The sequence below is a fragment of the Phragmites australis genome, chromosome 10, assembly GCF_958298935.1.
Source record: "Phragmites australis chromosome 10, lpPhrAust1.1, whole genome shotgun sequence".
Classification (NCBI taxonomy): Eukaryota; Viridiplantae; Streptophyta; class Magnoliopsida; order Poales; family Poaceae; genus Phragmites; species Phragmites australis.
This window is the reverse complement of record NC_084930.1, coordinates 21,420,611-21,492,699: the sequence shown is the minus strand read 5'-3', so window position 1 is coordinate 21,492,699 and position 72,089 is coordinate 21,420,611. Positions and strand designations below refer to the sequence as shown.

Here is a 72,089-nt window from a genome sequence, read left to right as displayed (position 1 = left end):
AACTTGGGCCCTAGTGACCTTCCTCCACGGCTGAACCCCCCTTTCATATAATAATGATGTTATGATATTTTCACAAAACCCGCCTTATGAAGATGAACCCTTGTATGAGTAAACTTGGCTTTTCTGCAAAGTTAAACTTACAACTTATCCCTTGTTGATACCATATGCATGTATTCGTACCCGTGTCATAAGGCAAGGGTTGGGACTTGTTGAGTACTTTTGTACTTACCCTTGCTTGTTCTTTCAGAGGACGATCCGGACTTCACCAGCATAGACAGTGAGGCTGACGAGTAGGCTTGGTCGCGTCCGCACTCGAGTTGCTTGTGGAGTGGCGTGTTCTTCATGTTGTCTCTTTTGTGCACTCTGATGTTGTGGGCTATGATGTTTCTGCACTGTTGTTTAGTGTTGTATGTTTTATTAGCTGAATGGAGTTATTTCATCACTCTTTTTTGTTGTATGACTATGATATTATTTATTGTAAGACTCTTATTTACCAGCAATTGATCTAGGAACTGTTACAATAAATTTTTAAGCATCAGGGATAACTCGGGGCACTTCAATTGTGGTGAGGATATATAATTATTCCAAATATTCCGTATATTTCTAAAGGGATATATGAGGATCGTCTGTATCTTATTTGATACGATGTTGATCGTAGCCGTCACAAAGTAAGGTATGGAAATAGAATACAAGGAAGCTGATGGTTCCGAACTAGGAAACTATCTCTTATTCGGTAAGGAATCCTATCCTAGATATTCGGGAGTTCCACAATCCAAGTAGATTACGCCAGGAGGAGTCCGAGTAGAATGCGCCCAAGCACCCCTAACTATATAGCATGGAGAGAGGCACGTCCAAGACATCAAATCTTACATCAAACCAATTGAAGCACAAGCAAGTCGCACCTTCAGATCTCCGAAATCGTGAAACTCCTCAAGACAAGTCGAGTAAAAGACCAACACCCATCAAAGACACACAGAAGCAATCCCTAGTCGATTACGTCTTGATCCCTAGACACAGCCAAATTCTTCTACTTCTTAGGATTAGACAGCCTATATTTTCTCATTGTACTTTGTGGTCCAATAATAATCAAGGCGAGACAAGACGTAGGGCTATTACCCAACTTGGGGTCCTGAACTGGGCTGTATAAACTTTGTGTTTCTCTGCGCAATATACTTCTACGACTATGCAGGTATCCCTATTTTCCATATCACAAAATAACATACAACCGAGTCTTAAATCTTCGACAGTTGGCACCATTCGTGGGGATACAAGCAAAGTAGTTGACATCAGAAGATATCCTGCTGCCTGGCATGGCAGACTCAGATTTTGCACCACTATAAAAGTGGTTTCACTGCCGACTCTAAAGCGGCCTTCGCTACCAGTTTTGGAGTCAGCAGTGGGAAATAAGTAGTGATAGTCCCCAACTATCATTACCGGCTTGGGAACCGATAGTGAAGGGGGTTATCACTACCGGTTGAAGGTAGCTAGCATTGATAGTCGGTCCTTGATTCAACATCTTTGGGGCCAAAAGGTAAAAAAATAATTCATGACCAGAGGCACCTGACCAGTCACTGCTCACTTGATCGGCTCTATTCACAAGTGACATGATTTTTGCGCGCGTACGGTTCCAAGACTCGAACTCATGACCTCAGAAGCTCCGCAGGCGTGACCCTTCTAACCATCTCACCTCTCATTCATTCTTGAGTATAATAGCAAAATCAATCCTTTTGCCCTCTTCTGGTCGAACGTTTGTATGATTGGACATCTAAATGATCTTAAATGAAAAACTGGTCAATTACAAAGTTATAGATCTCGTCGAGTTCTACAATGTAAAAATCTTTGAAGTTATAGCTTTCAACTTTGTGGCCTTGTGTGTGGCTTTTACAACTATTCCTACTAGTTCGACACTAGATCCAGCAATTTAGTTTGTAGTTTGCGATTTCCTTTGGCAGTCTTTACATGTTTATTTGTGTATCTATAAGGTTTCAAGTAAAAAAGTGATCAACTACAAAGTTGTAGATCTTGTCGAGAGGTATAATTTTCATATAATGTTTGTTGCTATCGAACTTCGTATGAAAAAATTATGCATTTTTAGATTAATTTTTTCGTTTATATATTTTTTCCAAATAACCTAGGGTTAGAAACATTTTTATAAATTAGTACATCATATGAGAATAATATTAGTAAATTTTTCCTGAATTTTAGGAATTTATTTGTGGCCTTAAAAATTACTAAAATTTATAAAAGTAGGCTTCTTTAGAGAATTTTAATTAAATATTGGCTTAGGTTTTTTGGATGAAACCAATTAAAATAGGTTGCTAGTGAGCTGTAGTTTTCTTATAAAAATATTTAGTATTTTTGGGACCACTCTTGTACATCACATGAGCACGTACACATGAGTAGTACACATGAACACGACCACCCTGGTTCGTGCTCATGGTCGTTGTCGCGTGCTCATGCTCGTGGTCGTGGCATGTAACCAGTAGTGATACTTGATGCATACCATGTAAACGACTTCGAATAAAAAAGTTTTCAGCTACAAAAAATATGAATTTTTAAGATGAGCTATCATTCGTTATCACTGCCGGTTCGTGGCTACAAACGACAGTGATAGTCGAGTTTCACTGCCGGTTCATAAGAAGGATCGATAGTTCATGGCTAGATCTGGTAGTGATAGTCGAGTTTCTCTACTGATTCTTTTTTAATGGACTTTTAGTGCTGGTCCTTGATATGAACTGACAATGATACTCCATTACTGCCAGCGATACTCCATTACTGCCAGCTCATAAGGAACTGTCAGTGATGGGATGGCATATAAGGGCTATTCTATAGTAGTGTCGGATACCTCAGTGATTTTGTCCCTAAGACCTATGCTATGCCAGAAGAGTTAACAGATCATCTGATCTTCAAAGACAACCTACAGCCAGCCGATTCCCAAGTCGACCAGTCAAGGCAGTCTCCCAATAAGTCACCTCGAGAGATTAGGCCACCTAACCCTAATCATGAAAGATGACCTCTTGTACCAGGCTAGGTCTCATGAGGTTAGACACCTATTTGGAGAATCAACTAGTTATGAGTCCAAGTGATACACCAAAGTTACAGAGCGGGAAATCCTTTCCACCACCCATGTGCAACCCAAGGCCCTTAAGTGGGTGGACATTCCGATCTCCTTGGACATGTCCAATTGCATAGGAGTCATCAATAACCCATGCCGTTATCTAATAGTAGTTGACCCCACCATCTACAACTGCAAGGTAAACCACATCCTGATGAATGGGGCGAGTTCCCTTTATATCTTGTTTTCTGGAGCTCTACATAACATGAAGATACCAAGATCCAAGATTGAATTGGTAAAGTACACCTTTCATGGCATTACCTCACAGGCTTCATCCAAACCCCTCGGCCAGGTCTCACTATTAGTGATGTTTAGGGATTCGAAGAACTTTCAGATGGAGAAGCTCCAATTTGATGTGGTCAATTTTCACATGGAGTACAATGCCATCATTGGCCGATCAGCATTGGCCAATTTCATGGCAGTGGTCCATAACTCATACTAGATCATAAAGATATCAAGTCCAAAGGGGGTCATTCAAGTCTAGGGTGACATATTCATGGCACTAAAGTGTGAATGCAAGAGCCTCGAGCTAGACGATTTGCCCCCTTGACGTGAGATCAACACTGCAAAAGAGGATATCAAGATCCCAAAGCTTAAAATTGCACCCAAGTCAGGTGATGAAGTAAAAATGTCCCCTTGAACCTTGCAGAACCATCTATATGTGTTTGGATCGGGACTACGCTGGATCCCTAATGAGAGCTCGCACTCATCATGTTCCTGTGGGATAATTCGGATGTGTTCACCTGGCAGCGGTCTGATATGCCCAGAGTTCTCAGAGAGGTGATTGAACACAAACTCATAGTATGACCCTGACGCCCGACCAGTATGGGAGAAGCTTCAATGGTTTGCTGACGATCGCACAGAGGTTATCCGGGAAGAAATAGACAAACTCCTGAAGGCGGGCTTCATAAGGGAACTCATGTACCCAGAGTAGTTGGTAAACCCTGTCATGGCGAAAAAGTCCAATGGCAAATAGAGAATGTGCATCGACTTCACCAAGCTCAACAAAGTCTGCCCAAAAGATCCTCTAGTTGCGAAATGCTCAATTTCCTGGATGCTTACTCAGTATATCACCAAATTAGTATGAGCAAAGAGGGCGGGGGAGAAAATCATAACTCCTTTTCGAGTTTATTGTTACGTCAAGGTGCCTTTTGGCCTAAAAAATGCTAGGGCTACCTTCCAAAGTACTGTCTAGCTCACCCTCTACAACCAGATCAGGTGGAATGTAGAAGCGTATGTTGATGACGTGGTAGTCGAGAGTTGACTAAGGAAGACCTCCTCACTGACCTTCGAGAAACTTTTGATAGCCTTAGGAAGCACCGCATGATGCTAAACCATGAGAAGTATGTCTTCGGTGTAGAGTCGGGAAAGTTACTCGGTTTTCTGGTATCCAGTCGGGGCATCGAGGTAAATCCAGAAAAAATTAAGGCAATTGAGAAGATGCGTTCCTTAAAGAATAAAAACGAGATCACGCCGTCGCTGGCCATTACCGGGACAACGATGTTCTGCGTCTGCAGGAACCAGGCATGGCACTGCAGCAGGCTGTAGGTGCCTGCCTCCCCCGCAATGTCTGCGTCTTGCCCAAACAGGAGGAGGATCTGGCCAGTGTAGAACCAGACGACGGCGAGGGGGATGCTCACGGTGGTGAGCAGTAGCATGGCGCGCTGCTTGTAGATGCCGAGGAGGTAGTACTGCCTGGCGCTGAACGCTTGGCCGCACAGGGTGTCCAGGGCTCTTGCCATGCCGAGTTGATCAATGGAGTAAACGGAAGAAGAAAATGATCAACGCCGCAGCATTATTTCATTTTTATTACCCCAACTTGTCGAACACAACTTTAATCATTTATTTTCTCAATAATTAGCTTGACTATAATACAGTACTATCACAATTAGCAAAACTAATTCTCTTTTTCTAGAATTTATTTTTTTCTTTGATTATTCTGATTTAAGGACGATAATTGAGGTGCATCCATTTTCAATGACAAACCGAATTCCATGTCTAGTTTTTATATGAATTCCTATATTATTTGGATTTAATGATTTTTCATCTAACTGGTCCGCACAATTGTACAATTAGCCTTTCACTTGATTTTTTATGTTACCTAATTTTTTATGTTTTCTCTTTTTTAATTGAAAAATATTTCTCCATTGATTTTATGGACTCTCTAAAAGTTGTTTACTATCTTCTCTTGTACTAACGTCTACATGGTTTAATCCATATCTTGTTTGTTTATATTATAAAACTTGTATAATTATTTCCGTGATCTCAGTGGACCTACCTTTTGGGTTCTTACATAAGTTGGTTGTTGGTAAATGAATACTAATTGACCTTTCTAAATTGGGTTTTGGTATATGGGCGTTAAGTCGGCTATGTGCGTCCTAACTAGGTCGACTCCAATCTATCTGCATCCATTGGTCAGGGTTAACCGAATAAAGGGATTAATTTTCTAGGATTATCTAGCCTAATTTCATTTTCTTAGCGATCATGGATCGGTTGGTCATCTCCTTTTATTTCTAAAAAAATAAAAGTATAATATTATGATACATTATGAGGTGAACCTGTAAATACCACTTTCGTATGGCAAATCTAAATAGTTATCAAGTACTATGGCTCGAATTTAAAATTGGTTGACTACGAGCTCTCCTAAAGACTCTGTAACTAGAGGTACATCCTTATACCTTCAGATTTGAAATATCTATTTGAGACGCACAGGAGAATCACAATGTTTGAATTTTAATAAAAAGGAACCAAGGTTTGGATCATTGGCTTTAGAAAACATAAAAGGGTTGTTTGGATGTGCAAGGATTAGGTCACGGCTCCGACTAAATGTCACTTCTTTGGTTGGCTGGTGCTCCACCAAATTCGGAGCGGCTACAATGCCATGGATTCAGGAACCATGGCCCGTGTGCTCTCTGCTCTCAGCAGGATGAACTTCTGGACCACCTTCTCATTGGTTGTGTCTATAACAGAGATTTTTTGTTTCGCCGGTGCCATTGGCAGCTGTTCCCTATTGCCCATGGACAACTTCGTTGATTGGTGGCTCCGAAGCAAAAAGGAGGTGTACAAGGCTCGTCTTCAGTCATTTGACTCCCTCGTCCTGCTGGTGCTCTAGTGGATCTGATCTGGAATGAGAGGAATAAGAAGGTCTTCCGAGGGAGGTCGTTGCTGCCGACGGCGCTCGTGCAGCTCATCATGGATGAGGCATCGCTCTGAAACAGAGTCGGGTTAGCGGTGTTGTTGGATTTGGTTCAGTCATGTCGGTTATAGTCGTGTTCTTATGGACCAAGTAGTCCACTAATGGTTTTAGGTGTGTTGGGTCGCTTGTAAACTCTACTTCTCTTAATCTTTATGTTTGGTGTAGTATTTATACTGGAACTTACGTGCAAAGCACGATCTTGAAAAAAGATATGCAAGGATTAAACATAACCCCTTTGCATGGTATTTTTCTTAAATGATCGGCAGGAGCCCCGCCAGATTATATTGATAGAGTAGAAAAAAAGTCCAAAGATACAACAGGCCGACAAAACCAAAAAAGGAAAAGTAGAGGGAGGAAAAGGGCGAGAAGCACTTGGCCTATGCAGCCAGCCAGCCAAAGAGGGAATTATGGAGGTTGAGTCTCCTCCAGGAGATTTGAATAAAAAATGAGAAGTTGTCCCCTCTCTTTGCCAAATGCAGAGTTCACAATTGTAATAATCCAATATCATATTTCTCCTTATCATCCTCTTGAGTTTAGTCCGTCTTTGAGAAGCAACAAAAAGAAAACTTTATGCTTTTTCTCACAAGAAGATATCCAGATCCATCTGAATGCTGGATGAATTGGAGTGTGCCCCATTAAAAATTTGTGCGCCTTTTTTTTATGAAAAAGGTGAGTTACCCCAAATATGTTTCCAAGTGTCTGATCTTATAGAGAGCTGCAGCCTGTGTCAATTATGGAGTGCAGGGATTGTAGATGAGAGAAAACCTAAGCTGAGAGAGGTAAATGGAATAAATCATATAAATTAGGTATGTTGAGAGCTGAAGCTGGTGAGCTATTTTTGATCTTTGAGAAGGAATATAGCTCAGGGAAAGATTGCATCAAGATCAAACCTTTCCATATGTCTTGCCAGAAATGAATAGTTCTCCCATCTCCTATCCGTGCAATTTCTAGACCTTTGAAAGTATATAGAATATGAGTAATGCTTTGCCACCAATAAGATCCCTTTTTTCTCATGCTTGGAAGAGTTCCATTGGAATAATAGTTATGCCAAACTAGTTTGACCCAAGGAAGGTCTTGGTTATTGAAGAGTTTATCCAAATGTTTCGAAAGGAGCACTTTGTTTTGGACACTAATCTTGGTTATGCCAAGTCCATCTGTCAGTGGCTGTTTTCTAGTGTTTATGTTAGAACCTCTCCAAAGAGAGTGCTTTCTGTATTTGTCAATCTTCTTGATCATGGTTGAGGGTAACATGAGAGTACACATGTAGAAGGTAGGCAATGAGGACAAGCATGAATTAACCATTTCCAGCTTACCCCCTTGTGTAAGAAAGCAAGAGCACCTAACCAGCCTCCTTTCAATTCTCTGAACCAAAGGAGTGAAGTTTTCAATTTTTGGTTTGGTGAGTCCTAAATGGAGACCAAGATAGGTAAAAGGAAGGGAGTCCATTTTGCAATTGAAGGTATTGGAGAGCAGATTCATCCTAGTGGCGTCCAAATTAATAGGAGACATGCATGATTTGTGGTAGTTTACCTTGAAGCCTGTAGACTCTACAAAAGTATTTAGTAGGACCTTAAGAGTGAAAAGCTGCTTGGAACAAACTTCCATGATTATGAGGGTGTCATTTGCATATTATATGATTGAAAAATAAGCTCTTGATCCATGAATAGGTATAGATAAAAGACCTTGATCCTTGGCTTTGTTGAGGATTATTTGAAGTAAGTTACCATCCAGTACAAAAAGGAGAGGAGATAAAGGATCTCCTCGCCTGACTCCTCTACGACAATGAAAGATTTTCCCTGGGACGCCATTGAGAAGGGTAGATGAAGTTCCAGAAAACATAAATGATTGAATCCATTTATGCGCAAAACCTTTATGTTGAAGGATTGCCGGGATAACTTGATGCCAATCATATCATATGCTTTTTCAAAGCTCAATTTGAGGATAATTAATTCTCTTTTAGTCTTGTGACAAACATGCAGATCCTTCGATCCTAAATGGTTCTCTTCTTTATGAACCCATATTGATTTTGATGCACAAGGGGAAGAATGACTTGTTGCAACCTTTATGCCATAATTTTTGCTATGATTTTGATAGAACAATTCAGTAAAGAAATGGGTCTGAAATCTCCCACCAATATTGAGGCATCATTCTTAGGGACAAGAGTGACATATGAACCATTGATACTCTAAGTGTAGACATTGACATCACTGAAAGCCTGACATAAGTCATACAATGATAGGCCAACAATTCTTTAAGAAATCAGTGTTAAAGCCATCTGGTCTTGGTGATTTGAATGAAGGGAAGTTTTCAACTAATTTATCAATTTCTTCTTTGGTAAAGGATGACTCAAGCCATTCTAGATTTGTTGCAGTTTCAAGTAAACTTTCTAGATCAAAATGTACGCATTGAAAATTTGTAGTTCTAAGTCTTTGTCTGTATGCTTCCCATAATAGAGATGCTTTATCCTCATGAGCAGTGTGAGTCTGACCAATATTATTAGTTATGATTGTGATCAAATTCTTTCTATACTTGACAATAGCATTTGAATGGAATAAATGTGTCCCTTCATCTCCAAATTTTATCCACTTGATTATTCCCCTTTGTTTCTAATAGATTTTTTTTGTTTCTTAAGGATAGTAGTTAGATGACTTTGTAGAAGTTTTCTGAAGTTCCACTCTTCTATGCTCATGTATCTAGCCTCCTCAATAGTATCTATAAGGATAATGATCAACTTTGTATTTGAAATGACTGTTTTCAGGTTGGAGAGGTTAGTCTGCCAAGCTCTAAGTACCCTTCTTAGATTTTTTTTAATTTGGCCCCAATTCTCTTAGCTTTATCTGTCGGATTCACTGGGATGGACCAAGCATGCTATACCACTTGAAGAAAACCATCATGCTCTATCCAAAAGTTTTCAAACTGAAAAGCTTTAGCTCTAGGAATATTAGTGGCTATGGTAACTAGGCAGGGGACATGACCAAAATTATCTCTCGAATGTGGTGTAACAACAAAGCCTGGATAGTTCAGAGTCCACGTATTTGAGGTAAAAAACCAGTCAAGCCTTTCCAAGAGAGGATTATGTTGCTTATTGGACAAGGTAAAGGATCTGCCCTTAAGAGGTAATTCAACTAACCCTAGTTTGCTTATAGCTTCATTAAACAAGAACACCCCATTAATATTAGCGCCTAGTTTGCTTATGTCAGATTGAGTATGGATTAGATTAAAATCCCCTAGAATTAGCCAGTCAACTTCATCTACCATTTTAATCCCTTGTAGTCGGCCAATCAAGGAAAATAAGTTTCTTGTCCAGTGTACAGGGGTCATAAACATTTGTTAGAGTCCACCTAGCCCTAGATGTGACTGAAATGAGGTCCACTGAGAGTGAGAAGTCATTTTGCAAACAAAGATGATCTGTGAATTTGTGGCTTTTTCAGGCTATGAGAATCAACCAGAAGCACCATTAGATGGTAAAAATTCAAAGAAGTCAAATTGAGATGGGCAGAACTTTTTGATATAGCTACTGTCAAAAGTTGATCTTTTAGTTTCTTGTACGGAGAGGATATCACAATCTTTCTCAATGATTTTACTTTTAATTGCATCCCAATTCTTTTCTGCATTAATTCCTCTAGCACAATACTTTCCAATCACTAAATATAGTATTATGTTGTACAGCCATTTGAGATGAATAAAAAGGATTGATTCACCCAAATATGAAATATGTGGGAGTGAGACCAACTATAAGTGTGCATCCAAATCACATAAAGACAGATAATAAGATGTAGCTAGCAGATATAAATCCAAAAGAGGGAAGCCCAGAATAAGTTTGAGTCATCACATATTACAACCGAGATATTCCCATCAAGGGGAAATAAAAAGATAGTAATAAAAATATATTAACTTCCACAAGGAGCCAGAAATAGCAAGCCTCCAATTGGGGTGCCCAAACTTTAGGGGAACTAAGTCAGATTTATAAAACCACAGATTTCGTTTTGTTTAAGAAAACATGTTGCAAGAGCTTTGCTTATTCATTAAACAGAGTGTAGAATTTAAACGATACAACATCGGGCTATTCGAGGTGGACTCACCAAGCAAGACTAAGAATGACGACTAGATGGGGTGAATAGTCACCTTACCAAATTCTTGGATGGCGCGCCTCTTCCTAATCTTTCACCATACGCACATCAAAACTAAGAGTGGAAGCAACACAAGGAGAAACAATTCACAATGAAAATCTCCCAAAAAAACAAGGCTCTCATGGATGGAATTGAACCCTAGGTTCCATAGAACACCATTCTAAGAGTCATAACCACAATCAGATAGCAACTTGAAAAAGGAACACTTAGATCAAGGAAATGAACACCGGTGAAGAAATTCTTCTAGTTGATAGATCTAGAGGCAAAGGAGATTTAAGACCAATTTATATTTGAATTTTATACCTCTACCAACAAGAAGAACAACTTCGAGGTGAATGAAAATTTCAGCTCTCAAGCAAAATAAAAATCACAATGAAGAACTAAAAACTCATGACAAAGTAACGGAGCCAACAGAGAAAAACTAGAAGGAGATGAATACAAACATAAGAGGCAATATGATCTTCATTACCTGCAAAGGACAACCCTATTTTAGGTAGATTACACAATTTTTTGGATACACAAAGCTCTCACCTAACACATAGACTAAACACTACTCTCTCCCTTCTAACACCCTAGCACACAACACACAAGTAGCTGGCTCAAAGGGCTAAACTAGCCCTCCCCTTCTATTTATAGTATGGATTCCTTGACCCCTAAGTTTTCTAGATTGTTCCAAAAATACCTTTCTCTTTTAATACATTCATACCTACCACCGAGGATATTTTCATCTATCTTTTTCCTCATTCATCGGACGATCATGGAACCTTCATGATTTAGCTTCACGTTGATGCCATATGCACTCCATCCTTCCACGGTTTTGAGGGCAAACCGCAAAACTGTCTTGCACGCTTCACAAAGCGTGACTCACCGCCACTTGCTTATACCTTAAGCAAGCATCCCGATGTTGATAGGTGTACTACATCTTGCGATCTTGATCGCCGGCAAGTCTCTTCTGCTCCTGATCCCTCAGGCCACCTTGTCACTTGCACCAACATCCCTTTTACTTGACTTTATCAACATGTTATCTTCATCTTCCTTCTTACACTTTTCTTGATCTCCACGTGTACTGCTAGGATCACCCTTGACTGTGCCCTGCCTCCTTGATCGTTCGGCACTAAGCATCCCACTTAGCCCCAATCATCTTGCCATCGACTGCCAAGTTGCATCCATCACCTCCACATCATAAGATAAGCACAAACATATCTCCAATTTCATCATAGATTAGTCAAGATTAAAATCCTCAGTCGAAAAGCTCATCTCAAAAGAATTGTGAAGGCCCAATGATCTAACGTGCATTGCCCTCTGATCACCGAAACATCCGACACTTGTAATTTTGACTCTAGTGAAAACTCCTTGAAAATCCTCCAGCGAAGCATCTGGTGTACACTCCTCCTTCCCCAGACCATCTGGTGAGTGCAACCCACTAGCCAAGTCAGTTCACAACCTCTCTGGAACAAATACTCCGGTAAGGTATTCAGTGTTCACAGATCCAATCGTCAGACCATTCGGCGTGTATATCCTCACCAGATAATGAATGCACAGTTTTCATTGTGCAAGATTTTCTTTGTAATTTAGTGCATATTTTCTCCCCCTTTGGCAATGCAAACATCAAGGATAAAGCACCATGCAATGCATGAACATGCAATCCTAATGCGCTTTCACAAGGATACCACAAAGCATTTGAAAATACTAGAAGTGTCAAAGCGCTATAAAGAGTAGAATGTGGAGCTCACAATCGCACAAAGACTCAAAAAGATACAGTGTCACAATAACATGAAGCTATACAACCTAAACCTAAAGAATTGTTGGTGCATTTAAGTTTACATAGCCGAATCATGGTAAACACGACCACCGCATAAGCATCCAACTCGTGCTAAGGTAAGAGAAACATCAAGAACTAGCAAATTTCAATCTTGAACTAGGCAAACAAGCATTCATGATAGTAAGTTTTACAAATACTCACATATGAAACCAAGACTCAGTTAGATCAAGTGATTAAAAAGATTGAGTTAGATCAAGTGTTAAAAAGATTGAGCATTTAGGCACAATTCTTTGTAATTTATTTTATCCTCAAGTTGCCTATTATCCAAGCAAAGTGTCGCACAACTAGGTACAACAAACACATCAATGATTCAAGACAACTGTATTGGATCACATATTAACACAAGAAACTTGATTGCTCATGATTATTCAAATTGCACAAATTATCAAGTTTTTCACAAGATCATGTCAAATAGTGTCTTTGCGACATAAGGAACACATGTTTGACAAAAATAGAAAATATAGTGCAATATTCCCTAATCCACATTCTTGAACAAAGAAGTTTAGAGCAAGATATTTATCATAGTAGCCTTAACACAAGTATTGACTAAGCCAAAGTAATTACGAACATTGTGATCAAGAATGTAGCATTTCATAATCTACATGATTTATGAAATTGCCAAATTTCATCTTTAGGAAAGTTAGCTTTCTTTAAATGTGTTAAAGCATCAAGAGGAGCCTAAGTTTAAAAGCTTGCTCCGCACAACTACTCAACTCAGTCCAAATTCAAGATTAGCAATAGAAAATGCTAAAGACATACAAGTCAAAGCTCAACTAGTATGATTATGTTATAGGATGTTATGCAATGCAAATGCAACGAAAGTAAGATGGAGTATGTGTAATGGCAACTCCCCTCATACAATGCCATAAGGATGACACACTCCATGCTCTCCCCTAAAAAAATCAAACTTAGTTGCATCTAGAGGTTTGGTAAAAATGTTGGCAAGCTGATATTAGGTATCTATGTATCAAAAGTCAATATCTCCCTTCTCATTATGTTCTCGCAAGAAGTGGAATCTTACATTTATGTGTTTGGTTCTGGAGTGTTGGATCGGGTTATTGACTAAGCTTATGGCATTAGTGTTTCCACACAAAAGTTGCACACTCTTGAAGTCTAACCCAAAATCTCTCAAAGTGGCAATCATCCACAAAATCTGAGAATAATAGCTAGCGGCAGTAACATATTCAGCTTCAGCAGTTGACTGCATAACACTACACTGCTTGTGAGAAGACCAACAAACAAGAGAGGTACCAAAGAAATGACAAGTACTGGTGGTACTTTTCCTATCAATTCTACAACAAGAAAAGTCAGCATCTAAAAAACCTCAAAGACAAAGCAAAGAAGATACATAAAATCAAAGACCATACTCAAGGGTGTGTTTGAGATACCTCAATATGTGCTTCACCGCTTGGTGATGAGATGTCCTTGGTGAAGCTTGGAAACACAAGCGTACGACTAAGTGGATGTCGGGTCTTGTCACCGTCACTACAGGAGGGAGCCTATCATGATCATGTACTCCCGTTGGTCTATCACCTTGCCATCTTCATCTAGATCAAGCACAGTCGAGGTAGCCATCACTGTCGCCAAGGGCTTCGCATCACTCATGTCGAACTTCTTCAACTAATCCTTGGTGTACTACGCCTGGTTGATGAATGTGCCTTGCTTACATTACTAGATTTGAAGTCCAAGGAAGAAGTTGAGCCTGCCCATTCTTGACATCTTAAATTCCCTACTCATAGTGTCTACAAACTTGGCCACAAGAGCACCAAAAGAGCCACAAAAAATGATACCATCCACGTATATTATTGTCATGCTTAAATGTAAACAAAGTTTTATCCACCTCCATCACATAACCATGCTCTAACAAGAAGTACTTGAGCCTTCATACCAAGTCCTAGAGAAGCTTAAGCCCATACAAAGCCTTCTAAAGTTTGTATACACTATGTGGATATTTTGGGTGCTCAAAACCAGACGTTGTTTGATATAGACCTCTTTCTCGATGAACTAATTTAGGAAAGCACTCTTGACATCCATTTGATACAACTTGAAACCCTTGGATGCCAAAAATGTAAGAAGGACCCTAATGGCTTCTAGTTTAGCTACTTACGCAAATGTCTTTTCAAAGTCTATCTTTTCTATTTCAGTGAAACCCTGGGCCACAAGTTGTATACATTTTGCGCAAATGTAGTTTTGTTTTTAGCTACAGACTCATCCTCCCCCTGTTTGTTCTTAAAGACCCATTTTGTGCCTATGGTATGAATATTTGGCGGCGGTTCTACAAGGACCAGAACTTGATTTATCTCAAACTTTTCTAGTTCTTCATGCAAGACATTGACCCAATTTGAATCAGAAAGAGCGTGTCCAACATCATGGGGCTTAAAAGAAGCAACAAATGCACAATTAGTTAAATGAGCATATTGAGGAGATTTGGACCTTGTTACCCTTTCACTAAGGTCACCGATCATTAGCTGTTGAGGATGTCTCTACTGAATGTGTTGAGGAGCATCGTGTTGTGAGACGATCTCCCGCTGAAATACTGCTGGTGCAGACTCGAAAGCAGTTGAAGTGGAAGTAGAGGCTGCAGGACCCTCTGCCAGTGTAGAAGAAGTAGGAGCTAGCTTTGAAACAGATGTGATAGCAGAAAGTAGTAGATCATCCTTATAATCACCAAGAGTTGGAAGATTGCCATCTACAAAGATGCTTTCACTCATCTCTTGATCACCTGCACACTTAAGAACAAGGCTAGCACAAGGGATTGATTCCTCAAAAGTCACATCACAGAACTTTATAATGGTAAACCATGTAAGAATGACCATGAAGTGAATAACCCAAGAAAATCCCATCAAAATAATGCAACTCGAACTTGTCAAGATTTTCACGCTTTAGGATGTAACAACGACATCCAAAAACTCTCAAATGAGAAACCTTCGACTTTCTCCCAAAGCGCAACTCATAAGAAGTCATATTCAAACTGAATACACATCAACACCCAAAATCACTATGCCATTTTTAAAGGGGAAGGTTTTCATTGATACAATTAAGGTAACAATGAAATTGTTAATACATCCGTCTTCTTTTATCAGTTGGAATGGGAGCCTTGGAACACTCTCTTGTCTTGCAGCACATGATATATATGTTCTCATGTCATCCACTCTGGCCATGGCAAACTTTAGAGTGTAATGCATAATTGTTTGAATATATAGGCTTTGCCCATTATATTTATGTAATTCTAAATAAATCACAAAGATCCAACATGTGAGAGGAGGTTGTAGTTCTTTAGTCCCATCTTGCTAGTATAGGTGGAGAGAGACCAACTTAAAACGAGTTGTCTCCTCCACCCACCTAGCATGTGTGGATACGAGGACTATGAGAACACATGCATGTGCTCGCTCGCCTCACCTTGTCGGGCTGGATCCGGGCCAGGGCAAAGGGCACGGGCGTACGACACCTGCGTGAATGATCCACTCAAACCAGATACAATTGCTGGTGCTGGTGCGGCCTTCTTTTGCAGTTTTATTCTTTTTTATGGGAAAATGGTTAACATGGTTATATATAATGAAACAAATGGTGGCACATCTATGTGGATTGGTTCTCTCTATATATACCTGTCAGCCACTACCACTAAATAAGAATACATCATGCTAGGATTTTGCCTCTTTCTCTGCTGGTCACCACATATAGTCGATCTGCTCCATCCCGCTACATCGACGTGCACCGAGGAACGGGAGAGTAGGTCTCTAGAACCCATCGCTCTTGGGATCCTGCACTGGGAGAGGGCAAATAAGGTTTGTGGGAAGTGCTCTGCGCAACTGCTTGTGATCCGCTTCCTCATCGCCATCAACTGTTCATCGTCACCAGACATCATCATTACGGGGTCTTTGGCATTGCTCGCTACTTATCGGTATGTTCGCTATGATTAATCTTATTTTAATCATGTTGAGTACTGCTCTGCCATTCATGTTATGGAGTATATTAGACATGACGAGTTCTATTACATGATATATCACTTCTTGTTCATGATTTATCTAAGAATTAAATTAAACCTAAAAGTATGTATTTTTCAACAATTAGTAAACCTTATTTTAGGCACTTTGGTTTAACAACGACTGGTTTTGCCGATTCACTGAGGCCGAACCAATTTATCGATGTGCACTTTAAGAGATGACATATCAAAGTCACTTTTTGGTTTACATCTATGAATATCTATTGGGTTGTGTCTTACAAACCTGAAGGAACCCTTACTCCTGAAAAACAAAAGGTGTTCGGGAATGCCAACACTTCTTTGTTGGATGCATTTTTAGTATTGCACATAAAAGACATGTATATGCACATAAAAGATGCAAAGAAGTTGTGGGATGCACTCGATACTAAATTTGGTGCATCAGTTCAGGTAGTGAACTCTATATAATGGAGCAGTATCATAACTATAAGATGGATGATAAATGTTTTGTAGTTGAGCAGGCTCTTGAGATACAGTGCATTGTAAAGGAACTAGATCTCCTTAAATATATAACTTTCCTTAATGCATAGTTGGTTAAGAAAATTTATATGGACTAGCCTAATGGGTTTGTAGTAGAATATCATGTGGATAAGATATGTAAGCTTTTGAAATATTTGTATGGTCTTAAACAAGCTCCTAAGCAATGGCATGAGAAGTTCAATAGAACTTTAACATCTGTGGGCTTTATAGTTAATGAAGCTGATAGAGTGTGCATTATCGCCATGGTGGGGGTGAGAAAGTTATTTTTTGCCTGTATGTTGATGACATACTGAATTTTGGGAAAAATCTTGATGTGATTAATGAGGTTAAGTTATATTTGTCTCAAAATTTTGATTCGAAAGATCTGGGCGAGGCTGATGTGATCTTAGACATCAAGTTGATCGAATGTGAGAATGGGATTACACTTTTGTAATCCCATTATGTGAAAAAAATCTTGACTCGCTTTAGCTACATGGACAACAAGATCACTCCAACACCTTATGATCCTAGCTTAATACATTGAAAGAATAAAAGGATTGCTAGGGATAAACTAAGATACTCCTAGATAATCGGATCGCTCATGTACCTAGCTAGTGTTACAAGGCCTGATATCTCATTTGCAGTGAGAAAATTAAGCTGGTTTACTTCTAACCCAGGCGATGATCATTGTCGTGTGGTTGAGCGAGTCATGCGCTACCTACTAGGTACTATGAATTATGAACTTCACTATACTAGGTACCCATCAGTATTGGAGGGTTATAGCGATTCAAACTGGATATCCAATGTTGATGAGATTAAGGCCACAAGTGGATATGTATTCACTCTTGGCGGTGTTGCCATCTCATGGAGATCTTGCAAACATACCATATGGACGAGGTCAACCATAGAAGTAAAACTCACAGCGTTAGACACAGCCACTATTGAGGCAGTGATGAGGACATCACTCCCTCGGATACATACAATGATCCTCCATTGAACTTTCAAGGTCCAATCACAAGAGCTCGCGCACGACAATTAAATTTAGAGGTGAGCTCGTTCCTAAGCAACTCTTTATATAATTTTGAGAATAGATTACTACCTAATGATTATGTGTTGGTTAGGAATCATGGAGAGGACAAGGAGACACATAGAGGAAGGCTTGGAGGCGTGGAGGAGCAGCTAGGACGTCCAACAACAGCAGGAGGTCCAGTCCAACTCGAGTCCGAATCAGCCTCGACCTCCAGGACCAGCGAGCAGTAAAACGGACGTCCAGGACGCATCCGGACTCCGTTTTCGACGATTCACATATGGTTGGAAAGATAATTTCATAAGGAAACCAATGGCGTTGGTTTGAGGTCCAAATTCCTTCTGAGTCAACGGGAAACGTCGAAACAAGTCAGCGTCCAGAATCTGTCCCGGTGCTGCGTCACCGTTTTTGGTCCGTTGGGCCATGTATCGTGTTGGAGTCCATTAGGGACACATCCAGGGGTCCTTGGCCGACCCTAATCCTTTATATACAGTAGCCGCCGCCCTAATTAGGGTTGGATTTTGCTTAGATTATTCTGTCAAGAACAGTTTCGCCGTTTCGTCGGTTTGTGAGACCCCAACTCGTGAGATTAATCATTTATCTGCAATTTGGTTGCATTCTTCCTTGTTCTTGCTTGTGTTCTTCGATTCGCAGGCAAGGATTTTAGCCTTCTTGGCGAGGTCAACCGTGCAACGCCGGTTGATAACCAGAGGAGACGTGGTGCTGCGATTGCGGGGTTTCGGATCGTGTTGTTCGGAAGCCGGATCGACTTGTGTCTCGTTTCCACCAAATCGAGAGTTACCAGAACCTTTCGGAAGATCGGGAACCCTTGTTCATATTAAGTGGTATTCAGAGCTTCAGGTATACCGTCAAGTTCATATCTACCCTTAGTTTCGAGTGTTTTCGCCTTCGTTCCATAGTCCACTGCCATATCGTTTTTTTTTTCCTGTCCTACAACCCTTCCGCGCCTTTAGCTTTTGCATATTTCAGTTTCAGAGTTCGTCGTGTTGAGTTTGTGTCCTGGTCAAGGTCTTGTTGCTGGTTAGGTCGTGTTAGAGTCCAGTTCGTGTGTTTTCCCCCACCGTTTCCATCAAACCCTAGCCTCCGTCGCATATTTTCCCCACTTTCTTCCCGTTTTGTCCTCTAATTCGGAGTCGTTTCTCAAATCGGGCATAACTTTCGCATACGAACTCCGTTTTCAGAAAAGTCATAGAGTTTTTCGCATCGAAACAGCGTTTCGGATCCGTTCGTCCCCGCATCGTCGGGTTCGGCGAAATCAGAATTCCCAAATTCGCCTCCGAAGTTTGAGTTTTCAATTTCCAAATATTTTTCTCATTTTACGGCTGAACTTCAGAAAATTCTACAGGTCACGTCTTTCACTTGTTTAAGCTCAAATTTTCTGTGGTTCCCTCTTGTGTGCTCCTAAGTGAAACAAAAATATCAAAAAAATAAAAAGAAAAAGTCGAATTTTCCCAAAAAAACAACGACAGCCCAAAAAAATAGAAAAAAGAGAGGGGCAAAAGAGGAACAATATCTAGAGGAGCACATAGAGAAGGGCAAAGTGAGCTGTGTTAGCGTGTGCTGTTTAGTTCTTTGTTTCTGTTGCTCTTGCTATCCATCATACTTGTTTCTCCACCTTGTTTAACACACATACTTGGTACTTGCAACACTTTAGGCCAGCAACGAGAACAAGTACTTGGGACTATAATTCAGCATTACTATCTGTTTCTGATTTGTGTTCCACATATACATATTTGTTCTCTTTTTGTGCCTTCCAAGCCCCACAGATTATTCTGAAGAGCACTGGTTTGCATCCCTGCAATCGCTCGCACGCCTTCCAGGTATCCTTTGCTTTGCTGGTAAGAACCCTGGTAAGAGCTTGGTAAGGTGTCTACCTTTGCTGATCTTGATTGAGAGGCACCACTCCATCTTTGTAGTACGATTATTAGGGATAACCTTCACTGTTTGTTGTTGTGTTTGTTTCCACAATATCAGTTGAAGGAGATAAAACGCCAAAGGACTTCAAGGAGTGTGTCAGCCAAGAGCAGCTACAAGCTGTTGTAGACAATGCTCAGAAGGAGATGAGGGAGACAGTCATCAAGGCTGTCACTGAAGCGATAATTGAGATGAAACTCGCAAACGCGGTTGAGCGGGTGGACAAACGGTTATCCGAGCTCACCGACAGGGTAAATGCTTTGGAAAACCGTCCTGTGCACAACGAAGATGTGAATGGAAGCAACACCAGTGATGAGTTGTATGATGACGATGTTAATGTTGATCCAGCGGCGACATTGCAAAACAGATTACGGCGTCGTCTTCGCACTAACACCACAGGTATGGGTGGCGTTCCACATCACCACCACCATCGAGGTATGTATAATCGAGCTCCTGAAGATCCTTATGCTAAGGTTAAATTTACTATACCTTCTTTTTCGGGATATTATGATGCTGAGGGATATCTTGATTGGGAGATGACAGTAGAGCAAAAATTTAGTGCCCATCAAGTACCTGAACAACATAGAGTTAGACAAGCCACTAGTGAGTTTAAAGATTTTGCTATTATTTGGTGGACTGGTTTAGCTGCAGATGGTGCCACACCTCGTACATGGGAAGAGCTTAAGGTTGCTATGCGTGATAGATTTGTTCCCCCATCTTATCATAGAGACTTGCGTAAGAAATTGATGCGCTTAGAACAGGGAGATAAATCTGTGCAGGATTATTATGGTGAGCTTCAAAAGGGCTTGATGCGTTGTGGCATAGTAGAGGGAAATGAAGATTCTATTTGTCGATTTTATTCGGGTTTGAGACGTGAAATCCAGGATATTATTGATTATAAAGAATTTAACAATGTCAACCAGTTGTTTCAGTTTGCTATGCTTGCAGAGAAGGAGTTGCAGGGCCGTGAGCAGCAGGGCAAGTACAAGGCCAGCACCACATACACGCCGCGCACAGGACCATCATTTGGGCTGTCCAAACCATCCACTTACAGGGCTCCCTCACCAGCGAGCAAGCAACAAGCAGCTACGGCACCAAATCCTGTCACTACACGACCTTCGGGCTCAGGTAAAAATTCTGTTTTGCAGGGACCTTCCAAGAGTGCTTCCTCTGTTGCATCAACGGGACGCACCTCTGGCATTCAATGCCGTCGCTGCCATGGATTCGGTCATGTGGAGAAGGATTGCCCAAGTCAGCGGGCATACATTGCAACGGAAGATGGGTACATCAGCGCCTCTGACATTGAAGAAGAAGAAGAACCAGTTGTTGAGGAGAGCAACGAAATCTTGGGCAGTGATGACACAGCGACCTATAGGAGCATCATTGTGCAGCGGGCGCTCAGCACAAAGGTACAACAACCAGAGAAGCTGCAATGCCATAACTTGTTCCAGATTTTCTTCGTCATCCAAAATCGACGAGCACGTGTCATCATCGATGGAGGTAGTTGTAATAATTTGGTGAGTTCAGATTTGGTCAAGAAGCTTGGCTTGACCACACGCCAACACCCCCATCCATATAATCTTCAGTGGTTTAATGATGCTGGAAAAGCTAAGGTAACACAAACTTGCAGAGTTTCTTTTTCCATTGGTTCCTATGCTGATTATGTTGACTGTGATGTGGTACCTATGGAAGCTTGCTCACTTTTATTGGGTCGACCTTGGGAATTTGATAATGATGCTATACACCATGGTAGAAGTAATACATATACTTTTATGCATAAAGGAAAGAAAATTACTTTGGTTCCTATGACCCCTGCTGAAATTGTACAAGCTGATAAAGAACGAGCTGCTAATTTGCGTGATACTAAATCTGAAAATCAGCAAGTTGCTAATTCTTTTTACCCACCTAAAAAGGATAAGTCTGCACCTAGTTCTAAGGTACAGGGCATAAAATTGAAGGGTGGTGTTATGCTTGCACTAAAAAGTGACCTTGCTGAAATTTCTAATAATGATATTTGCTACACCTTGGTTTGCAAATGAGTTTTGTATTCGCTTGATGATGTTATTAGTTCGATACCTCCTGCTGTCACTAACCTTTTGCAGGAGTATGAGGATGTTTTTCCAGCTGAGATACCCCCGGGACTGCCACCTATGAGAGGGATAGAGCATCAAATCGATTTGATCCCGGGAGCAACATTGCCAAATCGTGCTGCGTATCGAGCCAATCCCGAGGAGACTAAGGAAATTCAGCGGCAAGTCCAAGAGCTTTTGGACCGCGGGTATGTACGTGAGAGCCTTAGTCCTTGTGCTGTTCCTGTGATTTTGGTTCCTAAGAAAGATGGTACTTGGCGTATGTGTGTTGATTGTAGAGCCATCAATAACATTACTATTCGATATCGCCATCCTATTCCTAGACTTGATGATATGCTTGATGAGTTGTGTGGCTCTGTAATTTTTACAAAGATCGACTTGCGTAGTGGTTACCACCAAATTAGAATGAAACTTGGAGATGAATGGAAAACAGCTTTCAAAACTAAATTCGGATTATATGAGTGGTTAGTAATGCCTTTTGGTTTAACTAATGCACCTAGCACTTTCATGCGTTTGATGAATGAGGTTTTAAGAACTTTTATTGGACGATTTGTGGTGGTTTACTTTGATGACATATTGATTTATAGCAAGTCTTTGGATGAACATATGGATCACTTACGTGCTGTTTTTAATGCTTTACGTGATGCACGTTTATTTTGTAACCTTGAGAAGTGCATCTTTTGCACGGATCGAGTCTCTTTTCTTGGCTATGTTATTACTCCACAGGGAATTGAGGTGGATGAGATGAAAATTGAAGCCATAAAGAGTTGGCCGGTGCCCCAAAACATCAAACAGGTGAGAAGTTTTCTTGGACTTGCAGGTTTTTATCGTCGTTTCGTGAAGGATTTCAACGCCATTGCTGCCCCCTTCCACGAGTTGACAAAGAAAGGTGTGGTGTTCCATTGGGGTAAGGCACAAGAGGAATCCTTTGACACTTTGAAGGACAAGCTTACGCACGCGCCATTGCTGCAACTTCCAAATTTTGGTAAGACCTTTGAGCTAGAATGTGATGCTAGTGGAGTTGGCATTGGAGGTGTTTTGATGCAAGAAGGTAAGCCCGTTGCATACTTTAGCGAAAAATTGCATGGCCCTGTTCTTAATTACTCTACGTATGATAAGGAATTGTATGCACTTGTACGTTCTTTAGAGACGTGGCGTCATTATTTGTGGCCTAAAGAATTTGTTATACATTCAGATCATGAATCGCTTAAGTATCTTCGTTCTCAAAATAATCTGAATCGTAGACATGCTAAGTGGGTTGAATTTATTGAATCTTTTCCTTATGTTATCAAACACAAGAAAGGGAAGGATAATATAATTGCTGATGCTTTGTCTAGACGATATGCTTTGTTGTCCCAACTTGATTATAGAATTTTTGGACTTGACTCAATAAAAGAACAATATGTGCTTGATCCTGATTTTAAAGATGTATTGCTGAACTGTAAAGAGGGACGTACATGGAACAAGTTTGTGATCAATGATGGATTTGTGTTTAGAGCTAACCGTCTATGCATTCCAGTTGGTTCCGTTCGTCTTTTGTTGTTGCAGGAAGCACATGGAGGAGGATTGATGGGACATTTTGGTGCTAAGAAGACGGAGGCTATGTTGGCCACACATTTCTTTTGGCCAAAGATGAGGAGAGATGTTGAGCGGTTCGTGGCACGCTGTACCACATGTCAAAAGGCTAAGTCTCGCTTGAATCCACATGGTTTGTATATGCCTCTTCCTGTTCCTTCTATTCCTTGGGCAGATATTTCGATGGACTTTGTTTTGGGATTGCCTAGGACTAAGAGAGGGAGGGATAGCATTTTTGTTGTTGTGGATCGTTTTTTGAAGATGGCACATTTTATACCTTGTCATAAAAGTGATGATGCCGTTTATATTGCTGACCTCTTTTTCAAAGAGATTGTTCGCTTGCATGGTATGCCTTCTACTATTGTTTCAGATCGCGATGCTAAATTTTTGAGTCACTTTTGGCGCACTCTATGGAATAAGTTGGGTACAAAACTATTGTTTTCTACTACTTGCCACCCACAAACTGATGGCCAAACGGAGGTAGTGAACCGCACTTTGGGTACCATGTTGAGAGCTATTTTGAAGAAAAATTTGAAGATGTGGGAAGAATATTTGCCCCACGTGGAGTTTGCTTATAATCGGGTAACACATTCTACCACCAAGGTAAGTCCTTTTCAGGTAGTGTATGGTTTTACCCCTCGTGCTCCTATTGATCTTTTGCCTTTACCTACCACTGAAAGAACACATAGTGATGCTAGTGCACGTGCTGATTTTATTCGTAAGTTGCATGAAACAACTAAAATAAATATCGAAAAGATGAATGAAAAGTATAGAATTGCTGGTAGTGAAGGTAGGAAAGAAGTCAAACTTGAACCAGGTGATTTAGTGTGGTTACATTTAAGAAAAGATAGGTTTCCAGAGCTGCGTAAGTCTAAATTAATGCCAAGAGCTGCTGGTCCTTATAAGATAATTGAGAAAATAAATGATAATGCATATAAACTTGAGTTGCCACCCGAGTTCGGGGTTAGTCCTTCTTTTAACATTGCAGATTTGAAATCTTACTTGGGAGCCGATGATGAGCTTGAGTCGAGGACGACTCCAATTCAAGAGGGGGAGGATGATGAGGACATCACTCCCTCGGATACATACAATGATCCTCCATTGAACTTTCAAGGTCCAATCACAAGAGCTCGCGCACTACAATTAAATTTAGAGGTGAGCTCGTTCCTAAACAACTCTTTATATAATTTTGAGAATAGATTACTACCTAATGATTATGTGTTGGTTAGGAATCATAGAGAGGACAAGGAGACACATAGAGGAAGGCTTGGAGGCGTGGAGGAGCAGCTAGGACGTCCAACAACAGCAGGAGGTCCAGTCCAACTCGAGTCCGAATCAGCCTCGACCTCCAGGACCAGCGAGCAGTAAAACGGACGTCCAGGACGCATCCGGACTCCGTTTTCGACGATTCACATATGGTTGGAAAGATAATTTCATAAGGAAACCAATGGCGTTAGTTTGAGGTCCAAATTCCTTCTGAGTCAACGGGAAACGTCGAAACAAGTCAGTGTCCAGAATCTGTCCCGGTGCTGCGTCACCGTTTTTGGTCCGTTGGGCCATGTATCGTGTTGGAGTCCATTAGGGACACATCCAGGGGTCCTTGGCCGACCCTAGTCCTTTATATACAGTAGCCGCCACTCTAATTAGGGTTAGGTTTTGCTTAGATTATTCTGTCAAGAACAGTTTCGCCGTTTCGTCGGTTTGTGAGACCCCAACTCGTGAGATTAATCATTCATCTGCAATTTGGTTGCATTCTTCCTTGTTCTTGCTTGTGTTCTTCGATTCGCAGGCAAGGATTTTAGCCTTCTTGGCGAGGTCAACCGTGCAACGCCGGTTGATAACCAGAGGAGACGTGGTGCTGCGATTGCGGGGTTTCGGATCGTGTTGTTCGGAAGCCGGATCGACTTGTGTCTCGTTTCCACCAAATCGAGAGTTACCAGAACCTTTCGGAAGATCGGGAACCCTTGTTCATATTAGGCAGAATAGCTGTGTGAGCTCTTATTGGATTTTCCATTGGTTGATAAACCGAAACCAGCTATCCTTATGAACTATGATAATCAAACGATTATTATCAAAGTGAACATTTTTAAGGATAACATGAAATCCTCAAGAGATGTAAAGAGAAGATTGAAATCTGTCAAAAAACTGAGAAACTCTGGAGTGATAGCATTTTATTATATCCAAATGGCTAAGGACTGACAGATCAATTTACAAAGGGATTATCACAGAATATGATAGATAATGCATCGAAGGAGATGGGTATGAGACCTATGTAAGTTATACCATAGTGGTAACCCGACCTATATGATCAAAGATCCCATGAATTAGAACTTGGTAAGAACAAGCTATTGGTTAACTGAAAGAGAGTACAACACAACCCACTCAAGTGAAGATGCAGTACTTTCAAAATTTGTAAGCAAAGTTGGCTATTGCCTTAATATGTTCTGTTAGCTTTAATTAGCAAAGATGCTATCCTACAGGGCATTTCTGAAAGAATACACCTATATGAGCCTGATTGTTGGTCACAGTCTATGAGACTTGGGTGATTTCTAATAAAATCATGAAGAGGACAAGGAGTACAATTTATAAGCTCTACCCGATGGGTAGCCTACTGGCACATAAGTACCAGTTATGACTTTAAGTAGAACTTGTTTGCATAAAACTTGTAGTTCAAGGCATAATCAACTGTCCAAGTTGTAAATGAGTGTAGCTTAATGCTCTAGGTTGATATTCAACCCAAACAGGTCTCCATCAAAACACTGGTATATCAAATAGCATTGGGAATAGGCAAATCATTTGGGACTTTGAGATCTGGTGGGGGATTGTTTGAATATATGGGCTTATCCCAATATATTTATGTAATTCCAAATAAAAGTAAAAGGCTCCACATGAGAGAGGAGGTTGCAGTTGTTTAGTCTCATCTTACTAGTGAAGGTAGAGGTAGGTCAACTTAAAGGAGTTGTCTCCTAAACCCATCTAGCATGTATGGATGAGAGAACTATGAGAACACACGCGCGCGCTAGCTCACCTCGCCTCGTCGGGCGGGGCCAGGGCAAAGGGCGCGAGCGAACGAATGATCTGCTGAAATCAAGTCCAGTTGCTTGTACAGGTGCGGTCTTCTTTTACAGTTTTATTCTTTTGCTATGTGCGAAAATGGTTAACATAGTTATATATATATATATATAAATCAATCATGGCATGTTTGCGCGGATTGGTTCTCTCTATATATACCTATCAGCCGCCGTCACCACATAAGAATACAACACTCTAGGGTTTTGTCTCTCTCTCTCTCTGTTACGCCGCCACATGTAGTCGATATGCTCCATCCCGCTGTGTTGACTTGCATCGACGAACGGGAGAGCAGGTCTGTAGAACCCGTCACTCTTGGGATCCTACACTGGGAGAGGACGAATAAGATTTTTAAGAAACGCTCTGCGCAACAGCTCGTGATATGCTTCCTCATCGCCATCAACTGTTAATCGTCGCCTTCTGCATAGTCATCACGGGGGCTTCAGCGTCGCTCGCTACTGATTGATATGTTTGCTATGATTAATCTTATTTTAATCATATTGAGTACTACTCTGCCGTTCCTGTTATGAAGTATATTAGACATGGTGAGTTCCGTTATATTTGTGTCTAGATTATACTCTTGCTGCATAATAATGATGATATATCAGTTCGTGTTGGTGATTTATCTATGAATTAAATTAAATCTAAAAGTACGTATTTTTTTAACACAATACAGACAAGTAGCCTGCACAAGTATCTTTGCCTTAGCCCCTGCTAGTCCTGAAGGTAGCCTCATGCATCCAGCTTCAAATGACAAGTGCTAATCCTGATTTATACTGGTACATTGCCAAGGGTGTGCAGTTTCCTGGATCGTTTACTTCCTGTTCCGAAATCTGTAGGGAGATAAGAACTGTACACTCTGTCCTTCGCCTTCATTGCCTGTGAATTCAAAGTTTCAAACACAAGTTACTCGTACATATCTTTAGATACAAGTGCAAATTTAGATAGCTGGTGTGGGATTGTCTCTAAAAGACAAAACCATATAAATTCTCTTATTAATCAAAAGAAAAATCAAAACGCGTATAATTGGTGAGATCGGATTATATCGGTGAATGAATTAGTGGTATCACAGGCATTACAATGATATAACAAGTAAAGCAAAGTTTTCAATATGGGTCTTCAGGTTTGTGTACCTAATAGTAATATAGCTGCAGTTTGAAATACAGAAGTATGTGGTGCAGTATCTAGCAACGTGAATGTAGGGAGATCAAAATGCAGAGCGGAGCTAGAATTGATCTTTGCACGCGTACCTCGTAATCCCAGTTGGTACACAGCGTGATAGTCACGAGTAGCAAGAGTTGTACCATGAGCCCACAGTTTGATGCCCAACCAAAGACCCTATTTGTCGGTACAACACAAGACACCGGTCAAAAACTATTGGAAGATCATTACCTGCAAATACGGAAAAATATGCGGATCCAAGGGAAACAAAAAGGCGCACCATGCCGCCGACATGCAAGACGAAAGCTATGAGGTGAGCTGAAGGGATGCCAACAATGTAGTAGGCGCCAAGGTTAACGCAAGCACCAATCTTCTGCCATCCACAGCCTCTAGCCACACCTGCAGTTGCATCAAAAGCAAATATTCCTAGTCCCCGTTTGTAATGTGGGAGTTATTTTTTTCCCGATTCCTGTGGGAATGGAACAGTTCTCTGTCGAAATTATGCGTTCTAAATAGGCCCTTATCATACCACTTGTGACACCGTGAATACCATCTACAAAGAAATGCATTGGCAGAAAGTTGTAGGCGTCCGGTGTGGGGAAATCTGTACCTGAGAGAACAGTCTGGATTCCATCAAAGAAGATGGTCACTGCGATGACCAGCATCATCTTGGCCACATGTCTCACGACCTCCTCCACGTCGCTGTAGGCGTGCCCCCAGATGTAACGCATGCACACCAAGATCAGCCCCACGATCAGTCCTTCCGAGACGGCCAAGAACACGACCACGCGCATCGCAAGGCTGGCGGCCTGGGGCTGCCCTGCCCCGAGCTCGTTGGAGACGCGAGTGCTGCAGAATTCGTAGTCAACAACAGCACAGGCAATGAGCGAGCATGACTGCAGAAATAGTCCGATCCACGCAGGACGGCATGAGCCAAGGATTTGGTTCAGAAGGTTACCTAATGGCGGAACCAAGGCCAAAGAAGATCATCCACACGAAGGCAGAAGTGTTGAAGCTGTCAAAGATACACTTGTATATGTTCAGCAACTAGCCATCGCATAAACCTTAGAAAAATCAGTAACTTTAATTTACAACCTGATGTATAGGACTGACGTCTCCAGCTTGGGATTGGGAAGAAGGCCTGAAAGGAGCACAACGAGCTCAAATGACCACATCTCCAAGCTGCAACCGCAGTGTCATCATCAGTTGCAGAAGAACAAGAATCGTTACTGATCCTAAGAAGGACAAGAATGCTCGTCACTGATCATATATACCATTCGACTAAATAGAAAATTCATCAGAAACTGTAAACATCACACCACACCATTAGAGCGGATGGAACGGCGAGCCTGAAGAAGCTGAGTGCATCATGGAAGGTCTCCGTTGTGAACCCAGTCCAGGTCTCCTTGCACGCGCTCGACACCCTGACGTACACAGCCAGTATCGCCAAATTGATCCAGTAGGAGACGGCGTTGCTGAGCGCCGCGCCCTTGCTTCCCATCCCAACACCATAGACCAGCAGCCAGCACACGAGCAGGTGGCACGCCGCGGCGGCGCCGGCGCTCGCCATCACAGGCATGACGATGTTCTGCGTCTGCAGGAACCAGACGTGGCATTGCAGGAGGCCGTAGGCGAAGAGAGCCAGGATCATCCACCGCGCAAAGGTGCCGGCCTCCGCGGCGATGTCCGCGTCCTGACCGAACAGGAGGAGGATCTGGCCGGTGTAGAACCAGACGACGGCGAGTGGGACGCTGACCTGGGTGAGGTGAAGCATGGCACGTTGCATGTAGATGCCGAGGAGGTGGTACTGCCTGGGGCCCCGAAAGCTTGCCCGCACAGAGTGTCCAGAGCACTTGCCACGGCAAGCTGGTCTCGAAGGGAGGAAAAACAGTGAGCTCACTTGGTTCAGTCTATAGCCGATAGCGCAGTCGGAGTATTCAGCACTTGTCCATAAAACATAAAAATATAAATCAATCTGTAGATTTTGTTTGAATTTGATTGGACCCAATCTTGGGTTAAAAAGGCTAACGGAGATGAGTTGTTTGTTAATGTCCACTGCCAAAGAAACAAAGAACAGATTAACACAAAGGGTGACTAAAGAACATGTATTGATAGTAACCTTTTGGGATAGTGTATGCCATATCAAATGAAAACTAATGTTGCCCTAAAAGACTTGAATGCAATATTGTGCATCTGTTCTAAGTTCTAACTACCCGGCTCCTGTTGCCTATCTGACAATATATCATATGAGAATCTAGCTAGCATTCGGTTTGGCACCACGCATCATCTATGTTCTCCAATCTGGTTGGAGGAGGCCATTGCCGAAGAGAGAAGGAAGATGGACCCTCTGCCACCGCTCCCTCCGCAGACCCTGCAGCCACTCTCCTCGTCGCCATCACACCCACGCCCTGCTGATGTTTACCCCCGGTGCCAGCCTCCCCGACCAGGTCGTCCAGCCTCAACCCCTATGCCACCCCTTTCAGATCTGGCTCTGGCACGGAGTTGCTTGAGTAGCTACTCTTTAGCCCCTCGTCCACTTTGTCCATAGCGTCTGACGTGACGTCGTCATCCCGACCACTGTCCAATCTCAACATGGCATGGGATACCAAAAACCTATGGGCTTCCATGTGTCTTCAGCCGGAGCAGTGGCGTGCCCCGATGCATGTTGCTCCGTCGCAGATTCCGACGATTGGCAGCTGGCCATGAAGAAACGCAGATGGTGGAACCAGGTTCCACACCCACATCATCTTTCATCCAGATCGGTGCCACCTGACCTGGTAGGGCGTTGCTTCAACTGCCTCTCCACTGACCACGTCGTAGTGACTTGCTATAACCCGTCTCGCTGCTAGGTGCTGGCAGGAGGGTCACCAAGCTCAACATTGCAAGAGCCATTGCTCTCCTCCATCGCCTTTGCCTAGGGGTGCACAACACTCAGGCCTCACATCACCCCCTACAAGCAAGGTTCAATTGGCAGGTCGCCCTACCTCTCAACCTCTGCAAGCTTCCTCCTGAGCACCAAGGTCGCCTACGCTTACACCCTTTCAGCCACCTATGCCCTCCCCCATGCTGTCGGCTGTGTCCCAGTCCATAGGAAAATCCTTCTCGATGCCTTCCATCTGCGCGGCCAATCCACCACCCCCGTTACCTCTCGTCGGGCCCCCGCTAGCGCCTTCCTCATCCATTCAAGGATCCCTTGAGCGTCGGCCCCACCATTCTTTCTGCATCAGTCCTAGGTCTCGGGATGTGATCCAGGAGGAGGCCAGCCTCTCTCTCACCCTAGTGGTGCTTGTAGTGGGCACTAGACTTCCTGTGTGTCTGGATCAGATTCAATCGCTTCAGACAGACTCCTACGAAGTTGATGCGGATGCATTAACCGTCCACCGTGGATTCCTAGAGGACTTTCTGATCATCTTCCATGACCCGACAATGTGTGACCTCATGCTTCACTCCCCTATGCCTGCCGGGTCGTCGTTCCAGCTGAGCTTCCGGCCATGGTGGCGTTAGTCGATGGCATTTGCAGGATCATTCATGTACCACGTTCTGCTGGAGCTCAAGGGGATACCACCACATGCCAGGCACTTGTCCATGGTGGAGCGTATTCTCAGCGCTTCATTCTCTAACCTCCTGCCCACTCTGTACACCACTGCTAATGAAGACTTGCGTCATTTTCACGTGGTTGCTTGGTGTGTCGACCCTGACCTCATTCCAGTAGAGGTAATTCTCTTCGCACCGGAGCCCATAGAGGAGTATGTGGAGTGCGGCCTTTTTTTGCGCCCGGGGGAGATTATCTACTCCAAGCAGTTGTGCCTCCACTACAAGATCACCATCCACATCAAGGAATTCCATGATTGGAGTCTGCCTTCGAATTCCTCAAATAGTGGCACCCCACTGAACAACTAGGACAGCAACGGTGATGAATACCCTGGGTTCGAGCAACGCTGCTGCTCCAAGCCTTGGCAGAAGGGCACTAGATTCGAAGATTCGTTCGGGGATGGCGGTGATGGTGGTGGACATGATGGCTCTGGTGGTGATTCTTTGTCCTCTCATGGTTGTGCTCGGCATGTCACTTCCTGGCTGTCGGTGAGTTTGGGGTAGGATGGCCATACACCGATGAGGTTGCTGGCATGTTCTCTGGTGGGCCCACTTTGTTTTGGATGTTTGAACAATGTGGGGCCTACGTCACGCCTGATGCTACCTCTGCCACCTGCAAATGCAAAAAAGGATGTCGCTTTGTCAACCTTACGCCGGGCGTCAGTCCATGCTCCTGAGTTGCTTTGCCATGCTCCTGTGGCTACCATTGTGCTACCTCCAGTCACTTTGAACTCCATGGTCCTGGAATGCATGGCTCGTCATGTCCGTGATTGGCGTGCTACCTTGGTTGTTGGGTCCAGTTTGTCTTGGTCCTCTGCTATGTTGCATCCTTTGACCTGGGACCCCATGATCAACGAGGCTTTGCATAGCCGTGCTTTCTTTTAGCTGTCGATGTAGACAGGTCGATAACATTGATACCTCCTCTCGTGTCGTGGCCACGCCCTCATCCACTACCCTACCACTTGGGCTAACCCAATGTGTCATTGGGCCTGGCTCGATTGTCTGCCCAATGGGCGATGGGATTTCTTCAAGCCTGACGCTTCTGTCAGTTGTGGACATTGCACTGGATGGGCCAACGCTCGCTCGACCATTCACTGGAGGTTCTGACGAGTATCAGCTCCCCACCTCTAGAGGTTCCAGCGTCCCAATGTGTTCTTTCTCTAGAGGCACCAACGCCTATCAACCGTTACTTACAACTCCGCTCCACCTTGATAGGAGTTCTGCTGTCACCTCTACCTTTCCAGGTTGCTGTTGCCGATCCAACAGTCAGTGTTGTGGTGGTTGATTTCATCGGTGCGGTGCTTGCTGAACCTCCTCAACCCATGCTTGCTACACTACCACCACCGCAGCGCCCATGTTCAAACGCTCAACGGGACGACGATGTTGTGTCACTACCTCGACGTAGCAAGCGGATGGCAGCACAGAGGTCACGTGTGACCAATCCGGTCACCTAGGCATAGAATGTGCTAATACGGAGTTTTCGCATCACCTTGGAGTCTTGGCCTCTGATGCTATTACATTAGCCGAGTATGAGCGATTGTTTAATGCGCCTTTGTCAGCTTCTTATTAGCGGCAATTCGAGAGCTCTTCCCTAACGGCATGTCAAGAGGTACGCCAGGGCCTTTGGTGCTGGCGGGTGCAGCCTGAGGACTGTGGTCATGATGGTAGTAGGTCACTGTTGGTTCCATGAATTGTGAAAACATTCTTGTGCTGAACATCCAGAGACTCAATGCCCGGGCGCATCGTGATGCGGTTCATGAATCGTTGATCATGAGCGTGTCTCTCTGCTCTGCTTATAGGAGACAAAGATAAATGTATTTGATGATGTGATCATGTTGGGAATGCTAGGTACTACCTTCGATTATTGTTTTTTGCTAGCCACAAATACTCAAGGTGGGATTCTCATTGCATGGTGCATAGATATCGAGGTAGTGTCGCATATCACTGTCAAGGTTCACTCGCTTACTGTCAAAGTGTCCTTGGTGGGAGGTTCGTCTTGGTGGCTCACTTCGGTATACGGACCTCAAAGGGAGCATAAGAAGGTTGCTTTCCTGCAGGAACTACGGGATTTGAGGCAAGGTTGCATTGGGCCATGGATGCTTTGTGGTGATTTCAACATGATATATAGGGCTGAAGACAAAAGCAACAACGTGCTGCATCGGCACTTGATGGGTTGCTTCTGGTGTTTCCTCAATGATTTGGAGCTCAAAGACATCCACCTCCATGGCCGGCTATATACGTGGAGCATTGATCATGTTTTCATCACTCTTGACTGTAGGGCGACATCGCCGATCACCGGTTGTGCAGCCTCTCCACGGACTGTTCAGACCATGCCCCAATCTTGCTGCATACAAACATGAATTCTGCTTTCAAGAATGTTTCCGATTCGAGTCCATCTGGCCGCGGTACCCTGGGTACCTGGATACAATTTGTGATGCGTGGCATTGCCCGCTTGATAATGCCCATGCGTTTTGCACTTTGGACTACAAGTTGTGCAACACTGCTAAGGCCCTCAAATAGTGGAGTCAGAAATTCATCGGCAGTATACGTTTGCAGTTGGCTGTGTCCAAAGAAGTTGTCTACCGCTTGGACCTTGCTATGGACAGACGCCTACTCTCGATTGAGGAGTAGGAGCTAAGAAAGGACCTTAAATGTAAATGCCTAGGTCTAGCTTCCTTGGCGTACCATAGCATGCTAATGATCTCGTATCCAGTTTCTGGCGGAGGGCGATGCCAATGCAAGGTTCTTCCACCTACAGGACTATCACCACAGACGAAAGAACTACATTGAGTCCCTGCAGGTTGAGGGGCTGATGGTGGTGAATGAGGAAGAAAAGGCGGATGCAGTATTCAGCTACTTCAACGATGTTCTTGGCACTCATGAGCTGAGATCACTGGTGCTCAACTTCAATTCTCTGGCCATTCTGTCTCTAGACCTCGCCTATCTCGACTTGCTTTTCTGAGGAAGAAATTTGGAATACCGTTCAGGATATTCCGACGGAGAAGACTCCGGGACCCGATGGGGTCAAAATATGGTTTTTCTGGATGGAACCTTTGGCGTCAGCCTATAGGTTTTCTAGTTTTTCTAATTTCTTCAGATTGAGCCGAATTTCATTGAATGTTCTACAAGGTGACTTGGGAAGTGATTAAGCTAGACATCATTCGGGCCTTCAATGCACTGTGGTCGCTTGATGGTAGGGAGTTTCAACCATGTCAATGAATCCGTCATGATTTTGATGTGTAAGAAGAGGGAGCCTCATGGAATCTGGGAATATCGACTGATCAGCCTAATACATAGCTTTAGCAAATTGTTTACCAAGATGCTTGCTTGCGTCTCACGTCGAGGTTGCGTTATCTTGTGCAGGTGAATCATTCCGCATTCATCAAGGGCCGCCACATTCACGACAATTTCAGAGTTGTGCATCTGGGTGCCAGGCTATTGGACCAGAAAAAGCGGTCATGACTTTTGCTGCGTGTGGACATTGCGAGAGCTTTTGATACTGTGTCTTGGATCTTCCTCTTTAACATGCTATGACACCTTGGCTTCTCACGTCGGTGGATTAACTGGACTGCTATCTTGCTATCCACCGCAAGCACTAAGGTTTTTTCTCAATGGTCACGCTAGGCGTCAGATTTGCCATGCTTGTGGACTCCGCCAGGGTGATCCACTCTCGCCCTTTTTGTTCGTTCTCGTCATGGAAGCACTTAATGCTTTGACCTCGAAGGTCGATAGACTGCTGCTATTTAGTGATCTCGGTGCACTGGAGATCAGGAACAGAGCCTTGCTCTATGCAGATGACTTGGTGATCTTCATCTCGCTATGTGAGCTAGATTTGGTGCTGATAAGAACCATCCTTGATACATTTGCTGCTACTTTGGGACTCTACACTAATATGAGCAAATGTCAGGTGTCGCCAATTCATTGGAGAAATGATGAATTGATGACCGTTACACATTTGTTCCCCTTATCGGGTTACCGATTTCCCGATGAAGTACCTCAGAGTCCCCTTGTCGTTGAGGAAGCTACGCAAATGTGAGGTTCAATCGCTCGTCGATGTCGTGGCTGATAGGCTACTGACATGGAAAACGAGCCTACTCACCACTACCGATCGCATCCTCCTCACCAAAGCTACTCTCACGGCCATCCCAATCTTCATGTCCATTACTTCTTGCTTGCCGCCTTGGCCCACTGCAGGCGATCAAACAAGCTTTGTCATGCTTTCCTCTGGAGTGGCACTGACGTAGTGACTGGTGGTCACTGCCTGGTGTCCTAGCCACGCGTCTGTTGTCCCCTCTCGCTTGGCTAATTAGGGGTGCTCAATCTCTCTTACCTCGGGTTCGCGCTCCGACTCCGCTGGGAGTGGCTACATCGAGTTGACAAATCGTGTACTTGGGTCTCCCTGCCAACAAGTGTCAAGCGCATCATCCGCTTAATGTTCGATGCCTCCTTCATGGTCAAGATCGCGAATAGCTCCAAGACCTTATTTTGGACTCACAAATGGCTGGCTGGTGACTCAATCAAGCGTATGGCGCCGCATTTGTTACAAGCGGTGGGCAAGCGTGCCTCAAGCTCGTGTTCAGTAGCAGAGTCCTTGTGCAACCGACGCTAGGTTCGTGACATAATGGGCTCCCTCACAATTTCGAGTTTTTTGCCGAGTTTTTGCATGTTTGGAATACAATCGAGCAGGTTGTTCTTTCATATGCTCTAGAGGCGATGGAGCTCCAACCAGCAATACTTGTCCTCATCGGCATACATGGCCTTCTTCCTTGGACAGACGGAGCTACCTGGAGCAAAACAGTTATGGAAGTTGAAGGCGCTGGCAAAATGCAAGTTCTTCTTTTGGTTAGCTCTCTATGGTCGCTACTGGACGGATGACCGACTAAAAAGACACAACCTCAAAAATGGTGGCCCTTGCTTGCTGTGTTGTCATGCCAGTGAAACCATCCAACACCTGCTCCTCTATTGCGTCTATAGCCGTGAGGTGTGGTTCCATCTTCTGAGGCCGGCTGGGTTCCATAGTTTTATTCCACGTGCAGATATGGAACTGGTTGATTGGTGGCTTCCCACACGCAAGCAGCTTCCGAAGGACATTAGGGGTGAATTCGACTCCTTATTTATTCTGGGAAGTTGATTTCTCTGGAAGGAGAGAAACATAGAGTGTTCAACATAGTGAACATTGCTATCTTCCTGCTTGCACCTCAGTCAGCACTTGAGCAGATTCGATCTCGCCGACCGATCTGTATGCTCAATTGCTCATATAATATATATTCGATGATAATGCATTATGCATGGACGTTCCAAGGCCCAGGTTTGACCGACGTGCCAAGACTGCGGCAGACGGGCGAACGTCGCTCTCAAGTGTTGAAACAGATCAGCAAGGAGGACAAAAGCCCCCACAAGGGCCTGAAGAAAATTCTAGTATATGTTTGACGGATTTTTTTTATTTTTGTTTATATATACTAGAGTGATAATAGATACTTCACAAAGAACAGGTCCCTCGCTAACAGACGGCATCTAAGAGCCAAAAGAGCGAAATCATTCAGATGGCAACTGAAAGAGATAATATCGGATAATATTTGATCTTCGTGCCCATCAGAGCGGAGAACGGCGCGCAGAAGAGGGGTGAAATGTCGGACAGCAACTTGGAGGCCCACTGTAGTCTAGACTCTAGACACTGACACTTCCTATAGGAAGATGATTTCCTCTAAACCAATAATATATCCACTCACACGATGTCAGAATCACAAACAAATTACTTCGATCTAGTGCAAGATGTGTAGATTGGCCAGGTAATTCAGGCAAAACCTCAGCATCGCGAAACACAAACAAAGATTCCATTGACTAGGGGCAAGCCACCCAATAAAAATAAGGGATAATAAGCTAGTACCGATAATTAAGACGCGCACACACTTTGTGCGTCACAACTCTTGTGCAACTGCAAACTGTTTATGTGAGCGTGAACATCAAGTACTTACCAGCACGCTTAAGCCGGTGACGGTGGCGAAGGAGTTGGCCATGGAGGCGACGGCAAGGGACAGTTCGCCGGGGTGGCCGACGTACATGACGTCGATCATCTGGATGACGTTCTGCAGCAGCGCGCCGAACATCAGCGGCCCCGCCAGCCATAGCTGCTTCTTCACCTCCTCGCGCACCACCAGGTTCTCCTTCGGTTGGCCTCCAGCGATGAGTAGAGCCTCCTCAGCGCTTGCCTCCACGATGGTTAGGCGCCTGGGTTTCCTCGTCTTCTTCCTCTGTTTCCCTCTATTATTGTCTGGGAGTGAGCGATTCTGTTGAGAAATGGGCACTCAACTATAGTTGTTGCTTTGTTGCTACGTTGTTTGGTGGTCCTGTAAGCTCGATACTTGTTTATCACAGCATCACCAAGGAACATTCATGCACTGATTGGTGGTACAAATGTTCTAAAACTCCTTAGTTGAGTGCGTTGCAGAGAAATGTAACTTTCGCGTATTTCGAACTGCATGTAATATTTTTCATGTTCTTTATTTGGAAAAAAAGTAGAAGATATTTTAGATAAATGGAGTTTATTTCATCGAGAAAATGAAAACATCACAGCCTCTGCATACTTTGATGCACTTAGCTGAAGTAGAAGATTGATCATGGAAACAAGGGCTATTAAATATCAATCTTGGTGAGAGATTATAATCAACAGCATCAGTGGCAACTGAGGATGACACTAAAAAGCATTTCGAAGGTAATTTCTTCAGTGTGATAGTCCATATTGGTTTGTTGACCATTATGCCGTTTCTATATGGTATTAGGGTACAACAGGGTCAGGCACGAAAGTTAGGATGGACACACAGCACACAAGATATTGAGTGCGACCGTAGCTTATCTGCAGCACCATGACCCAGTATTAAGGCAGTTAAAACTGCCAGGGAAAAACTGGATGAGAGGCAAATTATTTGGCAGCATGTATGACCTTACTGAAAACTAGAAGCATGGCGAGGCGTTCGACACGGCGATGCTGCTCACCATGTTGGGTTCTCTGTTCACACGTTGAGACAGAATGAAGGCCACGACGGTGTGGCTGTCTATAAGAAATTTGTTTTTTTCTGAAGGAAGGTCATAATAGCCGAGCTTACAAAGTGTGGTCGTGAGATGATAAAACTGGGTGTAAGAGAATGTCATGATAGGAAAGCATGTGTATTATTGCCCATTTTATTTTAAAGCTTTTTGTCCTCCTTGGATAGGTACCAAGAGATATAATGAATTATAACTTGAGAGGTACCAAAAACATGTACCTCAGGTAAAAAAAAAATTAATAGCTCCCACGTTACAATTTCAGTACCTCTTGGTATGCTTCCAAGGACGAAACAAAAAACCTCTTACACAATATTTCGTTCTTGGAAAGTAAGAAACATTTTATTTGTTCAAATAGAGAGCTTGCCACTTACACAACAATACAACTCCATAGTGTACATAGGGAGGAGCTGGGGGCCGCACAAAAATTGGGTGCGAATTACTCTTCTTCTTTGGTTGGCTGACTGCAGAGGAACCGGACCTTTGCAACGCATCAGGCCTTGGAGCACAGGATGCGTCCTAGCCTCCTGCAATTTTGCATCTATGAAGGAAAAGCTAGATTTATGCATCTAAATTCAAATTCCAAGTGCTAACGCTGATTAGTACTGGTGCATAGCAAGTGGTCCAGTTTCCGAGTTTGTTCACATGTTAGCACTTGATTCCATCTTCATGTTTCGAAATCCGAGGGAGGAGAAGAACAGAACACTCTTCCTTCGCCTTCGTTGCCTGTTGATTCAATGTTTCAAACACACGTGACTCATATATACATTTATAAAAGACAAGTGCAAATTTCAATAACTGGTGGGACTATCTATAAAAAAATGTAAATCGTACAAAGTCTCTTATAATGAAGATAGAATTTAGAAGCTTATTTTAATGAGCCCGGGTTATAACAGAGAATGAATTTGGGATAATGAAGTCACTACATTGGTATGAAAGGTAAAGCAAAATTTTCAATAAGAGGCATTAGAGTTGTATAACAAAAGTAATAAATTTTGCAGTTGTGTACTAGTTTTAGGTGTACAATTGCATCGGGCCGCCCCGCGCCGAGCTCATTGGAGACGTGAGTGCTGCATAATTAGCCAAGTACATACAGCAAATGAGGAATTGAGCATGAATGCACAAGTAGTATGACTGCATGAGTGGAAGATAGCTTTGGTTCACAAGTTTACCTTATGGCGGAGCCTAGGCCATAGGTGATCATCCGCACGAAGGCAGCAGTGCTGAGGCTGTCAAAGATATGTCTGTATATATATATATATATATATATATATATATATATCCTCAGCAACGGGGCACGGCACAAGCATCAGAAAATCAGTAATCTCTGGTTGAAAGAACAGATGTCTCCAGCTTGGGATTAGGAAGGAAACCTGAGAAGAGCACAATGAGCTTAAACTACCACATCTCCAAGCTGCAATAATAATCACAGTGGAAACATCACGTACCAGAGCATCAGAGCGGACGGGATTGCGAGCCTGAAGAAGCTGAGTGCATCATGGGAGGCCTCCGAGGAGAACACTGTCCACGTCTCCTTGCACGCAGTTGACACCCTCACAGACACAGCTAATATGGCCACGTTGATCCAGTAGGAGATGGCGAATCCGTTTCAACCACCGTGTTGCTTAATGCAACAAAATGAGATCCAATATGACTATATTTTCCTTTTTGTTTGTTTAAATCAACATTTGGGATGTACTGCTTCAACATTTTTAATGTACTATTTCAACAATTTCACGTAAAATGTAGAACGAGTTTTAAAATCATTGAACTAAGTTTTCAAAAATGTTTAATTAAGGTTTCAAAATGTTGAATGCATATGTACGCACAAGCTAAAAGATAGACGATGAAATTGAAAAATATTGATCTAGCGTATCAAAATTGTTGAGCTTGGTTTCGCAAAATATTGATTCAAACTTCTCAAAATGTAGAATGCATATGAAAAAATAAATCAAAAACCCTACAGATTTGCGGCCTGGCAAAGCGGAGGAAAAATTCGAACATGGCCTGCAGACTCAGTTAAGGCCCAGCTACAATGATGAAAAGCGTTTGTGGGCTAGATGGGGTACTCGGTTGGTTGGGCTTGATTGACTAGGTGGGCTGATGGGCCGTGCGACGCATAAGCAATACATAGCGCGTCCTCCGTATTGAGCTCCGGAGTATTACTATTGCAGATTAGTGGAGTAACTAGCTGCTCCTTTGACAAAACAATTTCGTTGGGGAGAAGGACCATGCAGTGACATCGGAACCAGATCTCTAACTTAGAGGAGGTAAGTCAAAAGTGAACAGTAACTGTGACTTACTCATGCTATAGGACTGCTACAAGTAGTTCACTCACTACAGTATATTCAGTACAGTAATTTATAAACAATAAGTATGTTACAGTATCGTTTCAGTGTTTTACTGCAATCTACTGTTCACTCTCTCATGATCACTGCTCATTCTACTATTCACAGTGACTACCAAAGCGGACTCGTTGCTCCATACTCAACCTCTCGCTCTGCAACGAGAACAAGGCAATCCTCATCCGCCTGTTCTAGCTGGATGGTGCTGTTGCCGTCACCATCAACCGCGTGAACACGATTCCACTGCTGGTGTCCCTCCTCGAGACCAGCGGTTGTGGCGTGACCGTGCCATGTTAGCACGCCTTGTCGAGACCATGGCCCAGGTACGGCCGGCTTACGGTGTCATGCTAGCCTGGCCCGTTAAGCTCCATGCCCGAGCCAAACTGAAAACTGAAATCGCAGAGTCTCATGCTGGTCTATTTGATCCGGTCCACTTGCCTAGCTTTAACGGCTACTGCTGCGGTATTGCCAACAGAGAGGAACAAGATTGTTGTAATGTAGTTTACGAGCCACTTGGCCGAGGGATTTGTCTCTCACGGGAGCATATCCAAAAACTTAAATCAGACCAGCGCACGCAGGCGCATAAACAAACACGAGCACAACAGGGAGACGAGTTGGGGGCCGACCACAGATGTTTCTAGCCCCAGCCAGGAGTGTTAGACTGGTAGTTTTGGGGGGAATGGACAAGTTCTTCGAAACGAAAACTTCACCACTAATTTTAAGGAAAAGGCTGGCTCGCTCGAACAAGCGACTACCATCTTCTACAGCGCCAGCAATTAAGACAGACGCTGGTGAGGTTGGGGGTGGAATTATTCGGATCGAAATCCTAACTTCACCAAGGTGAAATCAGAGAAGAACAGTAAAATATGGGATGATAAACAGTACCACGGCTTCAAATACTCTAGCAAAGTACTATAACAACGCTGTTATAGCAATTCTATCAGCCTACTATGGTGCTTTTATTGTTAATGATACGCTATAGCATAAACTCTAATCCATCCATCTACGATCAATGGTCCACAACGATTTAATGTCACTTGACTTCACCAATCGATGTAGTTAGAGGATCCCGATACAAATTATTCGGGGTTCTAGGTGTGGTTTCCACTCGCTCTGGATATAGAAGCTGGTAGGAAGGCCGATCTGGGAGCAGGTGGGGGAGACAAGGAGGTGGTGGTGGCGCCACCGACAAAAAGGGTCATCTCTACCTCTCTTTCACTGTCGGTTCAGTAATAACCAGCAGTTATAATTTATCACTACCAGTTTGTATGTTGAAGGTGCACATAAAAAGCCGAGCCAGTAAAAATCAACAATGATAGTGATTATCATTGCTGGTTGATTACACGATATGACAATACTATTTAAATTATTATTGTCTGTTCTCCGGTATTGATGTATCATTGCTGGTTCGTAACACAAACCGGCAGTAATATTAGTTCATCAAAAGACGTACTTTTAATAACTGGCAATGATATCCAAAAATCCATACGTCTTCACATGCATGTCTACTTGGCTTCTTTCGAGCGCCTTTAAATATTGCACACTTGATCACTCTCACCTTCTACCCTTCTACCCCCGCTGTTGTCTCCGGCCATGCCTTCCACACTCGCGCCATCGTCCGGGGATGAGGAGGGGGCCCTGCCAGCGTCGTCGTCAGCGAGGCAGAGACCTTGAACTCTAGCAACTCGGCGAGGTCCCCCCTCTGAGGACGAGGAGTGGGACTTCCATCCTTGATGAGCCGAATGCAAAGAAGCCCCGGTCGAGCTCGGATGAGGAGGAAGAGGAAGAGGAGGAGGAGACCGACGAGGACGGGGACGACAATGGCTACTTATTCATTGTTGTGGCTGACAGTCGATAGTCGCATTTAGGGTTTTTTGCGCACACGAGTTTAAGGCTTTTTGTGTGCGGTCATGCATGACTTTTACTTTTTATGTACAATAATGGATGTAGTCAATTAATTATAGATTAGTATGATATAAATCCTAATATTATGGTGATTAGTAATATAAAGTTTAGCTAAATTATTGCATGACTGTTTTTTTTTGTCATGGATTGAGTATCACTGTCAGTTTGTGATTGAAATCGGCAATGGTAAGTATACAAATCAGTAGAATAAACTCAAGAACCGATATTATGGATTATCACTGTCGCTTAATCACTACTGATTCAAAAACTAACATTAATGTAGTTTTTGAACTGACAGTGATGGCATTTTATGTAGTATTGTGTAATGGTGATGGAGGCCGATGGGTGAGGTTGGGCATGGAGAGCCTTATCGGAGGGGTTATGGGAGGCCGACGATGTGTGAAGGCAGCACAGAGAGGTAGCGAGGTACCTCTGATTGTGGGGGGCAAGGGGGCTCAAGCACCTGAATAGGAAGAAGAGAAGAAAAAGAGGAGGATGAATAAAAAGAAGAGTCCCTACTTGGTGGCCTTTGATCCGCCACTGTGTGAGGAGGTGGCTCTGAACAAGAAGAGAAGCAGGGGACAGCAGGAGGGTACATCAGAGAAGGATGGTGGCAGGGGGATACACCTGAACTAGGCACCAACTACTGCAAGCTAGCTGCTTGGTGTTGTAATTGTGTATGTTTTTAATGTAGCATATGTTTATAAAACTTACTAGGATCTCATTCGCAATGGAACAAAAGAGGGTGATGCTAGTGCTCAATCGCCTCAAATCACAGGCTATTTTACAATCGATGCACGTGATGCATTTATTCTTCATCCAACAATCGCTCATTCCTATTCTTCATGTGGACAACTTGCAACGCTTCTTATCCCCCCGCTGATAGAGTCAGCTTGTTCCCCTGCCCTATTAGCTTCCTCCAATCTTTGGCGGTGTGCCCACCACTATTGGATCCGCATAACCTGGCATCCACATTGCCCGCCTTGATCCTTCCTAGACTCCCATGGCCAATGGTGTCCCTATAGCTCCACCCCTGCTCTCGCCACCACTGTCGGGTCGACTTTCCTATGGGCATAATTTTAAAACTGGGGAGCACATTGGACCCCAAGAACCAACCCTCCCCCTCCCAACTCAACCAAGTGTCGTGGATTGTATAGGAACTATGGAGAAAAATGTCATAGGAGTCTCTCGCGTGATTTCACAATACTGGCGAGAACGATGGGGTCACTAGCTAGTCATGTTAGGAGTTACCTTGCGATTGATTAGCCTGCCAATGAAGTCAATGGCCAAGAGAGCAAAGCGGGATGATGTGTTGTGGGCATTGTGTGATTGCGTACGGCTTGGACTACATTGAGAAAATATGTGTTGATGTGAAAAGATGCTGCGCCAAATACTAAGCACTTCATGTGCAAAATACTAGATTGGATGTCCTGATCCCTTGATCGGATGTTTCGATCGGCGTCGAATGTTCCGATCTGAATATCCATCGAACAACACCTAGAAAACCCTAGATGTGGCGCCGCACTGTTGGGCCTTCGTCATCACCCACGCTCGGGAGGGACTTCGTAAGCGCGTAGATGATCGGTGATTTGTCCTTGGTCATCAAGATCAAGAACGAGAAGCAATAGAGAGGTTCGAAAAGAGAACTACGGCAAAGGGATGAAAAAGAAAGGTAAAGTAAATTATATTTGTTCAATTAGATGTTGGATACTCTCAATCGGCCATTACCCTTTATATTTATAGGGAGAGATGGTCTTACCCCATTTTGAGTTGGAATAACCAAAGCACGTCTTCAAATCCAACTCTATCTCTTCACAAAGAATGCAGATCCGACTCTGATCGGATGTTCCGATATCCCTGATTGGATGTTCCAATACACATTAGAATTAGATGTTCCGATGCTCCTATCAGATGTTCCGATCCAATCGAAATGTCCGATTTTTACAAACATTGGCCTCTCTATTTGACCAAAAATATTTGATCGGGCATTTCGATCCTGAAATCAAATGTTTCGATCTGCTGACGCTTTCAGCTCCGAGACTAAACACCGGATGTTCTGGCGAGAACAAAGTTCTGAACACCAGACTAATTTCCAGGAGAACCAAACTCTCTGAGAATCATCCACACCAACCTACTCTACCCACCGGATATTCTGGTGACGACATGGCCTAAGCACCAGAATATCCGGCGTTCACAAAAAATCTTAGCCATACCCGTTTTTACTATCAACATATGCCCCTCTATTTTGGTGAAACTTGCTTACCGAAAACACATCATCTTCCATTCTACCTTTCTTAGGGCGATGATTAAGACATCTTCCATGAATAGTCCTTAGGATGATGGTAACCAATACATCGACCATGCTTCTTTATTTATTGATACACTTCACCTTCACTCATAACATGAAATCCCAAAGGCAATAAAAAGCCATATTAATATCTGTACCTTCGGTTGGTGAAGTATCATTAGCATGTACCGGCGACTCTTCATAATCAAGCAATTATTCATCTTTTTTGTCATCTTGCATAGGCACTGGTGTTGTTGTTGGCGAAAGGGCTGATGTAGGGGCTGCTACGACATCTAGAATTGATATCTATATTTTCTTCACGTGTCGCATTTGTTTAACCTCATTGAAAGTAGTATCCTGTAATTTTTTAGCTTGTTGCTCCATCAATTCTTACTTGTGCAACCACTGCAATCTCCTCTTCTTTGTGTGAGATAAGCCTAAGGGACACCACCTCGACTGTAGGTACTTAGAAAGCGACTTGCCACTACTTGCTTCATGATCATTTGTATTTGAAGCAACTTAGACAGTAGTATGTACATGTTTAAACTTGACCAGATTATCACCAAAGACAATCGGTCCTTTGCCAAGCTCTTTGGTGACCACTTTCATTGAACCATTCTCAATAATATCAACAGTAGTGGTCCTTGTATTATCAACATTAGAATCTGAATTTTGAGTCTAAGCACTACTCCCCTTGGCCCGGTATACCTTCTTCATAACCATAGCATGTTGAACATCACTAGACCGATTTATATGCCCTAATCAGTCATGAACAAGATGTGCTATTCTATCAAATGCTGGCCTCCATGGTACTACCCACATTGGATGAAAAGGAGTAAATTGCATAAGAGGATGCGACATCCACATACCATTATAGCCCCATGTTGGGCAAGGAGGAAAAGGCATTGGAGGGAATGCCCACGTCAATGGCGGCTAAGACCCAAGTGGTGGGTAGATGTTAGTAGCATGACTTTCCCCCGGCTAGTGATGATTGTGCACTCCTTGCCTTGAAGCTAATATTGGTCGCTTCAAACTACTTGACTGATTCATCTGTACTTGCACAGCCTTGTTTTTCTCATATTTGGACATGAGTTGCTTGAAAGTGGGCTTGAGTACTTTCTTAACTTTGTCATATCCCTTTGCTTCATTAACCTTCCACTTGCCATCGTCCAGGCTTTTTGGTTTAATCATTATTGGCTTAGCATTGTCACGCCCCCTGACGGTTGAAGTGTTTACCATAATCTTAATTGATTCTTTACCTTCGGGAGTTTTCTCAAGTGACACTTCTCTTAACAAGTCTTTGTTATCCTCCAAAGGTTTAGGCCCTTCTTCACCAATGTTTACATTTTTCCCTTTAGGTTATTCGGCTTGAGTTGGCCAAATTAGGATACTCTTATCTTGGAGATCAATCACATTAATCAGGAACTGTTGCTTGTCTACTTGTATCTCCGCAAATTTCAATCACCCTTCAATAATGGCCGATTGAATCTGTCAACGGAAAACATTGCGATCGTTAGTAGCATGAGAATGAATTATGCTATTCGCAATAAGCTCATCTTGTCAATTCATATAATTGCGGAATTACATGACCATGAGATAGCTTAATCTATTTTTCTTGTAGCAAGTAATAAAAAATTCTTTCACACTTTGCTACATCAAAAATAAATTTAATCTCTTCTTGTCAATTTTTAGGAGGTATGGGCTTGAGAACCAAGCAAACGAATGGTTTAGACTTAGAAGACCAAGCCCATTCAGCTACACATACATCAACGTCATCATCACCCGAACTTTCAGATTTATATTCAAGTATGTGAGTATTAGGACGATCTTCTCTCTCTTTATCACTTGATCTCTAAAAACTTCTATACTCTTTAGCCCAGTTTTCTTGAGCCATAGCTTTTTGTAACACTTGACTAACATCTGGGAAATCATGATTCTCTAGCTTTTCTTTTAAATGAGAAAGTAAACCGGAATAAGGTAGATCAGCCAAGTCTCTATCAGAAATTGTCAAATTAAAACATCGGTTCCTTGTATCTCTAAACCTTCAAATATAATTAGCAACAAGCTCATGTGTTTTTTAATCGATGTTAAATGCAATAATCTAATCTCAATATCCCTAGTATAAAAAGACTCATGAAATTTTTGCTTTAACTGAGACCATGTATAAATAGAATGATGTGACAAAGAAGTAAACCAGGTAAATGCAAGGCCAGACAAAGGAAACAATCTTAGTTTTAATGCATCGCTAGCAGTAGCTTCACTATGCTGCAAAATAAATTGAGCTACATGATCCAAAGTGGTTCTACCATCATCCCCAGTATACTTAATAGACTCAGGCACTCTAAACCCTTTGGGATACTGAATATTTTCATAGAAATTGGGGTATGGCTTTTGACACGCACATGCTCTACCTTCGGGCTCTACCCCGAACTGCTCTCTCAAAACATTATAAACACTTGCTCTCTAATATTCTCGGGCCCTGTATACGGCTCGGCCATAGGCCGAGTTGATGTCCCATTAGCTGATTGTTGTGGTCTAAAAATATTAAGCTGCTGTGTTTCATAGGCATTACTATGGTTTGGTCGTGTACCTGTTATATGCTACAGAGAGCTACTAAAATTACTAGCAGGTAGTGGGCCATATGGAATGCCGGAACCTTGAGTTGGCACGGGAGGTATATTGTATGCTGTAGTGTGATACAAAGGTGTTTGCAAATTTGGTGAGCTTTCTCCCATACCAATGTAATTGCTAACATTAAGCGCACCCAAGTTGACCATATTAGCATTTGCATACGGGGAAGGATAAAGGGTTGTAGATTCGGGTATATTTGGAATAACATGTGGTAATGCACTATAACCAACCAAACTTAACGCATTAGTTGAGCTATGTATATATTGCACCGGCACACCCTGCGGTGTAACTTTAGATGGTGTACCTGCTGCCCATGCATTAACAAGCAAAACAGGTTGTTTTAGATCTTTTTTGCATTGCACTCCAAAACCCATAACTTTAAGATGACTAGGCAACAATCTATCCAATGCATTTTACACAGAAGCACCTACTTGCTGATCAATCATCAAAGCAACTTTCTCTTCAATAAGAGGTGCATCACTTATAGTGGAAGTTACCTCGGGCTTGGTGTAGATAGGTGTGAAATCTCCTTCTTTCCGGATGACACGCTGTCTCATCTTTTGGTTGTGTGAAGCGAATGCCTTGTCGAACTCCATCTTGTGTTTCTTGTACTCTCATTGTGCCTCCTCATCTAGCTCCTCGATGGCGAGCACAATGGCATTGTCTGGGTTGACTTCATATCCATTCGTCATGGCTAGGGTTTTGAAATTCGGCTACAAGGCAGCTGAAAGCTTCGTTCCCTAGCGGAGTCGCTAAAAAGTATGTTGATGTGAAAAGATATCGTGCTAAACACTAAGCACTTCCTGGATGTTCCGATCCCCCAATCAGATGTTCCGATTGGCGTTAGATGTTCTGATCTAAATATCGTTGGACATCACCTAGGAAACCCTAGTTGTGGCATCGTGCTGTTGGACCTTCATCGTCACCCATGCTCAGAGAGACCCCATTCAAGCGTAAATGGTAGGCAGTTTGTCCTTGGTCATCGAGATTAAGAATGAGAAGCAAATGAGGTTGGAAAAGAGAACTAGGGCAAAAGGGATGAAAAAGAAAGGTAAAGTAAATTGTATTTGTTTGATTGGATGTTGGATGCTCTAAATCGGCCATGGTCCTTTATATTTGTAGGGAGGGATGGTATTACTCCATTTTGAATAGAAATCTACCAAAGCACGTCTTCAAATCCAACTCTCTCTCTTCCCAAAAAATCCAGATCTGACTCGCATCAGATGTTCCGATATCCCCAATCGGATGTTCTAATACACATTGGAATGTCCAATTTTTTCAAACGCCAACTTCTCTATTTGGCCAAAAATATTTAATAGGATGTTTTGATCCTCCGATCAGATGTTCCGATCTAGTCGGAATGTCCGATTTTTACAAACATCGACCTCTTTGCTTGACCAAAAATATTTAACCGAATGTTATGATCTAAAATCAGATATTATGATCTGTTGAAGCTTCCATCTCCGAGATTGAACACTGGATGTTCTAGCGAGAACAAAGCTCTAAACTCTGGACCTATTTTCAGGAAAACCAAACTCTTTGCAAATTGTGATAGTCCAAAATTCTTAAACCATTAATGACCATCATTATCATCATAATTGAAGTTTTGAGAAAGTAATTAATTCAATTGAAATTGAAAATAAATTGATAAATTTAATAGAAAATGATGCATTATGAAGGAAATCATAAAATTTCTATGCAACATAAGGCTGCAAATAATTTTAGAATTTAGTCCATGTCACAAGAAAAATATTAGATAATTTTTCAAAAATTTTGGGGTTCAAATAGAGGCCTTAAAAATCTGTCTAATTTGTAAAATGTTGCAATTTTGACGAATTTAGTTCAATTTTGGCTTAGGTTTTTTGGGTCAAACAAGTTAAAATGGGTTGAACATGAATTATAGTTTCATACAAAATTTGTCTCACAATTTTTGGGGCTTCGGAAGACATACTTTTGATTAGATATATGAAAGGGGATATTTTTCTCTTTGTTAGCTAGTGTTCATCACAGCCCACCGGTCATCCCCTCCCTCCCTTGTTTCAGCTGAGCAGCTTTGAGAGAGGCTGGCCACCGAGCCACGCAGCCGGCCAGTGAGACACGACATCAGCGCCAACTTCCTTGACTCTGAGCACGTTGGCCGCTACCCTTATCCCCATGCCCCCTCTCTTTGCTCAGTCTCTTCCTTCTCTCTCTCTCACTCGACCGAACTCCACAGAGTAGAGCACAACATAGCACAGCATTGCTACCACCCAATCCACCCCATCGAGCCCCGTATAGCCTAGCTAGAGCACCAAGGAGCACGGAGGAAGGTTACAGAGTCCCTTTACTATTGGATTCCCTTCTTCCCCAGCCGGATTCCCCACGTAGGCACCTTCTTCCTCGGTGCCGACTAGCCAATTCCACCCCTCACCACCGAGACGCCTCACTATCACCTCTTCGCACCAACTGAGCACTCGGTGAGCTTCCCTATGCCTCGTAAGGCTTTTATGCACGCTCATTTTGTCTTGGCCCATCGCGGGCGCAACTGTCTACATCTACCACCCACCATCGTTGGCCTTGTTTTGGTCGAGGACATTGGCCAGTAGCCACGCTGTTGGATCTGCACGCCCACATAGAAGCGTTAGGTGCCCTCGATCAGGTGGTTTGCATCACCTTTTCACCGCTGGTGTGATGGAATGAGCCGTTGCCGAGCTATGGTCGTCGTGCTCCGCCGCTGGCTGCTTTCTGGTCATTGCCGGCCACCACATGTGGCCCAATCGTGATCCCCACGTTGCATTGATTTTGTGGTGCTCTTGGTTGTGAAAGTGCATCTAAGCCCCTAAGTGGGTTTTGGTGATAATGACAAAACAATTAAAGAACTAATAAGTTTCATGAAGTATGGATAGATATAATTCGATCAAGTGAGAATTTAACACATGATGATCCCCCCAAAAAGGAAAAAGGAAAGCGACACATGGATCTTATAGTTTAAATTCATTTGTATTTTGAAATTGAGTTTAGGATGTTGTACTATTAAGGGGGATACAAAATTTACTTGTTTTCATAGAAACAATACTCAAAAGATCTAACAAATCTAAGAGAGACATATGTCAACCCTAATCTTTTGAATATGCAAATGGGGAGTGTCTGCATTTTTGTGGATAGTCTGCACTTTTGCGGAGTTTGGGTTAACTAAGGGTGTGCGGAAGGTTCGCACTTTTTTGGGGTGTCCGCATTTTTGCGGAGAATCCGTATTTTCACAGGTGTAATGGCTAGATTTTGAGTGTGGAGTATTTTCACCCCACACCCTCTTTCTCTAACAGCTCCTAGCTCATTCATTTCGACCTAACTTGAGACAAGCAGCTCAAGAGAATTCAAAGCTCCCCTCTCTACCCCCCCTTTATGATTCTAGGTGAAATCTTGTGTAGGATTGAATGAGAGCAAGGAGTAGTGCTAGTAAGATTCAAATCCATCCTTTGAGCACTCATTTTCTTCATCAAGCCGATGATTTCGCATTTGTTACTCTTGGTGGTTTGTCCACCTAGATGGCTAGGCATTGCCCATTGAGCTCCTAATCCTATGGTTAGCCCCAGGACATTTGTATCACCCCTACAAATTTGAGTAAGCAACCCTAGCTCAATCTTTGTGGTTGCTTACTCAATGGAGATGTACATACTTCTTTGTGGAGTGGTCGAACTTCAGTCAACAAATCCTTGTGTCTCTTGGGATTTGTTGCATATTTTTGTTCCCATTGGCTTTTAGGGTTTCAACCCGATCTATATCTTTATGAGATTTGAGTTGTAGGTGCTTGGAGAAATAGGTTGGAACACATCTTCTAGTGCTTGGTAATTTATGGATTTGATTCACATTGTTGTTGCATAGCATTAATTTGAGTTCTCCTAGAAATAACCTGAGTATCCGCAGATTTCTGCGGAACCTCTGTATATTTGCGGAGGTTCCAGAGAAATCTTTAGAGAGTCCGCATTTTGCAATCCGCTACATTTAGTTTGTAAAATTTTCAGGTTCCTCCTATTCACCCACCCTCCTCTAGGTGATATCAAATCCTTTTCAATTGGTATCAGAGCCTAATCTACTACAGAGCTTCACCACTTGGAGAAATTAAAGATGTCAACTTTCAGGGAGAAAAGCCCGAAAAGTCCAAAGAGCCCGAAATATGATACACCAAGCAACTGCAAGGGCAATGGAGTTGCAATTGAATTCAATTATGATAAGTTGAATACATCTAACTCTTACATCTCTGTGCCATCCATGCATGCACCATACTTTGATGGCACGCACTATGTCGCTTGGAGGCACAAAATGAAATTGTATTTAATCTCTCTTCATCTAAGTATTTGGAAGATTGTGTGTACATATTTTCAGCTACCGGATGAAGACAAAGAGCCCACTTCCGAACAAGAGCAAAACATTCACCGCAATGCACAAGCCGCAAGTGTATTGCTTGGCGCCTTGAGCCCCGAAGAGTTCAGCAAGGTGGATGGGCTTGAGGAGGCCAAAGTGATATGGGACACACTACAAGTTGCTCATGAAGGTACCACAAGTGTGAGAGAATAAAAGATAGAGTTGTTTGAAGGGAAATTAGGAAGATTTGTGATGGACGACAATGAAACCCCTCAAGAAATGTATAACCTCATGATGGTGCTAGTGAATAAGATTAGAGGACTTGGAAATGAAGAGCTAAATGACCATAAGGTTCTGAGAAGATTGCTGAGAGACTTTACTCCAAGGAATCCAATTTTGGTGACACTCATCCGTGAGAGAAGGGATTATAAGAGACTCACACCTAGTGATGTGCTTGAAATTTTTTTTGCTCATGAGCTCATGGAGGAGGAAGAAAATGAAGTCAAGAATCTTGTGAAGAAAAGTTCAACCTCTAAGAACAAAGAAATAGTATTAAAGGCAAGCAAGAGCAAGAGTTGAGCTCAAGTGAAGAAGAGAGCTCCGATGATGAAAAAATTGCTTTCTTTGTAAGGAAGTTCAAGAAATTCATGAAGAGGGTGGCTATAGCAAGTACAAGAGAGACAAGTCAAAAAGAAGATTATCCAAGAGAGCTTGCTATGAGTATAGCAAAGTTAACCATTTCATTGCCAAATGTCCAAACAAGAAGAAGAACAAAGACAAGGAAGAAAAGAAGAACAAGTCTTATAAGAAGGACAAGTACAAGACCCACAAGAAGATCTATTCAGGTCAAGCTCACATCAGTGAGTGGGACTCCAACTCCGACTTCAACTCCGATGATGAATTGGTTGCCACTATCATCATCCGCTCCTCTACACCGACAAAGTCACTCTTTAGTGACATGAGCAACGACGACGACACTCCCAAATATCTCATGGCAAAAAGGTGCAAGGTAAAAACATAACCCAAGCTCCTAGATAGTGATAGTGGTTTTGAATCTTTGCTGAAAGGTCTAAGTAAAATGTCATGTCTAAAATGAAAGAGCTAATGGAAATAATAGAGAGTCAAGAGGAGATTCTAGAGAAGCAAGAGAACTTGCTCATCCTTAAAAAGAAGAGAAATCTTGAACTCAAGGAGCTCCTTGCTAAAGAGAAGGAGAAAGTTGAGAAATTAATCAAAGATCTTGATTTGACCAATATCTCAATTGTTAGTCTAGAAGGTAGCAATGCCACACTTTAAGAGAATCTTAATTATTCTGATGAAACTCATAAAGCTCTTGAAGTGCAATTTGATGTCCTTAGGAATAACATCTCCTCTTCTAATGATGCAGCATTGCTCTCTAATGCATCCACTTGTCAAAGTTGCTCTCATTGCCATAATATTGATATAAATACTTGTGCTACTAATGCTAAATCCTTTCAAGCATTACAAAATAAAAATGAGAAGCTAAGTGCCGTGGTTAAGTATTAGTGTTTGAAGACATACAAATCCAAGCATACCTTTTAAAAGACCATTGAGGCTAAGGACAACAAGCAAAAGAGAGGGCTTGGCTATGACATGTACTTGAGTAAGCCAAGTGAGCATGTGATGATAAATTGCAAGAAGTACCTCGAGTTCATCAAGGGAGGCAAGCAAATTGATCTCACCACACAAGTTAAGAAATCTCAAGGCTATGCACCTCAAGCTTCTTTTTTAGCTTCTTATGTGCTTAAGAGAAACCACCGTGGTAAAGTGGTTGCTCTATATATTGGTGCTCGCACAAAAGATCGAGTTGTGAAAAGGAATGTGTGAGTACCAAAAGTTCTTGTGACTAACGTAAAAAGATCCAAACAAATTTGGGTACCTAAAGGAAAAGCATAATTTGTTTTGTAGGCATACTTTTCCGGTGGATTAAGTTAGGTTCTTGATAGCGGATGTACCAATCATATGACTGGAAAGAAGAGCATGTTCTCATCATTTGAAGAAAATGAAAGATCACATGAGAACATATTTGGAGATAATGGAAAAGGAGAGGTAATTAGTTTATATAAAATTGCTATCTCTAATAATCATTCTATCTCAAACGTCTTATTGGTTAAATCTCTTAGCTACAATTTGTTGTATGTATCTCAACTTTGTGAAATTGACTACAATTATCTTTTTACTAATGAGGGTGTGATCGTCTCTAGAATGAAAGAAGACTCCCCAATAACTTTCATCGGTTATTTAAAGAGCAAGATTTATCTTATTAATTTTTCAATGGATGAAGTGAGGCCTAAGACTTGTTTGATTGCTAAGACTAGCATGGGTTAACTATGGCATCGCCGTTTAGCCCATGTTGACATGAAGAATTTGTCTATACTTCTAAAGAGGAGTACATTTTAGAACTAACAAATATTTTTTAAGAAAAATATAATTTATAGTTTGTTGGGGAAAAAGCCTAGACTGGTATAGATGCCCACTTAGAAAAGTAGCTCATGTAAAGACTTAATAATCTCTTTGTAATATTCGTACCCTATTAAAAATTAGAGAGGAATTTTCACCTCTCCTTCTCACCTAGGAACTAATTCCTCCCATCACGACTCTTTATTTGCCTGGAATGAACCTCTTCGGTATGGTAGTGCGATGAGGATCTGGTTTCACATCGGACAGAAGAGCATGGGCTTCACAACGCGATAGTGCATGGGCCTTCGGATCAGGTCAGGCCTTCGCAACGCACACGTGGGCCACGCGTGGGCCTTTGCATCAACTGGCCTTCGACTACCGAAGTGGGCCTTCGGACCACGCTCGCTGCTGGTGAGGCCCAGCTGGCCTTCGGCTGCTGAAGTGGGGGCCTCTGACCAGTGTGGTCCTGGAAAAAAGGCGTAGGTCTTCAGCGTGGGCTTCGGCTGGTGCACGGAACCTTGGGCTGGCGAGGCCCATACAACCTTTGGCAGGTGTGCTAAATTCGCAAAAATATAATGCACCAGCGAATCGAAGTCATTACCATGCGGGCGCTGTCCTACCGCTACACCGCAGTTGCTTCTATGTCTTGCAATGCGAGTATTATTTTACTAACTTATCTTCAATGCATGTCAATGTGCCTGCACGGCACTTTGTGCCGGGAATTAGTGTCTTCGTATTTTGATCTCACGCGTTGACCCTTAGGTGTTGGGCAGCTCAGAAGCTAATTTAATCGTGTTATGTGCTTGTTATAATGGCTAGTTTAGCCGAGCTAGCTAGGCAAGAATGCGCCTGCACGAGTAGACTTGCCCGTATGATTGTTTATGCTGTTATTAGCTCATTCATGTGAGTTATTTACCTGTCAATCAGATAATATAAAAAGCCATCTGCATGATTAGCGGTCTTGATTTTCTATAAAGATGGCTGCTCAGCTGCTATATAATTGGCCAGGGGGCGTCATCGTTCGCTCGCATGTGGCAATTTGAACTGTTTTTGCTGTGCAAACCCTGCATGTGGTAACCTACGCATGGGGCACAGCCAGCTCCACTTTCTCAGTTGGGCGCTATCCAGCTTCATGCGCATTTATTTTTCGCATGCGTGCATTATGTTTGTAGGAACGATTCGCGTGCAAACACTATATGAACCGTGGAAGCACTTCTGTGCATACGCATGCATGTCATTCACGCATTGAAGCGCTAAATTTTTATGGGCCTGAATTGTGTGTGCATTGCATTCATATAACATGGTGTATCTTCGCTCGTTTGCATTCCTGCTTGTCAAATTACTCGCTTTGCTCACTATTTACGTTGAGAACTCCTTTTTGCATCCAGGCGTTTTCATATCATGAATGAATTTAATTCTTCATTGAAGCATTTACTCTTCGCATTTTTTACCATGAATATACCGAACCACTTACGCTTCGCTCGTTCCTGAAGCGGTATTTTTCACTTGCGAAAATTGCATACACGCTGAAGCCATCATTGTCATGGATTGCATTGATGTGTAGGTTTCTACCCTTCGCTTGAGGGACCTCATTCCTCACTTCCAAGCTTTGACCCCTCATATAGGGTTCTTACCCTTTGCTTAAGAGTTTGTTCTTTTCACGCAGGTCTTTATTCCTTGTATAAGGGAGTTTTCATGCTTCAATGTGGCGAAGCATCTACTCTTCCTATGTGTTTTATTTTCTATATGACGAAGAGTATCTCCAGGAGTACCAAAGTTCTTATCCCTCGCATGAATGCCGAAGAGTTTATGCATACATCTCTGCATACATAAACCACGCCATTCACCAAAGCGTTTAAGCATAATGCATCGTGTTTACATGCCGAAGTATTTATTTTTTTGTGCATTTGCATGAAGGCATACTTCACGCATATATACGCTTCGAATGCGTGAATATTTTTGTTAGTCATTTGTGATGAAGCGCATACTTTTCATATGTACATAGCATCATCACTCAGGAATGCAGATGCTTCGCACGTTTTGCATAAGTGCATCAGATATCTGTTCTTCGCGTATGTTTAATTTTTCGAATGCTCGCATAACATATGCATTGAAGCGTTTATCCCTTCCACAATAGGAGAAGTATCATTTTCTTTACGCTTGCATTACTCATGTGGATCGAAGTAGATATTCTTACCACCGTGCGTGTGAAGCAAGTGTTCTTTATGCGCTGGCATTACATATGCATCAAAATGTTTACCCTTCACTTGTATGGTGAAGCTTTTATTTTTCACACGCTCTAGTTACATGTGCGCCAAAGTACATATTCTTCACATGAATGCCAAAGCATTATCTTATGTACACTTATTACATAAATGCATCGAAGCGTTTGTTTTACTCATATGCAGATTCTTACCCTTTGCTCAAGGGAATATTGATTCCCCATACACAGGTTTTAATCTTCACATAGTTGTTGAGGTGCTAATCTTTATGGTGCTTGCATTATTTACATGCATCAAAGCACCTCTTCTTTGTGTATACAGGTGCCTCACCCTCCGTGCGAGGAAATATTTATTCATCATACATAGGTTTAAGCCTTCGCATGAGAAAGCTCTTATTGCTCATATATACTTGAATTTTTAATCTTCGTAGGATGTGGCTTATCCCTCATATACCGAAGGTTTTATCCTTCACTGCTATATTTATCATTATGTCAAAGCATTTACTCTTTGATTGTACTTTTCGTGTATCTATTTAACACATGCATAAAAGATGGGGGCTAAGGGTGTCTACCCCCATGCTGAAGGCAAAAGAGACATTCGGGAACAAAAAGTTGAAGTGTTGCTTGGCCTTAAAACAAAGGCAGCACACCTCTCAACTTAAAACAAAATACGGGGGCTAAGAGTGCCTGCCCCAACACCGAAGGCAAAAGAGACAATCGGGAACAAAAAACTGAAGTGCTACTTCACCTTAAAACAAAAGAGGGGGGCTAAGAGTTCCTGCCCCCGCATCAAAGGCAAAAGAGACCTTCAAGAATAAAAAGCCGAAGTGCTGCTTGACCTTAAAAGGCAACACATCTCTTGACTTTAAACAAAAGACGATGGTTAAGAGTGTGTGCCCCCGCACTGAAGGCAAAAGAGACCTTAGGGAACAAAAAGCCGAAGTGTTGATTGACCTTAAACAAAGGTAGCGCACCTCTTGACTTAAAGCAAAAGACGGGGGCTAAAAGTGCCTACCACCACACCGAAGGCAAAAGAGACCTTTGGATTACATTAATGCATTTAAGTATTTATTCTTCATGTTCACATACTGAACATACATCGATTATAATGTGTATTCCATCTCTAGAAAAGGGTGCGGAGCACCCATTGTCCTACAGATAGGAAGTTGAAGTGCCGGTGGTCCTTAGGTAAAGACAGCGCACCAATGACTTAAAAGGCGGGAGAAGACCCAACAAAGAGGATTGAGATACTGCTCAGCTTCAGGTAAAGGCAATGCTCTACTCGGACCTCAGACATCAAGTCTTGAAGACACGACCCTTTGTGTTCCGAGAAGCTGAAGATCCTTTCATACTTGGTGCATTGCCGACCACCTTCATCGACAGTTGGCACCTTCAACATCGACTCTTCGTCACCTTCAGCATCGGCATCGACCTAGAGTGAGTCGGCCTCACCTTCAGCTTCGACTGCTTCACCCCCGTCTACTTCAACTAGAGGGGCCTTCGGCCACGTCCACTTTGGGCATGTCGACAACTAGAGGGGCCTTCGGCCACGACCAGGGGGGCTTCAGCTGATGACTACGGCCACAACGACTATGCCTTCATCGACTTCAACTACATCGACCATGGGGGCTTTAGTCGATGGTTATGGCCGCAACGACTACGCCTTCATCAACTTTGACATCAACTCAAACGAGTCGTATTCGCTTCCCGTTAGCTCTAACTACGTTGGCTAGAGGGGCTTCTACCACGTCAACTTCACCTTCGTCAAATTCGACTATGTTGACCAGGAGAGCTTCGGCCACGACGCCTATGCCTCCGTCGACTTCGACTACATCGACTAGAGAGTCTTCAGCTGCATCGACTACGCTTCCATCAACTACGAATATCGATGGACGGGCTTCGACAGACGGCTCCACCCTCATCAACTTCAATGATGATGGAGGGGCTTCGTCAGATGGCTCCACATTCTTTGACTATGTTGGCACCTTCGACATCGACTTAGGATAGAATCATCGTCAACTTCAGCACTGGCATATCAACTCATACGGAGTCGTTCCTCACCTTTAGCTTCACCTTCAGCATCGACCAAGAGAGGGTCATTGTCTCCTTCACCTTCGACGACAATCCAGACGAGGTCGTCATCATCTTCAACTTCAACATCGACTCTAACGAGTTGTATTCGCCTCCTGTTGGCTCCGACTACATCGGCCAAAGGGGCTTCAGCCATGTCGACTTCGTCTTCATCAAATTCGACTACGTCGATCAGGGGAGCTTCAGCCACGACCCCTATGCCTTCATCGACTCTAACTGCGTCAACCAGAGAGGCTTTAGCTGCATCGACTACATCAGCTAGAGGGGCTTCGGCCACGTCGACTTCAACTACATCGACTAGAGAGGCTTCGGTCGCATCGGCTATGATGGCTACATGGGCTACGACCATGTCAACTTCGCCTCCATCGAATTTGAATATGTTGAACAGAGGAACTTCGGCTACGATGCCTACGCCTCCACCGACTTTAACTACGTCAACCTGAGAGGCTTTGGTGATGACGAATATGCTGACTTCGACTATGTCGACCATGTGGCATCCTTCATCACTGACAAACACTGGTCAAGAGGGCTACGGGGGTACCCGGGTTACAGTCTCATCTTAGGTCCCAAAAGTTTGGCCGGAGCACGTGAGCGGAGTAGCGTGAACATCATTAACTTTGGTGAGCCACGACAGTAGCCTTCAACCTCCATGCCACGACAGCAGTCATCGAGCTCCGCTTCATCGGTTACATCGATGTCACACCTACCGAAGCCTCGTAGACAACCTTCTCTAAGACCTCCTTCGTCGAGGTCGGAGATCTACCTTTGACTTTGGTCTTCGCAAAGCGTAGTTATAAGAGTATCTAGCTTTAGCAATTATGTAAAGAAAGAACATGCGACATGTATGCTCTCTTTTCTCGATACCCTTTTCTCCCACTGAGTTTTTGGGATGGAGTTTTTAGCGAGGCGTACATGTTGGAAATAAACCTAGGCCCTTTCCTAATTATAGTTGTTTGCTCTATTATCCCATCAATACTTGCAGCTGAGGGTCTACTATTGGGGGAAAGGCCCAGGCTGGCAAAGAAGCCCACGTAGAAAAGCAACTCATGTAAAGGCCCAAGGGCCTCATTATAATATTTGTACCCCACCAAGAATTGGAGAGAAAGTTTCACCTCTCCCCCTCACCTATATAAAGGACCCAAGGGGTTAAGGGTAGGGGTTGATTTCACCCTTCTCCACTCTTCTCTCTATTTGCCTGGAATAAACCTCTTCAGTACTGTAGCGGGAAATAATCATAACATAGTGCATGTCAAGTGAGAAAACAAGTTAGAGCTCCTTACCCTGCCAAGAATGTGATAATGACCACAAGGCCATCAAAACTTCTTCACATGGATTTATTTGGACCAATTGCCTACATAAGCATTGGTGGTAACAATTATGACTTAGTTGTTGTTGATGATTTTTCTCGTTTCACTTGGGTGTTCTTTTTGCATGATAAGAGTGAAACACAAGTTATATTCAAGAAATTTGTGAGAAGAGCCCAAAATAAATTTGATGTGAAGATCAAAAGGGTGAGAAGCGATAATGAAAGTGAATTCAAGAATACACAACTTGAAGAGTTTCTTGACAAAGAAGGAATCAAGCATGAATTCTCGGCACCCTACTCCCCTCAACAAAATAGGGTTATCGAGAGGAAGAATATGACTCTTATAGAGTTGGCAAGAACCATGCTTGATGAGTACAAGATATCGAATCAATTTTGGACGGAGGCCATCAACACCGCATACCATGCCATCATACGGTTATGCCTCCACAAGATCTTGAAGAAGATCGCCTACGAGCTTCTAGCCGGTAACAAGCCAAATGTATCTTACCTTAGTGTTTTTGGTAATAAGTGATTTATTCTAAACAAGAAACCTAAAAATTCTAAATTTGCACCAAAGGTTGATGAAGGCTTCTTGCTTGGATGTGGATCAAATGCCTATGCATACCGTGCTTTCAACAAAACCACTAGTTGTGTTGAAATCGCACGTGATGTGACATTTGATAAAACTAATGGCTCTCAAGTGGAGCAAGTTGATCTAAATATTGTAGGTAACGAAGAACCTCCTTATGAAGCAATCAAGAAGCTGGCCATTGGTGAAGTAAGGCCCAAGGAAGATCAAGATCAAAAAGTGGCTGAAGAAAATTGTGAAATATCCTCAGCCGTGGCAAAGTTCAGAGGTTGCGTAAGAATATGTGGAGACTCCGAACAAATCTATGGAGAATCCGTAAAAATGTGCGGAGAGTCCGCACATTGTCAAAAGGGTGGAAAGATAAATGTAAATGTACAAGATCGAGGTCAAGATCAAGTTCATGATGACTCCACCAACTTCTTTGATGATGAAGAGGCAGACATTCAAGCTTAGTCTCAAGTGCCACATCCAAGAGTTCACCAAAGAATCCAAAGAGATCACCTTGTTAACAACATTCTTGGTGATATACAAAAGGGGGTAACTACTCGTTTAAGAATTACAAATTTTTGTGAATATTACTCCTTTGTTTCTTCTTTAGAACCTTTGAAGGTACAAGAAGCACTTGAAGATCTGAATTGGGTGATGGCCATGCAAGAAGATTTAAACAACTTCAAAAGAAATGAACTATGGTCCCTAGTGGAAAAACCTAAGATGTTATAGGAACCAAGTGGGTCTTCCGCAACAAGCAAGATAACAACGGGGTTGGTTGCTCAAGGCTTCACACAAATAGAAAGTTGGATTTTAGTGAGACTTATGCTCCCATAGCTAGGCTTGAGTCAATTCGTATATTACTTTCCTACGCTACTCACCATGATTTCAAGCTATGCCAAATAGATGCGAATAGCGCTATTCTAAATGAGCCAATCTCCAAATTGTTGTATGTGGAGCAACCACTCGGATTTGAAGATCCCAAGTATCCTAACAATGTATACAAACTCCATATGGCACTCTATGGGCTTAAGCAAGCACCTAGAGCATGGTATGAATGCCTTAGGATTTTCTCATAAAAAAGGGCTTTGAAATAGGCAAAACCAATTCCACTCTCTTCACTAAGAATGTTGATAATGATTCATTTGTTTGCCAAATATATGTAGATAAAATTATATTTAGTTCTACTAATAAAAAGTTTTGAAGAATTTAGTAGGATTATGACAAAGAGGTTTGAGATGTCAATGATGGGGGAATTGATGTTCTTCCTAGGATCTCAAATCAAACAACTCGAGGAAGGAATATTCATATGTCAAACCAAGTATATCAAAGATATTTTTAAGAAATTTGATATGGAGAATGGCAAGCTAATCAAGACTCCCACAAAAGAAAATGGAATTCTTAAGAAATTTGATATGGAGAATGGCAAGCTAATCAAGACTCCCACAAAAGAAAATGGATATCTCGATCTCAATGAAGAAGGCAAGATTGTGGATCAAAAGATATATCGCTCCATGATTAGATCTTTAGTTTACCCTTGTGCATCTAGGCCTGATATAATGCTTAATGTGTGCATGTGTGCAAGATTTCAAGCCGCTCCAAAAGAGTGTCATTTAATAGCCATTAAGGGAATTCTTAGATATTTGGTTCATACCTCTTACCTTGGCTTATAATATCCGAAAGGTTCAACCTTTGACCTTATTACCTATTCGGATTTTGATTATGCCAGTTGCAAAGTGGATAGAAAGAGTACCTCAGGAACTTGCCAATTCTTGGGTAGGTCCTTAGTCTCTTGGTCCTCAAATAAACAAAATTCTGTAGCCCTATCCACCGTCGAGGCTGAGTATGTTGTAGCGGGTGCTTGTTGTGCTCAACTACTTTGGATTAAACAAACCTTGAGAGACTATGGCTATAAATGACCAAAGGTCCACTTTTGTGTGACGATAGGAGTACCATAAAAATAGCCAACAGTCCCGTGCAACACTCTAGAACCAAACATATACTCATATGACACCATTTCTTGGAGACCACTCAACCAAAGGGGATATCGATATTCGCCATGTGGGAATTGAAAAACAACTAGCTGATATCCTCACCAAGCCACTAGACGAGCAAAGATTTTGTGAGTTGAGAAGTGAACTAAATATCCTATATTCTCGCAACGTGGCTTGACTTATTTCAAATAATTGGTCATTGTAGACTTCTAGCTTTTCAGATAGTAGTTTTTAAAAAGATAGGCTTAGAGTTGTATGTTTTTAATAAAAATTTGGACATTTGATCTTTGATCACGTCATGTTACTTGTGGTTATAGTTTTGATTGGTTGATTGCTGGCTAATCACAAGTGATATAATCTCTCATGTCCATCGAAACACATCTATCTCATTTCCTCCTCATAATCTATCTCGAATCTATCTTTTCCCTCCTGTTGGACAAAGTGCGGATAGTCTGCAAAATTTAGTGAAGAGTCCGCATATTTGTCGAGACTCCGTATAATTCTACTGAGACTCAGCAGTTTGATAGTTTTTTACTCTTTTAACCTACCCATTTGGTTAAAACTTCTCTCTCCCCAAAAATCATTCAGTCTTTTACACCAGCACCCCTCTCTCTCTCTCTCTCACCCTCTCTCAAGTTCTTCCACTAAAATCTCAATCTCCGGTGATTTGGAGGCCCAATCTTCGAAGACTCCGCATCTTCATCAAGACCAGACCTTCGAGTGTGGATTCTCCGTGAAGTTCAGCGAATCAATCTCAAGTTCACATCTCTTCTCTTTGTCCAGGTACAAAACAAGTTTTTGCCCGATCTCTTCATTGAATGCCCTAGAGCGATATTCCTTTGGTAGATATCCTCCTTATGTGTCTTTGATTCCATATCTCTAGTGGAATTTGCATCCCTTGGCAAAATCTTTCCAAATCATGATTTAGGGTTTGGTCTGCGATCTGCAAAGAGTTCGCATATTTGCGGAGATTCTGCACATTTGCGGAGGGTTCGCAAATTTTTGCAGAGACTCTTCAGTCTATAGAATAAAGTCTAAACCAATATCATTCTTGAATATTGTTCTAACATCTTCCATAGCTTATGTGGTTTCTTTATCTTTCAGTGGTGATGGAGCATTCAGATCCAAGGAATCCAGCAACACAAACTCGCACCAAGTGCCACCATGATCCTCAAGCGCAACATTATGGACCTCCTCCCCTCGGTGAGTCATAAGAAGATGTTGTTACGTTTGGGGCAGGAGAACAGTTAGGTGAAGGCAGTAGCTCTCGCACAATAAGGGGTCATGTCAAAATTGCCACCAAAAAGTAGGTGGTGAAGCGAAATGGAAGAAGTAGCAATCAAGGTATTCACAATGAAGAGCCTCGTGATGGTGGTAATGCTGTTGTTGTTGCCGCTAGAAAAGCCAAGGGTCATAAGACCCAAGCTGAATGGGATGAAGATCGGTTGGGCAAGCGGATTGATCCAAGGACGTGTCCTCACACTCCTCCACATATTGACCTCAATTTTGAGGGGATCAAGTGGTCAAGAAAGAGAGGAAAAATAACCCTTACTTGTGGCCAAGAGAAGAGTCTTTGGATGGACAGTTTTGGTGTCAATTTCATTTTGATTTCTATCTATCCGTCATCCACTGAAGCAAGATCAAACCCATTGTCCATATACACTACATGAAAGACACCAATGATCCTAGCTTTGATGAAGTCATCGACGCTTGCACAGAGAAAGGAATGAAAGATGTCATGGGGTTCAAGTATAATTGGAATGAATAAATCATTGTTCAATTCCATGCCTCATTTTTTTTAATGCCCGCAAGAAGAAGGTTCATTGGACAACACTTAGAATTCACTATTGCATAGACTACATGACTTTTTCATGTCTTCTTGCTCTTGGATCACAAGACCATGAATATGGTACAATTTTTGTTGAGAAGAAGATTAAGGAATATGAATGGGGTGAAATTTTTGAGGATCCAAGAATGGCTTACGGCTCCACTCATGGTTTGAAGGCATATTATCTCTATCTAAATCTTCTGTTTCGCCAGACCATAAATCCAAAGAAGGGAGATGGGACTAAGCTCCACTTATAATGGCACCCAGTGGAAGACCCTTTAGTGTTGGTGATTTCATTTGGGTCGAACTTTGTGACGCCATGGATGATGCTAGAAAGAGCTTTCCATATGCTCCGTATATCATGTATGTCATTGAGAAGGTTACAAAGATCTCCTTTCCAAAGGATTACATTAACGAGTCCTACCGTGTGAAAAAGAAGGTATCCTCTAGGCTATCTCGTGGTGCAAGCTCATCTTGTGCAGCCCCACCTCTATCTCATGCACCCTCCTCTACACAATCTTGTGGTGGTGGCTCTCGTGGTCGTGGCAGGTACATCAAAAATGTGCTTCGCTCAATCTTCACTTTGTGCAAGTATAATGCCACGGAAGTAAATGAGTTAAGAAGAGAAGTAAAAGAAATCAAAGGGCATTTAGCACTTCTCACTTCCCCTCATCGAGAAGTGCCTGATTTGGGAGATCCGTTTGCCGAGTGGGAGGCAGCGAATCAAGAACAAGAAGAAGAAGAGGTTCCTCCTCCGGCTCCCCACTCTCGCCGTACTAGCTCTGCCTATGGTGAGATAGAGGAAGAATAAAACGAACAAGAGGGCAAGTATCAAGAAGATGACAATGATGATGATGATGAGGAGGACGAGGACGAGGATGATGATGAGTAGATGCTGATCTTCATAGTTTTTCTTTTTCTCCCTTTTTGGTGCTTGATACCAAAGGAGGAGTGAAAGCTTACCTTTTATGTACTCATTTTGTAATAACTCTTTCTATCTTTTGTGTGTGGTGGTGGACATGAACTTGTATGATTGTGATGTGCTTAAACTACTAATTCTTGTTTGTACTAAATTTAATTATGCTAGTGTGAGATCATGTGTTCTTGTGCTTAATGCGTTTTTTAGTTTAGAATCTGTCAAGTGCGGAGAGTCCACAAAAATGTCCGGAGAATCCGCATTTTTGCAAGTGTCCACACATTTCTACAGAGGGTTTGCACTTGGACAGAAATCTAGGTTATTGATGTGCTTATCATGTCATGTGCATCATATTTATTCATGATCTTACAAACCTGCTATTTTTGCACCTCACGGATGCTATGATATAAGGGGAGTCTCCACATTACCCTAAAATTGTGCAATTGTCATTTCGAAATTTTTTGAAGTTCATTAAAATGCACATTTTTTAGGGGGGGCTCTATATATCATAAGGATTCAAAAGCTTTAATTATATACATCTTTTGTAAGATTTAATTGGGTTGTCATCAATCACTAAAAAGAGGGAGATTGAAAGTGCATCTAGGCCCATAAGTGAGTTTTGGTGATAATGACAAAACAATTAAAGAACTAATGAGTTTTATGAAGTATGGACATGTGTAATTCGATCAAGTGAGAATTTGACGCACGGTGATTGTAAGGAACCATCCAAACAGTATTGTAATTAATCATTAAGTCGATCATTTACCTAATCATGACATCAATGATTAATCAGAATACTTCTCCGGTAGTCCCGACACGTGTTTTGTGCCCAAAATCGGAACACATGCCTTTCCAACATTTAACATCACAACACAGCTTAATAAAGAGTGAGTAATTAACATTAAATTACAAGTTCTTAAGTATAAACAAGTTATTACAATTTATAGTAAAAGAGAGCTAGGAGGAGACAAAAACCGACTCAACTCCTAACTAACAAAAAAACTACACAGCGAAAGACTAAAAACTATACAACAAAAGGAGGATGGAGCCATATGCCCTTAGGCTCCATCACAAAAAGTACGACCTCAGAGTAGTTGCCTACTCAACCGCCACCACCCTCGGCAGGCGTGAAGTAGCCAAAAACCAACTCCTCCTTGCCGGTAGCACCTGAAAGAGTAGCATGAGTATAAAGGTACTCGCAAGACTTAATCCATAATGGGCACTTATAAAAATAGCCCGACTCCAAGGATCATGTATTTGGATGTTATCAAGAACAGAGCCACATGGTTTAGTAAAAATCATATGTGAAAGCAAATTGACATAAACATGTGAGCAACTATCTCATACCAAAATTGATATCACTCTATTCTAGAACTAACCACATGAATATACCGGTAACAGTAACCATAGTAAACATATGTGTGAAGAGACCATCTTGACATACCCACCATATCATCCCAAGACTAATAACTCTATGACCGATGCGGATGGATAGAAGTAAGCTCATGACCAAGAGCATGATAATTTGAATTATTTTTGCACCCTGCAGGGGTAGTCCTGAACCCACAAGACTTTAGGACTATACAACTTGCATGACCACACAGGTCCATACAAAGGGGCACTCATGTCAACCTTTCCTAAGAAGCCTCAATCGTTTGGGTCGTGCATCGCTCGGTGCGGAGCCCACTTTGGTTAACTCCCAAAGCAACCACAAGTGTCTCTACTAGCCCACCCACTACCACTGTTGATGTTCAGGCCCAAATGATCACAGCTACAGAGGTATTCGGCTTTCCTTACCATTATATCGGCATGTGGTGAGCACATAATGTGCTAAAGCCAACGAGACTGACAGACGGTGCTTAAACGATGCAAGCGGTCTACGGTACCAAGGCTCCTCCCCCTGACCTACCCTAGGGACATCATCAAGGGCAGAAAGTATCCCTAACTCCGCCCACATCTCATCTCATACTCACCACTCATCCAACCATCAACATCATAACCCATATTATCATAGTGAGCAATAATTAAACCTACAGCTCACGATCAATGGAACATTCCACTACTCAACTTCTAGGGTGACCTATGCATTGCTAAGCATCTCGGTTAACCTTTGAATTAGACGACACTAAAATAAATCCTGGTTACAAGGACATGGACCATCAATATCTAAGATAGGGAATGTAATCCATCAATATAGGTTCTACCCATTTGAAACTTGACCTCGACTCATCATCATGCAAACATACATAAAGCATAATTTATCACATTAGACACATATGATCCAAAGTACTGGGAGAAATATGCTTCAATGCTTGCCTTGCTGCTTAGGTGATCGTCGGATACTACTCATGTAACACTCACAAAATTCAGGGAGATTGACATCGCCTTCGACTGCGACCAGGTCATATGCCGGTTCTTCATTCACTAAACAAGAACGCGTGCAATGATGAGCATGAATGAAGTGCAACAAAGTATGCCACAATATGCATAAAATGAAATATCATAAAAATAAGGTTTATAATGCGTGAAAACATTTTTCCTAGATGGCACTAATCATAACATGAATTTTCCAAATGGTTTCACATTTTTAGGACCTGATATCAATTAACTGTGATTTCATTAAGCTGAAACACATTTATTTAACTAATTAATTTCACAAATCATTTAATAAGTTCCAACATTTTTAACATGTAGCTGATACTCATACGAAGCTAAACAGTAACCGTGGAGTCTCTGTGAATTTTTGCGGACACTCCGCATTGCAGAGTCTCCGCACATTGTTGTGAAGTCTTTAGACTGCAGAGTCTTCGGACAATTTTCCAGAGTCTCAAGAGTTCTGAAGAAAGCATTTCTTTATGGGGAAAACGGCCGATTTAATTTTACGAGCTTTTCCAAACCAAAGAGAGACATGTTTGAAATAGTTTATGGAGTCTAGAACTTACTCGTCAACCTAGCAACTTGACTCCCTAGCTCAAATTCATCTAAATCCCTAAATTGCTCCGAAGCTCAAGAACTCAAGAACTTTGCTCCAACTCGAAATTGAACAACGAAATCATGCATTCTCGCCGGGGGAAGCCTAAGGGATTTACCCACGGTGCTTGTGAAGGTTAGTGACCTTCGGGGGATCAAGGGAACAGAGTGAAATGCTCGGGAGGGGAAGAAATCCGGTGTTCCTCGTGTTTCAACCCTAAACACTAAAATGAGTCAAAACCAGCTCAAATCCGTCAGGAATGAGCAAACAAACTTGATGGATCCATAGCTTAGGAGCTAGTGATCGTATGGATACCAATGCGAACCTCGGCTTCGCTTCTAGAGGGAGGAATTTTAGGAGAAAGAGAGAGAGCTTGAGAGAGAGGGAGAGCAGCAGCTTGGCTGCTCGGGTGGAGAGGGAGAGAGCGTGGGGAGTGAGAGAGAGAGAGAGAGAGAGAGAGAGAGAGAGAGAGAGAGAGAGAGAGAGAGAGCAGGTGGTGCTTCCCATTTGGAGTGGTGGGTGGTGGGGCCACTTGTGGGGCCCATATGGAAGAGAAAGGAGGTTCATTTTAACTCCAAATTTAGTTGTTTTCTCTCCCGAATTTTTTCTCTCGCCCGAATGACTTTCAAACGAAGTGCTCTACTATGCCAAAAGAAATTTCTCAAAATTAAGCATGGTGCTAATGACACAAGATTAGACTTAATCACGTAATTACGGATTTTAAGATGTGGCAAACCTCCCCCCTTAAAAGAATCTTGTCCTGAGATTCGATACGAGTCAGGGAGAGTATAGTGACTCTAGGAAATTTATGGTTTGTGCAGTAACAGAAAGATTCGAGGAATATCTACTTGCCACGCTTTGAGGAATAATACTAAAGTAACACTCAGAGGTTGGAGAAGAACTCAGGATAATCGGCATGAAGCCGATCTTCACGCTCTCATGTAGATTCATCCTCGGAGTGATTACTCCATTGAACCTTGAGTAACTTAATAGACTTGCGCTGCGTCTTCGATTTGGCTTCATCGAGTGGATTGGATACTCGCAACTAGAAAGATCTGGTTGCAATTCTTGATTCACCACCTCAATGACTTCGGTCAGGACTCGAAGGCATTCCTTCAATTGTGAGATGTGGAAAATGTTGTACGGCGTAGAGAGATGGAGGTAGCTCCAGCTGGTAAGCCACCTCACCACACCGGCCAATAATCCAAAAAGGGTCAATATAACGGGGTGCTAACTTTCCCTTTATCTGAAAACACTACATTCCTCTGAGAGGAGACACCTTAAAAAGAAAAAATCTCCAATCTTGAACTCCAGCCCACGACGATGACTGTTAGCATAGCTCTTCTACTGAGACTAAGTTGTGAGTAGATGCTGGTGAATTGTTAGGACATGCTCTTCTACCTCTTTGACTATTTTGGTCAATGCGTCGTCTCTTGGAACCACTAGCTGGTTCCCAAACCACAAGACACCTTGCTCGTCCTGAGAGAAATAGATAGCCTTGCCTTCGTTCATTTTATCTTGGATTCGGGCCGTGCACTTGTCATTCTTCTGTGCTTCCTTGATTTCATCTAGGAGGGTGGATTTTATCTCCAAATTTGCAAGAAATCGCTCTGGAACCATCTCGAGTCCAAGCCAATGGAAATCATCACAAAGTGTGGTATTCCCAGGCTTGACCATAATGCAATTGCATCGAGCCTTTCAACTCAGGGCATCGGCGACCAAATTCGCCTTGCTGGGATGATAATGCACTTTCAGCTCATAATCCTTGATCAACTCGAGCCATCTTCGCTGTCTCATATTTAGATCAGCTTGAGTGAAGATGTATTTGAGACTTTTGTGATCCGTATAGATACAGCACAAATTTCCTAGCAGATAGTAGTGCCAAATCTTCAAGGCATGCACAAATGCCGCAAGCTCTAAATCATCGGTTGGGTAGTTCTCTTCGTGGTGCTTCAACTGATGTGAGGCATAAGCCACAAGTCCACTCTTTTGCATAAGGACACATCCGAGGCCTATGCGGGAGGCATCGCAATAGGCGTCAAAACCTTTGTCCACTTCAGGCTGTGCGAGAACGGGAGCAGTTGTGAGTAGTTTCTTCAAGGTTTAGAAAGCTTACTCACATTTACTCTACCACTCGAACACGTTGCCTTGCTTTAATAACTCGGTCATGGGCTTGGCTATCTTGGAGAAATTCTCAATGAATTGGTAGTAATAGCCTGCGAGTTCGAGAAAACTCTGGATGTCGGTGACATTCTTGGGCTGAACGCAATTGAGCACATCCTGCACCTTGCTCGGGTCAACGATGACACCATTCTCTGACAAGACATGACCCAAAAGCAACTTCCCTGAGCTAGAACCGCACTTTCTGAACTTGGCATATAGTTGGTGATCTCAAAGGCGGCCAAGTACAACACGGATGTGCTCAGAATATTCCTCTTTAGTCTTGGAGTATATAAGAATGTCCTCGATGAAAGTCACGACAAACTTATCCAGTTCCTCCATGAACACGGTGTTCATCAAGTACATGAAAAATACCGGCCTATTCGTCAAGCCGAAGGACATGACGGTGAACTCATAAAGACCATAATGAGTCAAGAAAGCCATCTTTAGAATATCCTCCAGTCGGAACTTGATTTGATGATAGCCCAGTCTCAAGTCAATCTTTGAGAAAACCCGAGCACTGGTCAGTTGGTCAAATAAAATATCAATTCTAGGGATTGGATACTTGTTCTTGATAGTGACTTCATTCAGCGGATGGTAATCAACACACATCCGTAGAGTACCGTCCTTCTTCCTCACAAAGAGTGCCGACCATCCCCAGGGTGAGGAACTCGGACGAATGAATCCCTTTGCAAGCAACTCCTGAATCTTTTTCTTCAACTCTGCCAACTCGTTGAGAGACATCCGGTAGGACCACTTTGAAATCGGGGCCATTCTAGGCAAAAGGTCAATCAAGAACTCTATAGCTCTATTGGGTAGCATTCCTAGCAATTCTTTTGAGAAGACATCAGGAAATTCACACACGACTGGAATATTCAGAAGATACGTGGATGTGACAACCTTCAGAGTGTAAAGGCAAGGATCACGTCCTTAAGCTTCAAATGAATCTGGAAGCCAGAGAGACCATTAAGGGTGACGGTTTGTTAGGCACAATCCATGACAGCCTTATTCTTGGTTAGCTAATTTATTCCCAAAATGATATCTATCCCTTTGGAGTCCATTACCAATAAATTTGCACCAAAAGACATCTCATTGATAATAACCTTCACTTTGGTCACATTGATTAACTAGAATGTTGGCTCTGGGTGTATTTATGAGATAAGGTGTAGAAGTGGCGCTAACTTTCAGCTTGTGATGTCGAGTACAACTCCTTGTTATGAATGAGTGAGAAGCTTCAGAATAAAAAAGAACGACTGCCAGAACAATCATAGAATTACAATTCACAAGCAACATACCCATCAACACATTCGCACCCTCTTGAGATTCTTTGGCGGTGGTGTAGCGCACTCGACCACGCTTGGGTACATGCATAACCTGGGAGGCTTGTGCAGTGGATGGTGCGGTAGTGGTGGCCTTGGAGCAATCACCGCGGCTCCCGGCTTCGGAAAGGGGCAATCTCTAGCATAGTGTCCGACGCGCCCACTTTTCTAGCACGGGCCCCAAAGGCCACCTGTTACGCTCCCTTGAGACACCGTGGGTCTTGGAGGCTGTCCTTGAGGAGCGAAGAAAGAGAGGCGTCTCACTATCCACATTGGCCATGGAGCAGTCGAGGTCGATATGTGAGATGGAGGAGGTTGGCTCTCCGTTCGTGCATGTTGAGAACTCCCGCCCATGGAAGGTGACGGGACCCACTTGCACTTCTTCTCCTCCTGGTGGTTCTTCAACTTGAACTCCACCATGAGCGAGGTGCTCACAAGCTTGTTGAAGTCGGTGAACTCATGCGCCGATAGCCGGTCTTGCATCTTGGAATTGAGGCCGTTCACAAAGCGGTATTGCTTTCGCTCATCGGTGTTGACCTCATCCTGAGCATATTGTGCCAAGTGT

The 72,089-nt window shown here is 42.7% G+C and overlaps 1 pseudogene; it reads right to left on the bottom strand.

The window, feature by feature from the left end:
• Positions 1 to 27,032: 27,032 nt before the first annotated feature.
• On the bottom strand, positions 27,033 to 47,975 carry LOC133930155 (protein DETOXIFICATION 16-like; annotated as a pseudogene).
• Between the last annotated feature and the right edge of the window lie 24,114 nt (positions 47,976 to 72,089).